This window comes from Fistularia commersonii, chromosome 8 (assembly GCF_037954325.1).
Source record: "Fistularia commersonii isolate RoL2024-O1a breed Wild chromosome 8, RoL_Fcom_v1.0, whole genome shotgun sequence".
Classification (NCBI taxonomy): Eukaryota; Metazoa; Chordata; class Actinopteri; order Syngnathiformes; family Fistulariidae; genus Fistularia; species Fistularia commersonii.
The window spans coordinates 20,806,916-20,867,863 of NC_141291.1; the positions used below are offsets into that span (position 1 = coordinate 20,806,916).

General features: G+C 40.7%; 3 protein-coding genes across 6 annotated transcripts in view; all 3 read left to right on the forward strand.

Moving 5' to 3' along the window:
• Positions 1-3,765, forward strand: part of waca (WW domain containing adaptor with coiled-coil a) — a 43,943-nt gene extending 40,178 nt beyond the window's left edge. Inside the window, exons 10-13 of the mRNA XM_086151605.1 lie at positions 440-564; positions 2,017-2,215; positions 2,323-2,450; positions 2,549-3,765. Coding sequence (XP_086007731.1) covers positions 440-564; positions 2,017-2,215; positions 2,323-2,450; positions 2,549-2,618 — 522 coding nt within the window. The 3' untranslated portion in view covers positions 2,619-3,765. The remainder of the gene's footprint in view (positions 1-439; positions 565-2,016; positions 2,216-2,322; positions 2,451-2,548) is intronic.
• A 4,210-nt stretch (positions 3,766-7,975) lies between these two features.
• Positions 7,976-11,001, forward strand: LOC147232225 (BMP and activin membrane-bound inhibitor homolog). Of its 4 annotated transcripts, none has more exons than XM_086151592.1 (3): positions 7,977-8,503; positions 9,455-9,606; positions 10,009-11,001. In XM_086151592.1, the coding sequence occupies exons 2-3, from the start codon at positions 9,459-9,461 to the stop codon at positions 10,425-10,427; spliced, it is 567 nt and encodes a 188-aa protein (XP_086007718.1). In that variant the 5' UTR covers positions 7,977-8,503; positions 9,455-9,458; the 3' UTR covers positions 10,428-11,001. The 4 variants fall into 4 exon arrangements, with proteins under 4 accessions (XP_086007720.1, XP_086007718.1, XP_086007717.1 ...); XM_086151591.1 differs by having other exon boundaries at positions 7,978-8,503; positions 9,336-9,606; XM_086151590.1 differs by lacking the exon at positions 7,977-8,503 and adding an exon at positions 8,513-9,214 and having other exon boundaries at positions 9,336-9,606.
• Positions 11,002-33,429: 22,428 nt separating this feature from the next.
• LOC147232226 (junctional cadherin 5-associated protein-like) lies at positions 33,430-60,562 on the forward strand. The gene is made up of 4 exons (XM_086151606.1): positions 33,430-33,556; positions 43,237-43,717; positions 48,317-49,210; positions 50,605-60,562. The coding sequence occupies exons 2-4, from the start codon at positions 43,368-43,370 to the stop codon at positions 53,948-53,950; spliced, it is 4,590 nt and encodes a 1,529-aa protein (XP_086007732.1). The 5' UTR covers positions 33,430-33,556; positions 43,237-43,367; the 3' UTR covers positions 53,951-60,562.
• Positions 60,563-60,948: the final 386 nt, after the last annotated feature.

Genomic DNA, 60,948 nt, shown 5'->3' on the forward strand with positions numbered 1-60,948 from the left:
GAACCATAAATAAGGGTTACCTGTTTGAAAAGTATTTTCACCGAATGAATTACCTCACTACTTGAACTTTACATTGCCATTATTTTGAATACGCCCCTTTTAATTAATAATTCGATCACACAGAATCGTCTTCATGCAAATCATGACTCTTCAGTCTGGGGTTTCTAGTACTGGACTACACCTTGTAAATTATTTGCATCAGAGTTTTTCAAATACAATGGATTTGCTGTGGTTTATCAGTGCCAAGCAGAAAACATGGAAAAAGTGAAAATCAGAACAAGGGTAATGCTATGATCCATGTAATTTCTAGTAAAAACACTGACCAATCTGGTTTGTGATGTTGGACTGACATTATTTCAAACATAGCTAAAGTAATTGTCTTAGCATTTGTTTTAAATTGAACTGTTGGGTTATTGTTGTACCTCTCTGTAATATTTAGGTGAATAATCAAGCTGTGAAGCAGGCATCTCATCTCCAGCCCATAACCTCACAGCCTCTTTGCAGTGAAAAGCAGCCCAATCTTGATGCCACTACTGCCTCCCCTCGAGCCCTCCACCGGCAAGGGTATGTCCACGTTACCCCACCAATGTCAGCCAAAATATTAAGTGAATTTGCTATCCTTAAGTAGTTTATTCTGCTGCTGTTTACAGTAAACAAGACTTGTATTCAAATATAAGGTAATTATGTGTTGCAAAACTTCAAAATGATAAGAGCATTGCCTTCAATTGTTACATAAACTGTAGCATCAAAGCTCATTACCACAGAGGTCCAGTATGGCAAAAAAGTCTATAAATGTTAAAAATATGCAATTCTTATCTGTAAAAATCTCTGTGGATGTGGCTCAGCATATTGTCAATATCTGTATATTCTCAAATCAGTTGAAAATTCTGAGAATAACTGAAGTGTAGAACCTCTATGCACTTTTTAAGAGTTCACAGACTCTCTTACTACAAAATAACTTCTATGTACTGTCAGATAGATAAACTTTATTGATCCCCATCGGGGAAATTCCTTTGTCACAGCAGTGTAACAGTTGTGATGTCAGAGAAAAAAATAAATGAAAAATATGAATATCAATATCAATATAAAGGCAGAAGACAGAATATAGCAAGACAACGATGACAACAAACAACGACAACAACAATGAGGGTTGTTGTTATTGTTACCATCGAATGTGATTTTTTGTCACTATCTGCAGGTCATTGGTGGACACAAAGTGATATTCGACTTCACTGAATTTATTTATGTTTATTTCCCATAATTTCCCCACAATTTCTGCTGATGTTGGTAAAATGTAATTGCATCAGAACACAAATTCACAGATTGTCTGTTTGAGCTAAGTGCTGTTCATTTCACTGTCATATTTAAGATGATGTTAGCATCTAACTGTTACTATAAATATTTACAAAGGACTGCACGGGTGTATTTGATGTAAAACTAAATAGATTTCATTGATGAGTTTTTGGTGTTAAAATGCACTATCGATATACCAGTTTGACCCAATGATTTGTATTACATTGTGTCTACACAAGCACATTATCTTGATTTTCATAGTGTTTTGACTTATTTGCAGGCAAGTAGAATAACTTTCCCAGGCCATTAAACTTTAATTTGAATCCAAAAACGCTTTTTCCCTCTCTTGCTTATATTTTTTACATAATTGTCTTGGCCTACCAGTTTTATTTGTCTCTAAAGTAAGGTCTCTTGTCAATTTAAGTGTTATATAAACTATATATATATATATATATATATCAATGAAACTATTGCTAATCTATTCTCTCATTTATGTTGACCCAATAGATGGTGATGATATTGTTTTGTAACTCAAATTAAAAAGATGGGAATGTGTGAAAACAACCATTGAAAAACAAATTAAATGAATTAACTATTAGAGGCCCAACAGGTTTTTCTGTTTTGGTTACTGTTGTTCTTCATGATTGATCACCTTGATTACTTAAGTCATTTACTGGATCAACATTCAACTTATCCTGCTCTCTCTTCCTGTGTTGTTTGCAGCAGTCGGAGGACTCCCTCCCCAGGTCCCAACCACATCTCCTCTGGCAGTAGCAGCAATGCCCAGCAAACAGCACCTGCTCCTCCTAATTCCTCAGCAGCCCGATTGTCCTGCTCCTTCACCCCAACTCTTGCTGCTTACTTCAACGAGACTCTGATTAAACATGTGCAGGGTTGGCCGGCTGAACATGCAGAGAAACAGGTCTGTGCTGCCTCTGGTTAAGGATGGTGACAGATCATTGAAAAAATCTTACTTAATTAGCACTGTGAAAGAACAAAATCATCTGTTAATTAGAATTTCCATTACAGGCATCCAGACTACGTGAAGAAGCTCATGCAATGGGGAGTATCTGCATGTCTGAGAACTGTACAGAGCTCAAAAACTTGCGTTCTTTGGTGAGAGTCTGTGAAATACAGGCAACATTGCGTGAGCAGAGGTGAGAATGCGTTCACTTTCAGGTAGTAAACATGTGTTCACACAACATACAAACTAACATTATGAAAATGTATTTATCTTATTTCTTCTTCACTACAGGATACTGTTTCTAAGACAGCAGATCAAAGAACTTGAAAAGTTGAAAAATCAGAATTCCTTCATGGTCTGAGGATTTGTGGTCAAAATTCCCACTGGTATTCAGTAGAAGAATTTTGGGAGGGGGAAACCAAGTGCACATATATAGAGGCTTGAGGGAGAGTTGTTCACTTTCTCCTGAGTCTAGTCTCAACAGACACAGGAGCTGCAGTTGCTTTGGTTCATTTGGACAGGGATGATTGTCAAAAGTGGTTTTTGGAGGAGGGGAACAAGGGGAATTCACAAGGCTTTTGTTTTGTAAAAAACACTGTAGGGGGGAAATGTAGATTGCTTGTAGATATTATCTGTTGTAAATATGTTTTGTAGATTTGAAGACCTAGAAAGCCATGTCTATCAAAGCTTCTTGACATCCAAACTAATTAGTTCCTAGGCTGCTACATTTCTTAGCTAGCCTTTCCTTAAAATTGATTCAGCTGCAGATTTAAAGTTTCATTTGCTTCATCATAGATCATTGAAAAATTGAGCATGTATGTACATCATCCACATGTTGAAAGAGAAAAAAGCTAATTTTATTTAAATAGAAGCCAAGCTAGCTTTAGAGTATCCCTATTGTTTTCTCTCCAATGTTGTTGAATTCCTTCTGGTTTGAGTTGTAAGGTGCAAGCATACCTTTCAGATAGGTCTATTAATGACTCCTAATGGTTCAGTGGTCTATTTTCAGTTTCTAGAGACCTCTGCATTTCCCAGTGTGAAAAATGTGCCTGGGAATGATATGTAGGGAGTGATTTAAAGAAACCAAATTGACTGTTCCCTCCACCCCTCTCTGCCATAGCCCTGCCAAACAAACACTTCAAGTCTTTCTTGTAATTTGTCTATTTTTTTTTTTTTTATGTTCCAAAAGGTTATTCCTCTTTTCCCCCACTTAAAAGTTATCATTGAGCTGTATTTTTCAAGCTGAGGAGTTTCATTCCATTTTATACAGTTTCTAACTTTGCTGTTCAGATACAGATTGGAATGGGTTTTATTTATAGGAATTGTAGTGAAACGCAGTAAATGATATCCACACTGTTGAATTTGCACTTCTAATCAAAATGGTTTTGCCAAGAAGCAACTGGCTGGTTAAGCAGGGATGTGTGAAGAACTGCTCTCCATTCAAGGCAGGATTTTGAAGTCACAAGTCAAAATGTGAAATGCAAGTATTCTAATAAACATGTTAATAATTCAAGTGAGCCTTGTTTTTATTGGAGCGTCACTTATTGTTCATGTGCTAGTGCCTCGTCTCATTTGCTTAAACATTTTGTGAAGTCCTTGATACCTCCACAGGTATATCATTAGGACCAACCATCTTTCCACTCAATGCCCTCCTCACCTCACCTTTGCTAATTGCTTCTACTTTGTGATCCACAACTGGCACCTCTTCTAGCCTTTGCTGGCTGTCCTGTCGCTCAATTATCAGCTCGTCAAAGTATCCTTTCCATTTTCCATTTTCCATTTTCTCATGACTCCTCTAGCACCTGTCAATACATTTTGCTCTCTATTACCCAAACCTGCTCCATGCTCTTCCCATCTCTAGCTATTTTTGCCAACTTGTATCCCTCCTTACTGTCCAGCCCAGTATAAAGGTCATTATATGCCTTTTGTCTGTCTTTTGCCACCTCTACCTTGCACGGCATCAATTATGGCTAGGGCCAATGGCAGGTAAATGCCTTAGAGGGGTTGAAATAGCCCCTCCCGATTTGGAGCAGAAAACAGCTTCTGTGTTGTGAATGTAAATTTGAAGAGGATAAGTTCTGGAATGAATTTGATAAAGTGATGGAGACTATCCCCAGAAATGAGAGTGATAAATGTGCAGACTTCAATGGACATGTTGGTGAAGGCAATAGAGGGGATGAAGTGATGGGCAGATTTGGTATACAGGATAGGAATGCAGAGGGACAGATGGTGGTAGATTTTGCTAAAAGAATGGAAATGGCTGTAGTGAACACCTTTTTCCAGAAAAAACAGGAACATAGGGTAACTTATCAGAGCAGAGGTAGGGGCACGCAGGCATACTACATCTTGTATAGACGAGGTAATGGTACTGAGAGGAATTAAGACAACAAACAGGGAGTACAGGGAGATACAACATAAGGTAAAGATAGAGGTAGCAAAGGCAAAACAAAGGGCGTATAATGACCTTAGTGCTCAGTTGGACAGTAAGGAGAGAGAGAATGATCTATACAGGTTGGCAAAACAGAGAGATAATGATGGAAAGGATGTACAGCAGGTCCGGGTGATACCACTGAGGAGCTCCACTGAACACCACAGGAGGTCTTTCCTACCTGAGGCTACCTGAGGATATCAGACTTTTTAATTCTTCTCCCTTCAGTCGCAGAGAATCTCAAAATCTTAAACCTTAAAAAAAAAATCTCACCCATTTACTGTAAACTGTAAAAATGTGTCTGTATATATATTCATAACAGTGCAATATTTCATTTCATAACAGCTGCATGTGCAATATTTCTTTCATACTCTTGTGCACTCCTAATCTTTCACTCGGTACTTAAGACCTTAAGACATTTTATAGTCTTCACTTGTTACTTAAGACACTTTATAGTTTATTTGTATTTCTTATTCCACCCCCCCCCCTTTTTTTTTACTGTTTATACAATTTTCTACTATTATTTATTATTGTTATTTTTTCCTTGTAACTCTGGCAAAACAATTTCCTTTGGGATAAATAAAGTTGTTCTTATTCTTATTCTTAAGGATAGTGAGGGAACTGTATTGACAGATGCTAGAAGAGTGATGGGACGATGGAAGGAGTACTTTGAAGAGCTGATGAATGTGGAAATTAAAAGAGAGGCAAGGGTATAAGAGGTGACTATTGTAGACCACAAAATAGCAGACATTTGTTAAAGGTCATGTACAAAGGAGTGATAGTGAATATATTTGTAGATGGATGCTGGAATTGGTGCTGCCAGGTAAGAGGTCTCGAGGAAGACCAAAGAGAAGATTTATGGATGTAGTGAGAGAGGATATGAAGTTAGTTGATGTGAGAAAGGAGGATACAGAGAATATGGTTAAATGGAGAAAGTTGGTTCCCTGTGGTGACCCCTGAAGGGAAAAGCTGAAAGTAGAAGGAGAAGAATAAGAAAAAGAGGAAGACGTGTAGCAGCCTTTTTTCTTAAAAAGAGAACACGTAACCATTAATTTCAAAATTACAAGTGCGCTATAAGTGGTTATGACAATGAATAAATGATTAATCTGAAATATTACCGATACACCAGAATCTTTCTTTATTTTCAGGCAATGAAAGTAAATATAAAGACAGCAGAACAATATATATCTGACAGACAATCACTGAATTACTTGATAATTAATTGCAATCATTTGGTTCATCCAGCTAAATCAACATAAAAAATAATCTTTATATGAATTGCAAACATCATTTTGTGAGTTCTCATAAAAGTGAATTGAAAGAAATGGTCAGCATCCTAATTTACAAACAACCCTGATCATTTAACACACATTATCACAAATACAAAGTTACACCAAGGCTAATACATTCAGTTTTCTACCTCAAAATGTTTCAGATGACCTCACTTTGAGGCTTTGAAGACAGGGCTTGCAATGGAATATGTATAATCAAGCTCCCAAGGCCTCATCTCTTTGTCCACACAATTTTTTTGCGTGTCAGTAGTGGGTAAAGCCAGATTATGCAGAGTGGAAAAAGTACACTTCTCCCTTGCTGCCTCAATCCTTAAGTGGTTTACATCATAGAAAAGAGAGGAAGCCCGGAACATACTGCAGGATGTCTGTCTGTTCTGTCTCATATTCTTAGATGAACATGAACTTTGCTCTCTCATTGTTGACAAGCAACAAACAGCAGGATGTTTTTTTAATGCAAACCCCATGTCAGAATCAACCCACAAGTGCCTTGTGTGTGGAAGCAGACACATGAAGGGTATAAACACACTTAAAAAAAGCCACTTACATGAACCAAACGATGAAAACGTATTCAAGCTAATCTGCTCAGGAGGAAAATACACTAAACTATATTTTCAAATATGGGAAAATAAGAATTACATTTATATCTCCTTTATGACAGCACATTAAAATGCATTGATAAGTTAGACCAATGTCTATAATGGAATGATAAGTGAACTATATTGGGATGGTAAGTTCATACAAGATGCTTGTGAAGAATTTATTATTATTGTCATTATTATTATAATTATATTTGTCATGATATTTTCAAATAGTATCACATGCCATTTAGAGATACATTTTCTACTGAAAGAAGATAATTATGTAAGTTGTATGTTGCGTTATAAAGGAAAATCCAAAACTTTTTTCAAAAATGATGAATGCTGAATCATTATAGAAATCTAGGGCTTTAAACATTTAATATTACAGAAATGGGAAGTAATTTTATGAAGCAACATTTGTGTATGGAATTTTGTTCAATACAATTAGACTGCTACGGTCCTTACTCAATCAAATGTTTCTGTAGTGTACTACTGTATATATACATTTCAGAACACATTCATCATGACGCTGAATAAGTTTTGTGGCAGTGGCATGCGGCCTTAAACGATATGTGAAGTAAGATGGCATTTACCAAATGGAGAAGGTGACTGATAGTTATGATTATGCGTACTTGGCACTGGACCTACAGTAAGTATGTTGTGTTTGTTTTCTTGTTTATGTGTGTGGAGTTGTGCCTGAATTGTACCCTTATAAAATGTTATTTATAGCCAACTTAAGATAACTTAAGATAAATAAACAAATCAAATACTTGTCATTCAAAGTAGCAGGGTGGCAGCAGGAGTTCTGTAAGGGTTGGACCCATGAGAGAAATGGTTGTGGAAAATTGAATGGAAATAAATGACTACAAATTCAAGGATAGCTCCAAACGCAGGAATCAAGCTGGAATATTACACACAGGGAGAAACCCAAATTCAAAATAATTGACACCAAAACAAAAGCCCACAGTTTTTTTTCACTTGGGCGGACTAGGCTGTATATCTCTTAAGGAATTTAGGAATATGATTTCAGTGTCACAAACACTCACACATGTATCAGAATGGTGAAAACAAGTTAACATTTACAGACACTGTAGATTCAGTGTGACGACAGGTCAATTTTTCTGAATTCCAAAAAGTATTGCATTTTTGTCTAATTTATTTTGTCAAATATGTCATACACGGACAGCCTATTTCTTTCAACCTATAACTAACTGTAAAGCTCAATAGTATTTTGTATAGTATATAGTTTGTTATAATTTTTTGTAAAAATAAATCCTTAATTTGGAAACGTAAAACCAACTTCTCATCAATTGCATCGTGCGACACAGTCTTTCTTGAGCGTTTAATTTGAAGGGAAGAAAAACGGATACTAATTGTTACTAATTCCGCTTCTTGCAACTGACCAATCAGCTCACAGAGGTGGAGCTCTGTTCGTCAACAGTTTTTACTTGGTTTAAATCTTTCTTTCATAAAGAGGGAAGTAATACTGTGTCGATGTATTGAGCCAGCTTCCCTTTTTAAACTATGAAGGTGCTGCTCTTCAGCCATTCACAGCTTCGGAAAAGATGATGGGCCCTCCGATGAAAGTCATACTTTTTCTCCCATATAACTGGACTATATTTACACTTTTCCCGACGTCTTGAGGACAACAAGCTTTGACCTGTACTTTGTCTATCAGATAAGGCCGCTATTGGAAACCGCATCAGCTTTGTCTCTTTAAGCGAGGGGAACGATGGGAACTTCTGCTTTCCGTCTGAAGGATTTTTTCTGGTGACGCTGACCGGACTACTTTAGCCTCCTGTAGTCCCGTTCTTTTCTCGGCGGTTGCTGCCTCTGCTACAGGATATAAAGTGATATTTTAGTATGGGGCCAATGGGTCACAATTCCAATTTTATTTCCATTTGGCTACAAGTGGAGTTTTTTGCCATGGCTGTCATTTTTACCAAAGGTATAAATTTCGCTCCTTGGACACGATTTGCTGTCTGCTGCCTCTAATTACACTCTTCCCGATTTGGAAGCGATAAGCACAGCACAACATAAACATCAGTCCTTTATGTAGCATTCAACATTGTTCTGGAAGTATTTGATATTTTATATTTCTTTACCCAGGGTTACAACTTATGCAACCATGTATCCGCCCCTTACTGTGTGTGTGCGTGTGTTGTCTTCATATAAAAATAGGATTGAACCTGCTACTGGTACAAAATGGAACATGACCAAAATGGTCAGCCAGCCCCCTCCCGTTTAAGCCACGCTGATCTTATGATGCATTTAAACTCAGTACCTTAACTATAGAGAAAATAGTTAATGTAATGTAGTTTATCGAACACTTTAATTAAAGGCCATGGGTGACTTAAAGACTGGGCTAGCGTAGTGTTAGGGAGTCATAATGATAAGATTGTTGGCAGTTTGAAGTAGGACCTCCTCTCCCTCCCTGGTATTAAGGCAGCCCTGGCCACAAATGAAGCTTTGTGTGCAAATGAGTCTAAGAAGACTTTCACCGCTCACAGACCATCTCGCAATTTCCATTTGGTGTTCAAACCAGTAATTTCAAGTTACTAAAAGCTACAAAATTTCCGGCTCAAATAACGAGGGAAATATGAAAGTATTATCCATGATGAATTTGTGTTTCCAGTAGACTCCTCAAGGCATCATATATGTACGGTACACACACACAACACACACACACACACACACACACACACATTTATACATTGTTTGTTCAAAATTAGTATTCTAAATATATTTTTGTACATAATCTTTTTTTTTTCCATTTCCAGCTCAAATTAGGTGTTATTGTGATGCACCATACTGTGTTGCCACTGGATAGATGTGCAAATCAGACCTAAATGCCTGCTTCACCAAAGTCCTGGAACCTTTCATTATAAACTCTCCCCAGACCCATGGGTGCCAATGCCAGCCACATCTGTACCAACAGCCAGATGAGCGCTTATATTCTCAGGGGAGGCTTGGCCAACACACTTGAGTGCTGTCATAATGACATGTGCAACTACAAGGGTCTTCATGACCTTGGCCGCAATAAGGGCTTTGGTAGGTAGAAACTGTCAGGGAGACTGTGTAATTCATTAGTGAAATGCTCTTGAACTGAAATAAATGAAACCCTCTGTTGAGATTGTTATTATTTGTGCCTGGAGCATATTTCATTTACTTCTAAATCTTCTTATTGACTGTCAAGGCAGTTTACTCTGAGCTCTCAGAAATGGACCCTATCCATATGTATGTGGCGAGCCAAATAGAGGCTATTATATTCCCTAACTGCATCTTTGAAGCTGGTAAAAAATAATTTTGTTAACTATATTGGCATTGATTTTGGACAAAGTAGTTTGTTTTGGGATTGTTTTCCTATTGTCACTCCTTGTGACCTTTTAGTTGTACTTATTTTGATGACATAACTTAATTGGAGCTTTAACAAGTTTTTTTTTCTGTGTGCAGATAAAAGCCATAGGCAGCCAGAGATCATCAATGAGTATATGGATACACAGGTTCAGGAGCCTGTCCCGGCTAAAGAGATGTGGTTCTGGGCTGCTATGATTGCTGTGCCCATTGCAGGCGGCTTCATACTTAGTCTACTCATAATGATGACTTTGCAAATGTTGCGCAGTGAGAACAAACGGCTGGAGGACCAGCGGCAGCAGATGTTGTCAAGACTTCATTACAGTTTACATGGCCACCACACCAAGAAGAGACATGTGGCAAAGCCGGACCTGGAGTGCATGGTGCCCATTACAGGCCATGAGAACTGTTATCTGACGTATGATAAGGTGAGGCAAGTTGACCTGGACAATGACACAATCCTTTCTCTGGTCCACTGGGGGATGTACAGTGGCCATGATAAGCAGGAGTTTGTATGACTGTCTGTTTTTTGCAGAAAAAGGACAGACTTCCTCTCATATGTTGCTCTATCTTACTTTATTTATTTATTTATCTACTTTTTAAGATATTCCCACATTTTTAGTAATGTGTACTGTTTTTTTTTGTCAATTGTTATTCCTACCAACGGTGAAAGGATAGGCAATTGTGTTTGTTTTTTAAAACAGATAAGCACCCTACTTGAAAGTAGAAGGAAATTTGATGACCTAAATCTAAACTTGAGACTTAGTTAAACGTCACCGCTTTGGAATTTTCAGGACTTGAACACTTGGTGTTGAAAATCTTATTAGGACACTTGTGAAAAAGTGTCTTGTAAAACATTGATTTTTACACTGGTCACAGGGTATATTCAGGGTATATACAGGGTATATAAATAACTCCTTATACAGGGTATAAGGAGTTATTTGTTTGAAGACTAAAAATCAGTATAGCTGATAATGCATGCATACTTCTCAGTCATGCAAAGACATGTAAACATCTACAGAGAGAGAGACTAAGAAATGGATTATGTAAGCAAAAGAAAAAAAAACTTCCATTAAAATAAGTTAATTTGTTGATTCACCTGTATTTGTTTATTTATTTTGACTTAAACTCTAAGACAATTTGTGAGTATGAAGTTTTTTTTATACCATTTAGTGCTAGCTCTGAGTGGCTGTATATTTTGGCAGAGGTGTATGTAACATGGGGTGGGGTTTTACAGGGGCTCCAAAGCCTCCCTGGAGACCAGATTTTCCTTAACAGATCCCTTTTCAAAAATAAATTAAAAAATACGTTTTTTATTATAATCATTATTTGAGCTTGTTGATGCTGTTTAGATAAATTATATCATTAAATAATTAGGTTATTTTATGGTTTAAAGTTTGTCTTGGGCTAGGTAAGGTTTTGAGTTGACCAAAAGATGGATATAAATATCAAATCCATAAGCTATTTAGGCACTATGAAACATTGAATGGCACCATCACTGATTTTTTTTTAAATAATAATAATAAATGATAATAATATTTCAAGACCATCCTATTCTGTGTAAGACCTTACTATTCTTAGGGAGTGTTTAGGAACTGAGGTCCATTCTTTTTTGTGATGAAAGGCATGCAATTTCATCTCCAATAATTTCAAATTACAATTTGAAATGTTTAATAATTGAAATGAATATGCTTTTTTTTGCAGATCCCTACGGCTTTTTTTAAGTACATTGTTCAGCTGAATTTGCTATTTCAACATTATATGTGATGATGTAGCAATGAGATAAGATAAGACAAGATAAGACAAGACAAGACAAGAGAAGACAAGATAAGATCATACTTGATTGATCCCCGTAGAGGAGATTCTAATAAAATATTAATGCTTACCATGTATCACAATGATTTGTTGCTCTTTCTTTTGACCTCAATTGGATTCAATTATTCTGTTTGATAAAAAGAGAGTATTTGCGATGGCCGGGTTATTAGAGAATCTTAGCCCTTATGCTACAGTGTTTTATGTAAATGTACTTCAGGTTGGGTAGGGTTGTTCCGATGGTCCGGACAGCTGAACCATCCTTTTTAAGGCTAAGAAGTCCTACCTTGTGCGAAAACCAGGACCATCCAGGCACTGACCTTCTGGCACTGTCACTGGTGGCAGCCTGCCACAATTGCTCCCGTATATTCTTTCTCTTTGTCTAGTTTTCTCTCCTTTTCTTTTCTCCGAGCACAAGTACTTGGGTGTACTAATGGACAATAAACTGAAGTAGACTAAAAACACAGATGCTGTATTCAAGAAAGGCCAGTCACCTGTATCATCTCAGGAGACACAAATCTGTCAATGTTTGTAGAGTCATGTTGCTGATGTTCTATCTCTCGGTAGAGCAGCTGGCTGAATGCAGCTGATGCTAACAGACTCAATAAGCTCTTCGGGAAGGCTGGTTCTGTTGTGGAAATTGAATTAGTGTCAGAGAGGAGAAAGCTGAGGAAACTGTTCAGTATCAGGGCTTCTCTGACCTTTTCGACAAATCATCTAGCATATGCTGTTCCTCTGATAGACTCATTCCTGAACCTATTCATCCTGGTCACTTCCAAAGAGAACCTGAGCATCTTCATCTCTGCAACCTCTAGCTCTGCCTCCTGTCTATTACACCTTTCCTTTCATTCTGGCAAGTCTACTGCTGACACTTCCACACCTCCACAGGTATATCATCAGGACCAAATGCCTTTCAACTCTTCATCCTCTTCAATGCCATCCTCACTTCACTGTTACTAATCTCTGCTACTTTGTGTTCTACAATAGTCACCTCTTCTACCCTTGCCTCTCTTTCATTTTCCACATTCATCAGCTCTTCAAAGTACTCTTTCCATCTTCCCATTATTCTTCTAGCATCTGTCAATACATTTCCCTCTCTATCCTTAATCACCTGGAATTTCACTTTCATCCATCCTTGCCATCATTATTTCTCTGTTTCGCCACCCTGTATAAATCATGCTCTCCCTCCTTATTGTCCAACCGAGCATACAAGTCATCGCACGCCCTTTGTTTTGCCTTTGCTACTTCTATCTTTATCTTACGTTGTATCTACCTCTACTCCTGTCTGTTGTCTTAATTCCTCCCAGTACCATTACCTCAATGGTAATCATACAACATCATAACAATCATAAAATCATACAACAATCCTCCCTTTTCAGTCTTATGTTGTATCTCCCTGTACTTCTCTATGTTCTCTTCAGTCCTCTCAGTGTCCCACTTCTTCTTTGCTAACCACTCTCTCTGTATATACTTCTGCACTTACTCATTCCGCCACCAAGTCTGCTTATTTACTTTCCTGCCAGATGACACACCAAGTGATCTCCTACCTGTCTCCCTGATAGCACAGGCTGTTGTGCAATGATCTGGAAGCTCTCCCTGAGCACCCAGAGCCTTTCTCAACTCCTCCCTGAAAACCATACAACACTCCTCCCTTTTCAGCTTCCACCACTTTGTCCTCTATTCTGCATTTGTCCTCTTGATCTTCCTTGTCACCAGAGCCATTCTAGACAACAGCATGCTACGCTGTCTGGCTGCACTCTCACCTACAACTACTTTGCAGTCACTTGTCTCTTTCGGGTTACTTTGTCTATACAAGATGTAGTCTACCTGGGTGCTCCTTCCCCTGCTCTTATAAGTTACCCTATGTTCCTTTTTGCAAAATCTACCACCATCTGTCCTTCTGCATTCCTATCCTGTATACCAAATCTGCCCATCACTTCTTCATCCCCTCTAATGCCTGCACCAGCATGTCCATTGAAGTCTGCACCAATTACCACTCCCTGATTCTCTTTCCTCTGCATCATGTTGAGCAACTCTACCTTTTCCTGTCATAGTCCCGATATTCAAAGTCCCTACTCTCAGTCCCAGACTTTTGCCCTCCCTCTTCTCTCTCTGCTTCCGAGCACGCCCTCCTCCTCTCCTTCTTTGACCTACAGTAGCCCAGTTTCCATTGGTTCCTGGGCCTTGACCAATTCGATTTGATCTGGTTATTATGATTGATTTTCATGTTTGGTTTTGGCAAAAGTTTTACGCTGGATGCCCTTTGTGATGCAACCCTCTGCATTGATCCAGGCTTGCGACTGGCTCAAGGAGACACTTGTCCATGCCTGCCCCCAAGCTTGCTCAGGGGAGACACCGGCCAGTGTCACCCCAAGGCTGCATTATTGGACTTTTCTCTCTAAACAATTAAATTGTATGATTGATTGAAGTCAGTCATTGCTAATGTATAAAGTTGATCAGTTGTTCATCTTTAAGATAAGACTTTATTGATGTCACAATGGAAAAATTCACTTGTTGCATAACACAAACCATTACAGTTGTGAGGAAATTAACAAGATAAAAATAAACTTAATATGTGATGGTATGATTGTGTTTGTTTTATTTGAACTATTAGTTTTATAAGACTATTAATGATTCCCCCTTCCATCAAAATGTCAATTTATACATTTTAATAAAGATTTACAGAATATTCTTATTTCTTATTACCAAAAGAATCTGATTTAAGTGGTGCATAAAAAAGATTGAATGAGAAAATGTATTTTGAGCAGTATTAAATTATTGATGTCATTGTTGGTTTGGCCCTTCAACACATTCCAGATTTTTCAAGTGGCCCCCAGTTGAAATTAATTGTCCACCTCAACATCTTCATCTCTGCTACCTTCAGCTCTGCTTTCTGTCTTTTTCTCAGTGCCAATTTCCTTAAACCATACAGTATCACTGGTCTCACACCTACTTGTCCACCTTTCCTTTCATTCACACACACACACACACACGCGCACACACACACACACACGCGCACACACACACACACAAATATATACAGTGTATATATATATATATATATTTAAACTAATCTATTAAAATCTTTTCTACTCTGAAGTTGTCCCGTTGAGAGACGTTGAGCAGCTGTGGCTATACTGATGAATGGAATGCACATGAATTGGTGCCTTCGTGTTGGTGTTATGGATGAAAAGATAGCCTCCCTCCACCTTCAGTTTGAGGGACAGGTTCTGACTGTTGTGTGTGACTATGCACCCAACAGCAGTTCAGACTTTCCATGCCTTTTGGGGTCCCTAGTGGGATGCTAGAGAGCACTCCCTTGTCTTACTGGGGGACTTCAACGCTTACATGGGCAGTGAAAGCGTGACCCAGAAAGGCGTGATAGTCCCGATCTGAACCCAAGCAGTTTTCATTACTGGACGTCTTTGCTTGTCAACTTTGAAGTTATGTCATCAGGCTTGAGGCTGGATGATCTGGACACTCGGGTGAAAAAAGGGGTGGAGGTGTCTACTAATCATCACCTGCAGTTAAGCTGGCTCTGGGGGAGGATGTCGGTCATACCTGAAAGATACATATGTTTTGTGAGGGTCTGTTGTGAACGTTTGACAGAGTCACCTGTCAGAAAGTGTGTCAACTCCCTCCTCAGCTGATGTCGGTACAAACATAAACATTGATGCCTTAGCACATTGTTACAATATCAGGTATGGCCAGCATTGCGTATCACTTCAACCATTGAGCTGCTTTGTGTGCATTTCAGTGTTTATGTGTGCATGGATTTAGATAATTTAAAAGGATTAAAAGGAATCCCTCCTCTTCAAGGGGAAGAAAAGGAATCTGGCAATAAGTTTTGTTTAACTGCTTGGTACTGCATCTGAAACTTGATGGGCTGAAAAGCAAAAACCAAAAGGTTATTTGGGCATTACTGTCATTCATCTTACCCAGCTATTTCAAGGCCCAATGGTCTTTCTGTATTACAAAGTCCCTTCACAAAATGCCTTACTGAAGAGTGTCAAATACTTGCTTCACTGCCAGTTCTACAGCTGAGTACCATGACAGTTTACTGGCGATGTAAACACCAGACGCTGCAACTCTCCCTCCCTTTCGTGTAGGACTGTGACACAGGGCTATCGCATGGAGTCCCTTTCAAATTCATAAAGGCTTTGTCATGCAGCTCCTACACCTGACCTTCACAGACCTTGACTTTCTGGTCAGAAAGAGGTCAGATGTCAAAAAGAGACACTGCTCTAGTAGCAAAACTTAGCACAGAACATGCCTGGGATACATCCCAATTTGTAAACATGAGATGAAGGAGCTACTAAACCATGCACTTGCCAGTATCAGTCACAACCATCCTATGGTTCTACTGGGCTGTCAGTCTATGGGGGTTTGGAGTTGTCCTAATAACCCTTATTCCTTGTGTGTTAGAAAGCAATGTGGTACCCTGATCAGTGTACTTTACTCTGTGTACAAATTTAAGCAAGGGAAAATCTGCAGTGTTGCATGTGGCTTAAGCATAAATGACCAGAATAACCCGTTTGTGCGCATTCTTGGGGCCCAACAATACCCATCCTTATTATGGTGAATGGCACAGCAATTATTTGGCGAGAATGAAATGTTAAGAGATTTACTTTATGTTTGAGAGTTGGCAGGTTTGTTCATATTTTGCAAAGTTGGTATACAGCATAAATGCCCGGCCAATAAAATCCATTTGCTATCCCCTGAAGGGTTTTTACACTACACTCTAAAAGGAAGCACCACAGTTTGTTGTATCCTGAGCTCAAAACCCTTGGCCCTTGGGTAGGGTTGGGTCATTATGGGTCACATGAGAAATTGTTGTGGAGGCTGGGCCTATAGGCTTAACTCAATTCTTCACAAAATAAGTTTTATTTCTTTATAAAAAGAAGTCAATGGAACACACACACATTGATTGATATATTGCATCATTAGGAACGTGAATAAAAAAAAAAATCAAAATAAAAGCCCTCTAGTGCTAGTCCAGATATGAGATAATAGAAAAAGAAATAGAAACAATATTTATTTTCCAAATTTCCAATTAACCTTACATGGGCTGGTCAGCTAATGGGCTGATGTGGTGCATGGGCCATATCATACCCAGGTCTGCCTTAGGGGATCTCAGCAGACCCCAATCTAAGCAGTTGAATACCGAAAACTCTCCTTAGTCTAGAACTGAAGAAGCCTTATGGATGAGAGGCGAAAGTTCATCAAGGGAAGTAATCAAGTCCGTTTGTCAAATAAGATTTTGACAAGGATTTAACATGACCTGGGTGAGTGAGAAAACTCCATTGACAACCTTGCATGCAATGGGGCTGTTGCAATTCAATCTGCTTACTTGAAATCTGCCCCTCATCATTGGACTCACAGCTACAGCTCATCACTTGCAACCAACTCTCTGTTAAGTACCAGTAAGTACCAGTTCCACACTCCCCCCTTCTCCAAATTGTTCTTTAGTATTTGAGAGTGTCCTCAAGTGTCCTCCTGCCTGTCTTCCTGCTACTGACCTTGCCTGTCCCCGATTCTCCTATCATCAGTTTCCCTACCTTCTTTGTACAGTGTGATCACAAACTGCTCTCCCTCCATCGGAGCCTCAGTAAAAGTCTTTGAACTGTTTCTGTTTGTGCGAATTAGTCATTCAAGTCCAGTTGCTAGGACAAGAAGATTTGGACAAGAATTCACCATGACCTCACATGGTGAAGTTTGACTCTGGTGGGTCTCATCATCTAGGACAACGAGACCCACTACAGGAAGGAGGTCGACTTCTAACCACATGGTGCAGAGACAACAACCTGCTACTGAGCGTCAGCAAGACCATGGAGATTGTTGTTGACTACCAGAGAGGCCACACCAAGTATCCCCCACTGACCATCAATGGTGCTGCTATGGAGAGAGTGAGCAGCACCAAATTCCTAGGGTGAAGATCAGTGAGGACCTTTCCTGGACCACCAACACTGAATTCCTGGTGAAGAGGGCACAGCAGCGCCTCCACTTCCTTCGCAAACTCAAGCAAGCGAAAGCCACCACACCTTCTGCCGGGGCACCATAGAGATGATCCTGACCAGCTATATCACTGTGTGAGGTGGGAGCTGCATAGAGTACAACAGAAAAGCTTTGCAGTGCATTGTGAACACAGCTGGAAGGATCATCGGTGCTCCACTCCCTGAAAGACATATAAACCACCTGCCTCAGCCTTAAAGTTTCCTTGATCGTCAGTGATGCCAGCCACCCAGCATGTTCAGCCTCCTGTCTTCAGGGAGAAGGTACCATAATCTCCGGGCCTGCCCCACCAGAATCACCAACAGCTTCATACACTAGACTATCAGGATGCGGAATTCTCTTCCCATTCCCTCCACTCCGCCCCACCCCAAGATGCTGAACTCTCTTGCTCTTCACCCCCCCCACACACACACACACATACCCGAACTGCTCAACCCCCACTCCCAGGATGCACTTTGGATGGTACTATGGTACTACACTAAACTGACCTTACACAAAAAACCCTGCTGCTTCACACTCATGACATCAAATTTCACTCTGAATCCGTATCCACTTTATACTACATACCTCATAGTTTGTTTACTGTACTAACAAGACTTCTGTGTTTTTACAGGACTGTAGTGGTCAACCTCAACCTGTAGTCTACGTTTCTGGTAGCAGGTCAGCACACCCTGTTGCAATTTCAAGGACGCTCCCCTTGATATCCTGAGCTTGTTCTCTTCGCCAGGCTCTCATGACCCTGGTCCCAGAATCAATCTTGTGGGGTATGCTGTATGCTTCCCCTGCGACACACTTCTCTTTGATCCTCTTCCGTCCCATTTCTTGGCACGGATCACTAATTTGATTGCACTCACTGAAACATGCAAATTGTGGTGGCAGGGAAGGCCATTACCATCTCCATACATTCTTGCTGTGTCGTCCACGACTTTGTTGCTTTGTGGAAATCTGGTGGTAAATCTATTCTCCTTCATGATGATTTTACCATGTTGCTAGACAAGTGGATGTCTGCAAATGGCACGGACAACCTACTGATTTTGTCTCAAAGCGCAATTTGATGCAATGGCCAAGGCAGCAGCCAGACAGACCCCTCTCTGCTCCGCAACCTCTCTCTTGCTCCCAAACTGTCCCACACCTCCCTCTCCACCTCTATGTCTTACTGCAATGCAAACTTTCGCTTCTTCGCAGAAAGGCCCCCTTTGGAAAATGAATGGTGCCTGACTGCAACATGGCCTGTGGATCGACCCCAATAAAAAACCTTGCATCCAGAAGTATGTCTTCCCCCATTTTTCTAGCTTGACTCATGGGTTGGACCTCATGTCACAAGGGGGGTTGTTGGAGGTCTTAATAGAATATTGGTATGGGAAGGGATTTTCTGTCTATGCACAAAAATACTGCAACTAATCCATTATATGTGCCACACATAAAATGGGATTAGTAACTACAAGACAACTAGCTGCACACACAGTGCCATAATTTCCCTTTGACCATCTGATGATGGATTTTGTAGAATCAGCGCCTTCAGACGGAAAGACATATTACCTGCTCATGGTAAATATGTGGTTTAAATGGGTAGATGTAATCCTTGCTCAACTTGCACTCATGCAGGAACTGAAGCTTTACTATCTGAGATCATCCCTAGATGGGGAATTTCAACCACACTAAGCAATAATAATGGTGCCCACTTTGTGAATGCAGGCATTGACAAGGGTGTTAACTTCCTGTGGATTGACATTAGACGACACTGTGCTTACCACCCACAGAGTGGGGATGAAGTTGAGCAAGGAAACTCAAGGGTACTCAAAAAGCAAAGTGTTGCATAGAAACAGGTCTTCAGAGGACAAAAGTACTTTCCCATAGTACAAACATATATAAGAATGAGACAAAGAGCCAGAACCAAATTAAGTCCATTCAAAAAAAAATTCGAAACACCCCTAAGACTGGGAATGGTATACAAGCAAGAGTCCTGCGACAGCTTCATAATGCAATGATGCAATCCTTTAATACTTCAATGTGCTATCTCAGATTTCCTGACAGTTTAAGGATGCACGTCCTGGATTGGTGACAGGATCCCTTCACTTTCTCAAACATTTAGATCATGATTGGCTGGATTATGATGACCCCATGCACATGTGACCAACAATGGATGTCAATTTGCCAACTTCACCACTACATTGCTACGTGAGCTCCGGTATGGCACACTCAGGAGGCGCCCTGTACCTAACACCCCTTCCAAAGGATAATGATGGAGTTGACTCTATACTGTGGTTGCACAATGTCCAAAATTCAAAACATGCAATAGCCGATACATGTTATCCATTCCGAAGAAATTCACGATGGCCTGACAAAAATGCCTTCTCTGCTTGCTGATTAATACTGATAGGTTCCTTTCTTTGATATGGGTGCTTCACATTTTTGTGGCACCACATAGCTTTTTGGCCTTGGGAAGAGTAGAAGTCAGACGAATGCGTGGCGATCCATGCCTTAGTATACTCTTCGCGTGTAAAACAATATATTGTATAGACTGTAACATGACCATTTTCAGGAAGATAAATGACAGCAATGTGTGGTGTGAATCCAGAAATGGTCCACAATGTCACTGACGTTGCCCATCACAAATTCGACACAAAGCAATTGCTCTGAAAATATGGATGCAAATGGCACAGTGGCTCTGTGGGTCAAGGCCGTATTCTAACCTGCCCGATGACTTGATTGCACACCTGTCATCATAGGTGTGTACTCTATGCAGTGCCTAACACTGACAGAATCAGGCGAGAGATAACCTTCCAGGCCCATGACTCCATATGGGGCATGGATGTCGCAAACAACATCAAGTTGTGGACAACTGGCCAAAAGATTCAATTGAAACAGAATATTGACTCATATCACATCACAGTGATTGAGACACGGGATGTCAATGAAGAAATTACGGGACTTTGCTTTTGACCTTGACCAATTAATGTCATTCCAGGGTGAGATATTTGTGATAAGTCAAGTAGTCTACAATCCAGGACTTGAGGGGGGAGTCTGCATTGCAGTCATCTTCTCATCCAGTAGAGCTTGATGGATGGAATTGAAAGCACTGGAAAGGTCAAAAAACATGACTGTGCTTGCCGTCTTGTCAAGGTGGGTATAGGTGCGGTCAAGCAGGTAGATGATGCTGTTATATTGTTAACTCAATAATTATATTCACCTTCGTTCGGGGCACCACCAGCAAAGCTGGAAAATAATAACTAGTGAGTGGAACACAGTCTCAAGAAAAGGGCATTTATCTAAAAATGTAAATATTTATCAGTAATGATATTTTTGATTAATAATGTGTAAGTTCGAGCAGGTTTGAGTTACAGAAATAAGTTTTTTGTTAAAAATCTGTACTTGAGGCACAACAATGGCATCCTCAACTCCAAGTTGGGGCTGATAGGCGAAGTGTAGAGGGTTCAATGGGGTTTGCTCAAGGGCAAAAGCTATTCCAAGACCTGACGTGGGAAGTGAGTGCCACAGGTCCGTCATCTTTGCACCAGGACAAGGCATCTTCGGTACAGGAGTGAGGCATGGTGTCTTCCACATCACAGGAACCCTTTACAGACTCAGGCTCATGTTGAAGACACGCTGAAGAACTCCACAGAGCTGGATTGCACAGGTTTAGAGCACCTTAGGGCTGCCACGACCAGGGCCTGCCGCCTTGCCACAGTGGAGTATCCCCAGCTGTCTCCTAAAACCATTAGCCATGATTATCATTGTGGAGTTAGTGGTGGAGGTGACCTGCAGAGGGAGAGGGGTAGACCTATCGGGAAATGGGAAAGTGCTGTTTATTTGAGGACTGCTGTGCAAATCTTGGTAGGCAGCAAAGGTGTTGTTGGGGGTATCAACAGGGGGTGCAGGGACCGTGGAATCAAATCCATTGAAGAACAAATTGAGTTTTTTGGCCCATTGCCTGTTCCTCTGTTGTCCTCTATAAAGCACTCCTGGTACTCCATCTGACTCCTGGCTAACACTGCTAACTTCTCCATCTTATTATCTAGTGGCCTCACAGAACCCATGGTGATGGAGGGGAGACAGCTTCCTTTTCTCCGCCAGCCGCCGCTGTATCCTCCTTGTTTCTCTCCTCCACTGTTTTTTCTTTCTTCTGCAACCTTAGTGCATTCTTCTCCACGTCTCTGCTGGGATGTGGGCAAAACTGTCCACAATGTTGGCCCTCATATAAACAAAACAGCCATGTGTTTGAAGTGCCCAGCATAGTGAAAAAAGTGTGATGAATGTGGAACAAAAACTCTCCACCTGCAAGTTTGGCGAGGGAACAGCTTAAATGAGTAACTGAACCAAAGATTTAGAAACCAAAAGTTAAGAAGATAGATAAAAAAATGATAAAACAAACAGGAGAGACCACAACAGGCTGCATGCACAGTGACGCATGTGCACCAACATCAATCTGTATGCCAGGTTTGATAGCAAAGTCGGAAAGGCTGATTGATACAGGTTGGCAAAACAGAGAGATGTGAAGCAGGCAGGGCGGATTAAGGATAGAGGGAAATGTACTGACAGGTGCCAGATGTGAAATAGACTGGAATAAGCAATCATTTGTCTCTATTGAGGTTGTGTAAGGACCAAAAATGTAACACAAGACTTTAGGTTAGCAGTCATCAACAGCAATATATCTTTATATAAGATGTACAGAGTAAGTCAGAGGGAGCTGCATTGTGCCATTGTCAATCAAGAAAATGCATAAGAAAGGTTGTAAAGAAGAGAGAAATTTGTGGAATTTCAGATCACCAGCCTAGTAGGTCCAGTGTTGGAAAATGAAAAGCTTAAACTGCAGCCCAAATATAGAAAGTCACCCATTTATATTGCACACACTTGAAGATTATGCTAAGTAAAAGTATACTTTGGAGAAAGAACAACTAATCATGTCCTCTACTAAGAGAAACTAGCTTAAGAGGAAACCAGACAACCTTGAGACAGAGAGGTTGACAGACCTTGGGACTGTCCTCTGCGGCAGACAGACTGTGTCTCCGGAGCAGGAGTCATTTGAGGACAACATCCAGACCGCCTCGAGACCTACTGACCTTAAAGGCCACAACCAGTCAGCCTACCCATCTTAAAAGGAAAAGCTGATCGAGCAGGAATAAGGGAGAAGAAGGTCTGCTTGTGGAGAAGACGGGGCAGTGGTTAGAGAATAAATTTTGATGATTATAACTTACTGATAATGAAAAGCAAAATTAAGAATCTCATAAAATTAGAATATTTCAAAATCAATAAAAAATAATATTTTAAACAGAAAACTCCGGTTTTGAAAAGTATGTTCATTTCAATGCACTCAGCACTTAGTTGGGTCTTCTTTTTTATGAGTTACTGCCTCAATGCAAAATTTCAACAAATAAAGACTGGTCCAACACTCTCAGCATAATGTTTCTATATAATATACTGTATGTATATTGTATGTACTTCACTTTCTGGCATAAGTGATAGAAAAAATATATAACTTTTTTGTGATATTCAAATTTTTCAAGATGTGCCTATACAGAGGATACTTAATACGGGTATTAGGATGCTGAGGTTGGAACTGCCAAGCAAGAGACTTGGAGGGAGATTGAAGAGGATATATATTATATGCATGTAGTGAGAGGATATGAAGTCAGTTTTGCAAATTTGGACCAGTATCTGTTGCGTGTTACGTGTTATGTTGGACTATGCAGCTGTTACATGACACTTCTCAACACGGTAGATACGTTGCCCTCAAATGACTCCTGCTCCAGAGGCACAGTCTGTTTGCTGCATACAGGACAGATAGATTCCTCTCCCTGCCCGGTTTGGGCAACGGGACATCCGTGTCCCTCATGAACAACATGCTGTCACTGCTAGGATCAGACAAAGTTGGGTTCCCTTTTCCTGGACATTTTCCTGTGCCGGCTCCTGCCTGGAGTGTGCGTGGCTTTGGCGGGCTGCTAGTAACAAACAAGATCTCGCAGAGCAGGCTAATCGCGTTCTGCTGCCTACTAGACAGTTCGCCGTATGGAGCGTGGTGTTGGACCCCCCCAGATGGTGCAAGCAGATGTTGATCTGGCTGTGGTGGCTGGAGTGACTCACTGGAGATGATGTGCGTCCAGCCTCTGCTTTTTCCACTAGCAATTTGGCAGCAAGGCGAGGTGCTGTGTCCCTCTGTGGGACAGCCTGTTTCTGGTGGACTCCAGCTTGTAGGGGAGCCTGCTCCTTCCGGTTTGAGTGGATATACAAGCCAAAGGCGGCGGCCCCCAACTGAGCACAGCTAACCTTTTGTTCATTGTGACATTCAGCACAAAATTGATGTCTGTTTTCTATGGGCGCCATTTCAAGTGGGACTTTGTAATCGCCTCCATTACTGTTCCTACTATTGGCATAGATTTTCTGTGTTTTAATGGTCTGTTTGTCATCACAAATCCACATTTAATTGATGCAATTTTTTTTGCCATCTTTCCATGTGATAGGCAGGCTGCTAACACTCTTCAAATTTGTAGCATTAGGTGAGGTGTTTTTTATATGTGGTGGCGGATTGTCCTTTGCTCACAACACCTGCCTTTTAGTCTGCGGTTGCTAAACATGGTGTAGTGCAGTGGTGCCCAACCCCTAGGCCGCGGACTGGCACCGGTCTGTGGATCAATTGGTACCGGGCTGCACAAGAAATAATTAATTGTTTCCGTTGGATTTATTATCCGAGTGTGAACAATCTCTATTTTGAAAAATCTTTTATTTTGAAAAATGAACGGAATCTCTCTGTTACATCTCGGTCACTTGAGCGCCAAAAATGTAACCCACAAGCTCGCAAAATGAGCAAAAAACAGATGTCACTTGGAAAGTTTTGTTTTGAGGGGAAAAGGTGGATTTAAGTTTACTATTATAGTCGCAACATAAACAATCTATGTGTACCCCTCACTACTCCCCCCGGGTGCGCGATAAAATTGTCAATTGTTGACCGGACAGCGGTGATAGAAAGGTTGGGGACCACTGGTGTATAGCATTTCATTTTCAAAGGTAGCATTGCCAGTTTTAGTGCCTCAACATGGTAATAATTGCCACAGCTAAGGAGGAGTTTTCCACCATGGAGTGTCGGGGGATAATGAGGTGGTCAAACAGCCTGAAGGCCTTGTTGATTCACATGGTGCTCAAGGCTGAGGGGTCTGCCTTGCGGTGACTTTCACTGTTCCAACAATGTCTCTGTGAATGACCGTTATCTCATCCTTCACATACAGGACTTCTCCACATGGCTGGAGGGTACCACTTTTTTCTCGAAGGCGGACCTGGTGTGCGGCTAGCGTCTGGTTTCTGTGTGCATAGAGGACATGTCCAAGACTGCGGTGATGACCTCATTTGGGCTTTTTGAATTAATGTGCATGCGTTTTGGCTTGAAGGGGGCAGAGCACTCCTTTCAGAGTCTGATGGACTCCGTGTTGCCTTTATCTGTATCTTTATCCGTGTTTGTTTATCTCACCAACATATTGGTGGCCAGCCCATCAGGCTGAAGAGCACCCTGAGCACCTGACACAGGTTTCCCATCATCTAGACCAGGGGTGTCAAATATACGGCCCGCGGGCCGGAACCGGCCCGCAAAGGGGTTTGATCAGGTCTGCAGGATAATTTGAAAGTGAAAAAATGCATAAAAGACAAGGATTTATTTTTTTTAATTAAATGCAATTCGAAATTTTTCCGCTAGGGGGCGCATTATTTTGGTCAGAGAAGAAGACAATGCGCATCATCAGACGGACCAATCAGCAGATGTTATCAATGCACCACCTGCTGCTTGTCATGATGTTTTTTCTACCCTGTTTTCCACCTCCCCCACCTCCTGTTCTACACCCTCATTAGCCAAAATGTCGTTATCAAAACAGAGAAAAGTAGTTCAAGAGTGTAGAATTTTCAAAGAAAAATGGACTACGTCCTATTATTTACGGAGACGCATGGCGTGTTTGCAACAAGTTTCGATATTTAAGGAATATAATATACGGCGCCACTACGAGACTCATCACAGCGAAAAGTATGACAGCTTGCAAACTGAGCAGAGATAAGATCGATGAATTGCTGGCGGGTCTGAGGAAACAGCGGTTCACTTTCACCCATAGCCGAGAAATCAGCGATGCAGCGGTAAAAGCCAGCTAGCTAATTGCTAGCGAAAGTGTGCAATTTAATGTTAGCCACCAGCTTCACTACTCAAGAGTATGGTGGAATTCTACTGTTCATGCAACTCCATACATTTTCAGTATGTATTGTATGAGTATGCATGTTTCATGGATGAAGTTTACACATTTACAGGACAAGTGAATACTCTCATCCTTACACATTTAATAGTACCCTTTTTAGTTTGTAAGGTGTAGGCAGGGATTCCATTTAGATTTTATATGCACATGTGTAAATGGTTTAAAAATCCCTGTCTTTATAAGTCTCATTTAATGTTAAAGTGCATTACTATCTTTTTCAATACCAATTACTTGTTAAAGTTTTGTGCCTTTGTACAATCAAAGGGATCGCATGATCACATGATTGCAATGCATACATGTGAATGATAAAAGTAAATTGCGCTTTTTGGTCTAAGGAAATATGAGGTGTTTCATGAAATGTTTTGTAAGATTGTTCATTAAATTCCAAGATTTTCCTAATGTCCTTGTACTTCTTTACATCAAAACAGAGGAAAGACATGATATTTTGGTTATTTATTGCTGAGTATGCTTTCATTTTAATGGTCTGGCCCACTTGACATCTACCTAGGCCGTATGTGGCCCGCCATGAGAAATGAGTTTGACACCCCTGATCTAGACAAACAAAAAGTGTCAGTATTGATTGACAGGGATTGACTTCTTGGGTCATCACAGTTCGCTGCAAGGCACAGTCCCATTGCTTTCTAAGGTGCAAGTAGTGGTGAAATTTGCCAACCCAGCCTCTTTCAAGGCATTGCAGGACTGTTTTTGTCATGATGAATTTTTATAATAATTTTTCCTCCCTTGTGCTGCCCAGCTCCTTTGGCTACTTAACGGGGATCTGTGTCTTAAGAAGGCAGACAACCATGGACTCTACCTCTCCCTCCTTGGGAGGGTTTTACACACCTGTCCACAATGCAGGACTGGATCCCCAGGTGGTCAGAGGCTGTCTTGTTTGCCTCCATGACATCCTTAGATATTGCCCAGCATTTCTTTCCTCCCGGGTTGCCTGGTTCGGCACACTGTTGGATATCACCTTGGATAGAGGTCCAAAGGACCTGTCAACACTCTGGTCGGGACTTGCGAGATCAGTGGGTTGAAGGTGCTCTGCACTAATGTATACCACTTACAGTTTAATGGCTTGTGTGAATAGCACAACAAGTCACTCAAGGCAGCACTGCATGCTATACTATCCTTGCAAAAATGGAACCTGTTTGAAATGCCCATGCTCATGAATATTCAGCCTCATTTGCATTCAGAAGTGCCTTCATTGACCATATATGGTAACAGCAATCCCTTAAAGAAGGTGTGAATAGACTTTTTTTCTCTGAAATCATGAGAAAGATGGCAAAGAAGCGCAACTTCCCCAACACAGAGATTGAGGTTCTCGTAAAGGAAATTGAGACAAACCACAAAATAGTGTATGGGTGATTTGATATAGGTGTGACAAAAAAAAAAGAATGAATTCAATAAGTGAGAAGGTGACAGCCACAGTTAATTCTGGTGGATCAGAAGATTGAGCAGTGTCAGAAATAAAAAAAGAAATGGTGTGACATAAAAGTCATTCTCAAAAAGCATATCACGGCTCACAGATCACGTATAGATCACGCCCAGAAAATAAATTTGAACTGTTATAACACTGACCAATCAGTCATCCATCCTCAACTGCTCCTGCTTGGAGGTGCACACCCTTTGAGCTGTTCAGCAGTCGTGTGAACCTCCAGGTCACTGGGCAACAGTGTTTCAGAAACACATTTCGATTGCAGTTTATTTGCACATTGATTGAGTTGAATCATTTCCTGTTCATGTAGCTGAATTCATTGTGTGATGGTACTTTTAATATGATCGGTGAATTCATTGGCTTCAATTATGTTTTGGAATCCAGCAATGGCTTGAAATCCTTGTTTAATATTGTCTTGTAGGTGATGGCTGCATGGGAACTTGATGTAAGTTGGGGCCGGAGCTGCCAGTATAATTCTGCTTACTGTTGGCCATGAACTGTCGCATTTTTCTCCAATTGCTCACTGAAATATTTCTGTGGCCAAAAATCTCAGGGTATAAAGACCTGGAAGTGCACTGGGATGGCTTAGGTGCTTTTTTCTTGCTCCAACATGGGGTGTAAATCTCAACATAAATTAAGCAATACAATTTTGGGGGAGCAGTACCTGCTTAGAAGCCACTTAGAAGCCACTCTATACTTGTGCTGAACAGATCAACACCCACTTTGAAAACAGACTCCCCTTCAGAGTGCATGGTTCTCCAAATACCCCAGTAGTGCAATAAAAGCCATTGCACATGCATTTCAAGTTCTTGTCGGGTTGTCCTGTCAAAGCTGCCTTTTATAATGTGCTACCATTTATTACAATTCTCTAATAAATAAGTCATTCAGAAATCTTGTTCATCAGAGGGAAAAATGGCCTCGTGTGAGGTTTAAGATTGCTGACCACTCTGACACTGAGTGCCTTCTATTTGTAGGTTTCATTGCTCTCCCTCTAGGCATAAGCATGGTAAGAGTTGTATGAATTATGTATGTTCTTACACACATGTAGGATTCATCTCAAGCTGGTGAATCCTATACTTTGTGTGTAAATGTTCCTTTATGCACACTTCTGTGCATACACAGGATTGATAAAGGAGGCCCCAGGTCCCAGTCTCCAGCTGATTAGGACTCATGTGACTGCCCACACTTGTCCCATGTTTTGCTGATTCATTTCACCTGTTTAGCTCCCTTTAAAAGAACCCCTTCGAAAAGGTATGAGTTGTCTGGTCTTGTCCTTTTATTCCTGTGTTGTAGCTGTTCCTATGAGTTTCTGGGTTCTTGTTCATCAATTGTGCGTTGAAAAGGTCCTAATTTTTTGTGTAGGACTTAAAAATTGAGTGTGTGTAAGTACAAATAATCTGTATTTTCAAAAGACCATGGATTGAGCCACCCTGAGCAGCTTTATTGATGTGACTTTCCTAGATAAGGCACACAAAAGTTAGCTTGCCCTTAGCAAAAGCTTGAATCCAATTGAGAAACTTAAGGAGTGAAAGATCAGGGAGATGGCAAAGGAGATCATCGAACCTTAAAGGGTTGGAGCTCATCAAAAAAGTTGAATAGGCAGAAAGCCAGTGGAACAATTCAAAGAGCTGGTCAGCAATTATAGGAAGCCAAGATCCATCCTTGTCACTTCCAAAGAGAACCTCAACATCTTCATCTCTGCATCCTCCAGCTCTGTCTCCTGTCTTTTTGTCATTGTCACTGGTCTCAACCCTGTCTTGTACACCTTTCATTCTGGCTGATCTATAGCTTAGTACCCCTGACACTTTTCTCTTAACTCCCATCCCACCCGTGTGGCATAGCCATTAACACATATAGTATCACACCTTCAATTAGCAGTTTCAGACTCATAAGTCTTTCTCACATTCTTTTCACCCACAGAACACTCCAAACAAACTCCTCCTTCAAGATAATTCCTACTCTATTTCTCTTTCTGTTAGTATCATGATAGTACAACTTAAAACCTGCTCCTAAGCTTCTAGCCTTACTACCTTCCACCTGGTTTTCTGGACACACAGTATATCCACCTTCATTCTTAGTATCATGTCAACCAGCTCTCTACCCTTTCCTGCCTTAGTCCTTCGTCCCGTCTTCAAAGTCTTTACTCTCAGTCCCAGACTCTTACCGCTCCTCTTTTCTCTCTGGTTCTGAACAAGCCTTCCTCCTCCCCTTCTTTGACCCACAGTAGCCCAATTACCACTGGTATCCTGTAGGTTATTGGCACCAGTGATGGTCATTAACTTGGGCCTCAACGGCTTTGAGGCCCGAGTTAATGAGATTCTTAGGTTTGGTTCTCATGTTTGGTTTTGGCACAGGTTTTAGGCTGGATGCCCTTCCTGACGCAACCGTCTGCATTTATCTGGACTTGGGATCGGTTCAGAGACACAATGGTTTGTGCCCCCCTCAGGCTGCATTCTGCAAGGGATTAATAAAGTATTAAAAAAATTGTTCTGGTTCCGTGTGTGAGAGGTCTCTGTGCAGGGGTAATTTCTTGACCTTGTGAGGGTGTTGTGCAATGGTGTAGTAGTGCTAGATGAGTCAGCATTTTTGGCTTTGAAAATTAGTCTCTTTGCTGTCTTTACTGCAGATACAGCTTTGCTGTTGTTTGTAGGGTAGTCTTGTGAGGGTTTCTTGTATTAAAATCCCCACAGTTGGCTGAATCTCTGTAACTCTTTTAACCTGTATTGTGGTGGATTGTCTGAAATTACAATGTCTGGGTCACCTTGCGATCGAAATGGGCTTTCAGTTTAATAATAATAATTTATACTTAATAATCCCTAGTGGGGAAATTCCTTCTCTACCTTCAACCCATCAGGAGTGAACCATGAGCAGTTGGCTTCCGTCTATCTGTGCCAGGGGAGAAGTTAGGCGTTCAGTGTTTTGCTCAACAACACTTCGACACACTAGGAGGACTCAGAAATCGAACCAGGGATGTTGGGTTCCATAAAGGATGAGATCCCACTGAGATTACTTATTGTTGTGGATTTGGTCCCAGGTGAATAATTTATGTCGCTAAAATTTAAAGTATTGTCAACAGTGACAAGATCACCTGTATTGTTGACTGGAAACAGATCTCTGCCTTCATTCACCCATGTGATCTTGGTATATAATTTGGTAGAGTTTTGCTCTGTTGTTTGAGTACTGACCTGCGTTGAGGATGGTCTTTAGGCGAGGCAGTGGTGGTGACCCCCGGGAACTGCGGTGGGCCCCCCTTGTCCTTTCAGTCCAAGGCCGGGTCTCAGCCAAATTTGCATCAGGGGTTAGTTTGCATATGGGTAGTGGAGAGAAACTGAGACAGCGACTCTGTCAGCTTTTTTTCCTAGCAGGACTCTAATTTATTTGTTATAGCGAGCCCCTTTTATACAAAGAGTGAACTATACTTGCATTGAGAAGTACAGAGACGCACATACATAAAGGGTGGTACATATCAGGACAGGAATGCGGAACAGTACCTATCTTCAAGGCTGTGCAAGGAGATAGAGCAGAATAGAGATATTTTATTGATCTCTAAGGAAATTACGGTGAAATTAAGGTGAGATACCTATAGGAATGGAATATGGAACCTATCTTCAAGGCCATGTATGGAGGTATCTATTTCCAAGTCCATTGCAAGGCCTTGGGATGATTAAATGGGAGTGAGAGTATCGATGGGTGTATGTCTTAGAGAGAAGTGGAAAAGTACAGGGAATCTTCAAACAATAGGATGACAACAGAAAAATGTCTAACAACCTGCATGTCACATACATGCACATACTGGCCATCCTTGGTGCAGTTGTGTTGATTCATGATACATATGAGTATGCTTTGTCATCTTTTGATGCAATATGGATTGCATGGAGCCGGTCCACAGAGATGAACCGATGTTGTACCATGTTAACCACCCCCATTCAACTTCAACTGTGACATGATATACACTCAGAAATACAGAAATACTTAATTGATACCTGAGTCTAGGAGGAGGGCTCTGAGGCATGTTGGACTCAATGATTAAGCAACTGCTTCTAGGTTATTACTGGGGCAGCAGTACATAAGTATGCTCAAAATTTTCATGCGGTTGCAGCCCTGGGAGTGCATATACAATCAAAAGATACTGCAGATTCTATCAATACCACAAGCAAGAGTTGAAAGACACCAGACAGCAAAAAGCTACACTTCTAGAAGCACTAAATTGATACCACTGAGAAAAGGTTTAATCAGATAAGTAAAAAGGCAATATTCACCGTCATTATTGTTTTAATAATTATGTTTTCTTGGTTTCTCAGCTAAAGTGAAAACAAATGTAGAAGAGAAACGAGTCATAAATTTATTTTTATCAGTATTACAAGCAAAAATTAGAACTGAGTATATTATAGTTGCAATTGTAATGCAAATAGTCAGGTACAAATGAAAACTATTTGCTAACTCTCCTTCTTCTTCTCCTTTTGGCTTTTCCCTTCAGGGGTCGCCACAGCGCATCAACTCTCTCAATCTAACCCTATTCTCTGTATCCTCCTCTATCACATCAACTACCTTCATATCTTCTCTCTACATCCATCTCTGCATCATGGTGACAAACTCTCTCTTTTACTGTCACAGTCCCATTATTCAAGTCCCAGACGCTGGCTTTCCTCTTCTCCCTCTGCTTCCAAACACACCTTCCTTCTCTCCTCCTTTGACCTACATAAGCCCAGTTTCCATTGGTTGTCTGTGGATCATAGGTACCAATGGCGGTCGTTGGTAACCTGGGCCTCGACCGATCCGGTATGATCTGGTTATTATGGTTGATTTGCATGGTTGGTTTTGGCAAAAGCTTGACACCGGATGCACTTCCTGACGGAGCCCTCTGCATTTATCCGGGCTTGGGACAGGCTCAGGGACACACTGCCCCATTCCCACCCCCGGCTGGCTCATGGAGACACTTGCCAGTGCCGCCCTGAAGTTGCATTTTTATTCACTAACTCTATTCGCTGTATATATTTGCTAACACTTTTGCATTGAGAAATACAATTGAACTCCTGCTATGAGAAAAAATTGCAGGATAGGAGGTGCTAGGATTTATGTAATTATTATTGTTTTTTTATGTCTATTGATAGGCGACAGCATCCTCTGTGACCCTTAGTGCAGGATAAGCGGCAGAAGATGGATGGATGGATGTCTATTGTCATTCATAAAAAAAAGTATGATGGGTGACTTTATTCATGGCAACTAATAATTTCATAATGCTAAGATTAATTTTCAGATCAGGGTGTTGGGCCTTATCTGGAAGTCCCCTTCCCAGACTTGAAAAACTGTGGTAAACATCAGAACACTATAATCTTTAAAGAATGTAAATTTAAAGGGAAAAAAAACATTACTAAAGACCCCTCTTATGACTAATACATGGGAAATAATCTGATTAAAACTGTGAGTTGTTCATGTCTTTTATTCCACATTATTAAAACAAAAATACATAGTGATGATAATAATAACAAAATGTACATACTTCATTTCAAAAGGTTTAGGTGCTATTTATAATTAACCTACAGGTTTAAAGTTGAAAATCACGTTTGTCTGAATAATGTACAGAAAGTTGCTTCAAAATTATATCACAAAGCCTTTCTCTATTCCTCCTTTATATGATCAGACTGCATTTACAAAATGACACAAAGTTGGCTGAAAAACATCCTGCATGTACTTTACGTATATTTACGAAATGAAGTTTACACACTCTAGGAACAGCAATAAAACATACATGCCTTCACTAATCAACTTTAAATCGGCAAAGTGCATAAAATAAACTGTGATTTGGAATATTGACATTGCATGCAGATAACACTATCACAGGTGCAGTCAAAGCTGCAAAAAGGCCAGCCATTAATCTTGTATTGTAGATGGAGCTTAGGAACATGTGTAAGTATTTGAAATTGGACTAAAGATTCAACTCCTACACTCCTTTGGGCCAGGGACACGCTAGAAAGACTGGTGAATTGACCTTACTGCTGAGTATCCGTATCCAGTTGCTTGCCTGCCAACCCACTAGAGCGGAGGAATGTTTCCCCAACGCTGATCATAGATTTAGAGGGGCTGTTTCAACCGCAGATGTACCATTATCTCTCCATGCTAGCTGCAGCGATGTGTGCTGAGGACCAGGGACCGTATCTTACAGGTAACAGTGTCTCAGTTTCGGTTCAGAATCACGTAACGTTTCTTTCAGGGGTTTATTGCTGAATGGAAAACCGTCTTACGCGTACGCTTGTGTACATCAATTCAAGCGGTTCCCCAATGTCCCACTTAGCCAGCGACCTCTGTCCTCTACCGTCCGCCTGTGTCTGCAAACAGTGCTTTTTGATACGGAGGTTATGATATAATACCGTGTCACTTTCTGGATTATACAGTCGTGACAGTGAGAGTGGATGGAGTTGTCTGTTCCTTTTCCCCCTTAAGCGAATGTTGTGTCTTCAACCTTCATTTCCAGAGTCGCTTTTCATAGCTCAAGATTTTAACCTTCAGATGATTGATGGAGCTAGCCCGTTAGCATTAGCGCCTTTCCGTGTCGTTTCTCCCACTCACATTTTCAAAAATATAATTTAGCTGAAATTATGACAGCGAGTGTTCTGTCATAGTCTAAGAGCTGACTGGCCTTTCTTTGGTGATAATTTAATATAATTAGAACTGATATTGAGATTGATGCGTCATCCTCATGTGTTGAATAGTGGTCGATAGTGTTCAGTGAGTTACAAAACTATACTATCTATCTGAAATATCGTAGAGCACCTATGTGTCGAATTAAGCCAAGTACTTATGAATATTTATGTCATGTCTTCCCATGTCAACCTCGACTCCTACGCGTGTGCTCCTCATAGTGACTTGTCTAAATATAGAAATACATGATGGAGTTAGGAGTGGTTGTTTTTGCACCGCACCAAAAACACAACCTGCCGAGAAAATACCTATTAGTTATTTACATAATGCCAACATTAGATTGGTCCATTAACTCTCAGTTCTGGACTCATTCATCTAACGGCGAATGCAAACTACCTTCAGACAAATGGACTGGCAAGTGAAGGATGTGTGGATGTCAGCACGTTTCCACCGTACCTGATTGCTGCAGTGTTTTATAGAAATGCTATTTTGTTGTGATTATTATAAGCATTCGTTTGGATTTTATCTGTTATAGTGATGTATATTTATTCAATGTAATGGTCAACTCTGACTATTAAGTGAAAGTGTTTGCAGAACAAAGACTTTCAGCGTCATGAATTCAAATATGAATGATTAAAAAGCTTGTCTGTCTACTTAAGCTCTTTGTGTTCTAGTGCTTAAAGTGTAATTCATTTCATTTAAGAATGTATGTTTGTAAAGACGAACATCAGAGTTATCTTATCTGATTCAAAATTCAGTGTTTATTGTCATTGGTACTCACTGAAATGTATGCAAATGGAAATGTAAACAGTTCTGGTACGTGAAAGTGCTGATTGACATCTTAAATGTTGAGTGCAGCTTGACTGAGCAAACTCATAATGTGCAGATTGGATCAAAACAGATTAAGTCAAAAGTGAAGTTAAATGAACATTGGAGTACCAGCACTGGTTGTGCTGAATGTAAAGTGGAGAAGTGAACAGTCAGGTGCATCTAATTGTCCTTGAGGTGGAACATGTTCATTGACTTTTTTCAGTTGTTCAGGCATTTAATGGCAGTTGGGTAGTAAAACTTCTTCAGTTGAGACGTCCTACATTTCACACTCGTGGACCTCCAGGCAGAGAATAGCAGTGTTAACAGTCTGTGTTGGGGAGGGCCTTTGTGATAGAGGCAGCTCTCCTGTGGAGGCAGATGCGGTGCAAAGCAGGCAGTTAGGTTCTGGTGATATTCTCTGCTGTCTTTACCACTCTCTGCTGGAGTTTGTGGTCCAAAGCAGTGTTACAACCGCACCATATGGTGATGAAGCAAGTTAAGATGCTCTGGAAGTTGCTGATGGAAGTCTAATATTTCTTTGAGCTCAATAGAAATCAGCATTTAAGAGGGGGGGAAACTTAATTGAATCTATAGTCCTAGATATTCTTGAAGCAAAGTATGTTTTAATAACACAAACTCATCATGGAAAATGTAAATTGTTGAAATTGCTATATATTTCAAGGACAATTATGAAAGGAACAGACAGAGAAAGAGAGTTAGCCTCTGGGCACCAAACTATGTGGAAGGTGTCCTAGAGGGTTGAGTATGAAGGCAAGAGGTAGAGATGTATTTCTGCCAGCAAAAGAGAGATGGTCTGGGCAGCAATTAATTTTTCCTCAGCCACAAAATGAGTTATTCCAGCTCTTATCTAAGTCACAGTCAGCAGTATTTCTGAGACTTGATTTGATACTATAGTTTGCATTATTAAAGCTTTGTAATTATTCTTTGTAAAGCTTAGCTTTCCTGTTTATTACCTTTCTCATATTGAGCAAATAGTGTGAGATTCCACATCTTATTTGGAACGAGTGAAAGCGTGTTAACCATTTTATCAGAATGTTAATGGTCAATGCGTCCTGCCAACAAAAAACTGCATTATTAGGAGGCTAGTTTGTGAGAACCAGAAAAAGAATGACATGAGAACAACCAAGTACATGTGAAGACTAATCACCACTTGCATGAATCAACATTCTTTGCTTTTCATACACTCAATGAGCCAAGGTTATCTGGGTACATGACATCAGTTTTTTCAAAAATTTAAGCCTACTATTCAATGTCAGTTGAGTCCAGCAATAATTACTCACACATTTGGCATGGCCATCTGTGCTCTATTGTGTTGTCTATACCTGTAATGTCCATCCAGACATCCTCTGATGCGTATCCTGCACTCAGGGTCACAGGGGATTCTCGAGCCTGTCCAAGCTGTCAATGAGCAAGAGGTTGGGTACACCCTAGAAATACAACATTCAGGGCAATTTTTCCAATTTTTTTCCAATTAGCCTCCTGCATATTTTTGGAATGTGGGAGGAAACTGGAGAACCCAGAGAATATTCAAACACAAAGAAGGTCCCCTTGTCAGAATTGATCCCGAGTCTTTCGTGTTCTGAGGACGAAGCGCTATCCACTGTGCCACCGTAACTTAATGATAAGCAGAAAATATTATATTGTTATTTTTTTTTGTTTCAACTACAATGTCAACTTACAGTAGTTGTCACACACATCCAGAATTTTTCCAAGGGGATCTCCCAAAGGACCAATAAAGTTCTGTTCTATCCTATCCTAGTATCCTAATATCAGTTTACAGATATAGTCTGTCATTAATTGCTTTAAGGCTTTAAAGTAAAATTGTTAATTGGTCAATAATGTAAGTATGAATTATAGGATGGTCTGAAAAGTAAATTGGAATATTTAAAGTAAATTGTCATGGTCAACTTTCAAATTATGTAATGCAGTGGGCTCAAGATGCTTTTCTTGGACTTGACTGGAAGACAAATATCTATCCCCGTCTATCCACCATCCATTCATCCATCCAAAATTTGTCATGAAGTTAACGCTGTATCTATTCTCCCTGTACTTTCAGGCCTATGTATAATGGGTTGTATAATCAGCAATGACTTGAAATCTTTAATTTAATTTTTTTTGGTTCCCAAACAGAATTGAAGGGAAAACTGCCTGTACGCACTCTGCTGGTATTTTGGAGGGAAAATTATAAATTTCTGTCAGTTGATCATGTACTTAAGGGCTGTTCTTTGAAACACTGTCACCTATTCAACTTTTACTGCTGGTTATATCACACTGTCTCTGCAGCACTATACAATATGTCTGCAAAGGTCTGTCCTGTTTTTATGACCCAGCCCAGGACCCATGCTGGGCCAATGATTCTTCTACTTTCTGGTCTACAATAGTCACCTCTTCTACTCTTGCCTCTCTTTCATTTTCCGCATTCATCAGCTCTTCAAAGTACTCTTTCAATCTTCCCATCACTCTTCTACCATCTGTCAATACATTTTCCTCTCTCCTTAATCACCTGGACCTGCTGTACAACCTTTCCATCTCTAGCTTTCTGTTTCACCAACCCGCAAAGATTGTTCTCTCCCTCTTTATTGTCCAACCGAGCATAAAAGTTATCAGACACCCTTTGTTTTGCCTTTGCTACCTCTATCTCTACCTTACGCTGTATCTCCCTGTACTCCTGCCAGTTCTCTTCAGTTCTCTAAGTATCTCACTTCTTCTTTGCTACCACCAAGTCTCCTTATCTACTTTATCTACAGTCATCTGGAAGCTCTTGCTGACCACCTAGAGCCTCTCTCAACTCCTCTCTGAAAATCATACAACAATCCTCCCTTTTCAGCCTTATGTTGTATCTCCCTGTACTTCTCTATGTTCTCTTTAGTCCTCTCAGTGTCCCACTTCTTCTTTGCCTACCACTTTCTCTGTATATACCCCTGCACTTACTCATTCGGCCACTAAGTCACCTTATTTACTTTCCTTCCAGATGACACACCAAGTGATCTCCTTCCTGTCTCCCTCATAACACTAGCTGTTGTTGTCCAATCATGTGGAAGCTCTCCCTGACCTCCCTGAGCCTTTCTCAACTCCTCCCTGAAAACCATACAACACTCCTCCCTGTTTAGCTTCCACCACTTTTTCCTCTGCTCTGCCTTTGTTCTCCTGATCTTCCTTGTCACCAGAGTCATCTTACAAACCCTCAGCCAATGCTGTCTGGCTACACTCTCACCTATAAGTACTTTGCAGTCACTGATCTATTTCAGGTTACCTCGTCTATACAACCACTACCACTGCTCTTTTTAGTAACCCTATGTTCCTGTCTTTTCTGGAAAAAAGTGGTCGTTACAGCTATTTCCATCCTTTTTGCAAAATCTACTACCATCTTTCCTTCTGCGTTCCTATTCTGTATACCAAACCTGCCCATCACTCCTTTATCCCCTCTATTATCTGCACCAATGAAGTCTGCCCCAATTACCACTCTCTCGTCTCAGGGGATATTCTGCATCACTTCATCTAGCTTATTCCAGAACTTCTCCTCAAACTCACATCCCACCTATGGGGAATATCCACTAACAACATTGAGCATCACTCCTTCAAATTCCAGTTTCAGACTCATAAGTCTATCTGACATTTTTTTCACCTCCAGAACGCTCCTAACAAACTTCTGCTTTAAGATACTGTTTTTGTCGGTACCATGATAGTACAACTTAAAGCCTGCTCCTAAGTTTCTAGCCTTACTACCTTTCTACCTGGTGTCCTGGACACACAGTATATCCACCTTCCTTCTCTGCATCATGTCGACCAACTCTCTACCTTTTCCTGTCATAGTCCTGATATTCAAAGTCCCCACTCATCAATTTCCTTCGGGATAAATAAAGTTGTTCTCATCTCATCTCATCTCATCTCATCTCATCTCATCTCATCTCATCTCATCTCTCAGTCCCAGACTCTTGCTTGTCCTCTTCTCTCTCTGCTTCCGAGCATATCTTCGTCCTCTCCTTCTTTGACCTACAGTAGCCCAGTTTCCATTAGCACCCTGTAGGTCATCGGTACCAATGGCGGTCTTTGTTGCCCATGGGGCTTGACCGATCCGATATGATCTGATTATTAGGTTTGATTTGCATGTTTGATTTTGCATTTATCTGGGCTTGGGAACGGCTCAGAGACACTGGTACGTGCCCCCCTGAGGCAGGCTCAGGGAGACACCCGCCCGTGCTGCCCTGAAGCTGCATTTTGTGTGTGTGTGTGTGTGTGTGTGTGTGTGTGTGTGTGTGTGTGTGTGTGTGTGTGTGTGTGTGTGTGTGTGTGTGTGTGTGTTGGGGGGGGTGAGAAAAAATGCCTAGATACATGAATGATATATTCCCTAGATATATGAATGAAGGAGTTTTGGGAGTGTTTTTGTTGAAGGTTGTTTGTCTACACTGCATGCAGAATGATAAGGCAAGCTGTATTTTTGAGGATTGATTTTGTTATTGTACATCTACAGTGCTCTTGGTCAATCCAAAATGTTAACAACCCCTCAAACCTGAAGATTTAAGTAGTAAAAGTGAAGTATTGGCTTTCTTAGGATTATATCTATATGTATACCATTATTAGGCAACTATAAGTGTGCAGAATTATTATGCAACTAAGTGGATTTTACCATCTCACTTGTTTATTTTCACCTGTTGAAGTTGGAATAATAGACAGACGATCACGCACCAATATTATAGATATTTCAAGAGTGCTGCATCCCTCTGAAAGACTTCTTACAATTTTTGACTTTTCAGAGTCAGTTAAATCTTTTTGGGCCGTTTTTACTAAGAGGAGTCCGCCTAATAATTATGCCCACCTTGATATAGGGTGATGATCTCCTTAGACCTCACTGTCCCTTCTTACACAAATACACCTTCAATCCAATAAGCATTCAAGTTTATACAGCTCGGAGTGGGGAATTATGGATAAAATAATGATATGATCAGAGATATTATCACTTTCCTAATTATTGTCCACACAGTGTATATGTGACCCTGCGATTAACTGGTAACATCTGTATACTGACTAGTATTTTGTCTTCCTCAAGCTTGGGTCCTCTACCAGAGGCCTGGGAGCTCCTATAGAGGACAAGAGATATTCTTCCTGTAGTCAGCTGGACCATTTTCATTTGGCCCAACATCTTCCCCAACCACGATAGTTCTTCAGCTTCTTATGCTCTTTCTTTCTATTTTTGCTTTCACTTGGGATGGTTACACCATCCGCTATGGCTGCCCTCCACCACCATTTTGTCCAGTTGTTTCACAGTCACCAGTTTGTCTGTCTGGAACTTGAAATCCCATGGGATCAAGGCTTGATCTTTCTAGAGCACAAGAAACACAGCTGGATTGCTGGACCTCCAGCTCAATCTCGATGCAGATGTTCCTGTGAATGATGCTGGCCATCTGGTTATGATGCTTCATGAATGCCTTCCCTGTCAGCATCTTATGTGTCGCTGTTATGTGCTGGATTATCGAAGGGGCAACTTTGTACTGCCTGCACCTGGGGCAGGCAGTGGTCTGGTGTGGCAGACGCTGGCCTTGATTAATCATGTGTTAAAGGCTTGCTCTAGTATTCCCATGATCAATGCCTCTGTGCTGTTTTTCAGTTCAGCCTCTGGTACTTTTTCCCGCTATATATCACTTCTTCATATATAAAATGCATTGATACCCTCAGTGCATTTTAAGGGGCTTCTCTGTATTGATTCTCTGTGGGGTTTGTACAATCTGCCCATATCTGTGTGGGCTTCCTCTGGGTTCTTTCATTCTTCCATTGTCCAAAACCATGCAGCAAGTTAATTGGAAGTTTTGAACCCCTTGAGTTCCTCAGCCAATGTGGAATATATTATTTGAATGCATGTCTTTGTTCTTTTGTGTCCTACTCTTGAGCTTTCCCACTTGCACAGCACTTGGATGGAAGGTGTTCTATATAATTATAGAGCTTATTATATTATAGAATCGCAAGCCGGGCTTCTGCCCCTGGTGGAGGGCTGGAGGGATCCTTATCCCCAAGGAGAAGGATTCATCAGAAATCAGCCAGTTTTGCCAGATCAGCCTTCTAAATGTGGAGGGGAAAATCTTCTTCAGCGTGGTCGCTCAAAGACTGGCAGGATTCCTGAAGGAAAAGAACCTGATTGACACATCAATCCAGAAAGCAGGCATCTCCGGCTTCTCCGGGTGTGCGGAGCATGCTAGTGTCATCTGGCATCAGATCCAGGCTGCCAAGAAAGAAGGAACAGATTTTAGAGAGTGAGAAGATGGCTGAAGAATGGAGACAAAGTGTGATGGTGACTATTTTTAAGAATAAAGGGGATGTGCAGAATTGCGGCAACTATAGAGGGATAAAGTTGATGAGCCATACAATGAGGTTATGGGAAAGAGTAGTGGAAACTAGACTGAGAGCAGAAGTCAGCATTTGTGAAAAGCAGTATGGCTTCATGCCTAGGAAGAGTACTACAGATGCAGTATTTGCGTTGAGAATGCTAATAGAAAAGTACAGAGAAGGTCAGAGGGAGTTGCATTGCGTTTTTAGAGACTTAGAAAAAGCATATGACAGGGTGCCAAGAGAGGAGCTCGGGTATTGTATCAGGAAGTCTGGAGTGGCATGGAAGTATGTTAGACTGGTGCAGGACATGTATGCTAGCTGTGAGACACTGGTACGGTGCGCTGTAGGGGTAACAGAGAAGTTCAAGGTGGAGGTGGGACTCCATCAGGGATCAGCTCTGAGACCCTTCTTGTTTGCAATGGAGATGGATAGGCTGACAGATGAGGTTAGACAGGAATCCCCATGGACCATGATGTTTGCGGATGACATTGTGATCTGTAGTGAGAGCAGAAAACAGGTAGAGGAAAATCTAGAGAGGTGGAGGTATGCTCTGGAAAGGAGAGGAATGAAAGTTAGTCGCAGCAAGACAGAATATACGTGTGTGAATGAGAGGAACTCGGGTGGAATGGTGAGGCTACAGGGAGTGGAGATCAAGAAGCTGGAGGATTTCAGGTACTTGGGGTCAACAGTCCAGAGCAACAGAGAGTGTGGAAAAGAGGTGAAGAGCCGGGTCCAAGCAGGTTGGAATGGCTGGAGAAAAGTGTCAGGGGTACTATGTGATAGAAGACTTTCAGCCAGAATAAAAGGAAAGGTGTACAAGAAAGTGGTGAGACCAGCAATGCTGTATGGACTAGAAACTGTTATAATGACCAAAAGACAGGAGACAGAACTAGAGGTTGCAGAGATGAAGATGTTGAGGTTCTCTTTGGGAGTGACCCGGATGGAAAGGATCAGGAATAAGTCTATCAGAGGAACAGCACATGTCAGATGTTTTGGAGAGAAGGTCAGAGAAGCCTGACTGAGATGCTTCGGTCATGTACAGAGGAGGGACAGAGAATATATTGGTAGACAGATGCTGGAATTGGAGCTGCCAGGCAAGAGGTCTCGAGGAAGACCAAAGAGAAAGTTTATGGACGAAGTGAGAGAGGATATGAAGGTAGTTGGTGTGAGAGAGGAGGATACAGAGAATAGGGTTAGATGGAGAAAGTTGATTCGCTGTGGCGACCCCTGGCGGGAAAAGCTGGAAGAAGAAGAAGAAGAAGATCCTCCTCAGTGCCTTCCTCACTTCACTTTTACTAATTTGTGCTACTTTGTGGTCTACAATAGTCACCTCTTCTACCCTTGCCTCTCTTTAATTTTCCCCAATCATCAGCTCTTCAAAGTACTCCTTCCATCTTCCCATCACTGTTCTAGGATCTGTCAATACATTTCCCTCTCTATCCTTAATCACCCAGACCTGTTGTACATCCTTTCCATCTTTATCTCTCTTGTTCTCTGCATCATGTCTACCAACTCGCTACCTTTTCCTGTCATAGTCCCGATATTCAAAGTCCTTACTCTCAGTCTCAGGCTCTATCCTTTCCTCTTCTCTCTCTGCTTCCGAACACGCCCTCCTCCTCTTCTACTTGTTCTTGTTCTTCGACCCACAGTAGCCCCATTTCCACTAGTGCCCTGTAGGTCATCAGTACCAATGGCGGTTGTTGTTAACCTGGTATGATATGGTTATGGTTGACTCACATGTTTGGTTTTGGCAAAAGTTTTACGCCGGATGCCCGTCCTGACGCAACCCACTGCATTTATCCGGGCTTGGGACTGGCACAGGGAGACACTGCTCCGTGCCCCCCCAAGGCAGGCTTGGGGAGACATGGGCCAGTGCAGCCCTTAGGCAGCATTAGGTGCAGTAGTAAGGGTAGCTAAATATTTTTTTGTTTTGTTTTTCTTTTTGTTTGTTCTGAATATACAAAAGTTTCATAAGTGGATATGTTCAGCTGCTGAAATGTTATTTCTATCTATTCCTATCTTTCTAGTGTCACACTCTTCTCTCTTTTTCAGAGACCTCAGGTACAAGCTGATTTGGTGATCCTTCTACTGCACAGAGTGAAAAAGACACAGATAGCCCCCTCTAAGAAAAATAAATAAAATAAGGAAAAAAAGAATACTCACCAGCACAAACAAATGCAATCATGTATAGTGTGGAAGACCTCCTCGTCTCTCATGGATACAAACTACCCAATCGTACCCTCGCCTCAACCCCAAAGCCTGCATCCTCCTCCTCCAGGGCGCCCATGTCCTCACCACCATCCTACAACAAACACCATGATGTCTTTGAAAACAGGCCAGCATCCAGAGAGGTGAAAGGCTATGAAAGAGAGTCCAGGGGTGGTGGCAAGATGAGGCATCCTCACATGTACAGTGGTAGCTGCTCCATCAACAGCTCTGAACCTCAGGGCAAGAGGCAGTCCAGTCAGGAGGGTGAGATCAGGAGCCCATTGAACACCCATTACTTTGGAGGGTCCTTGAACTCAGAAGGCCGGTAAGGTAAAATCTGGACCTTGAGTTAACTCATGTGCTACTGTGTCTTTAACTTATGCGGTTTAATTTTGCATTGCATTTTAAAATGGTATGGATTTAATTCCCATCTCCCTCCTTTTTTTCTTCCCTTATGTGTCCCTTTTTTCTGATACCAGGTTTCCCAAATTCATTCAACCGTTTATCAAGACGACACCCCTCACTGACACTTTATACTTCAGTGTTAGCTAGCTTAAATCTTTATTTTAGTCACAAATTTTCCAAGATATGAGCCTTCACTCAGTCGATTTATTTATTTATTTGTTTTTTGACCAAAGATCTGAGTTATGATAGGGAAGAGCATTTGACACATAAAGTGGCTTTTAAAAACAATCTAATGCAGCACCCACCATTAGGTGTCCACGTTATCAATCTGTCCATAAAGAGATGGAGAAGTGTTTGGTAAGGTACTGTGACAGAGATCATCATCTGTGAGAAGGCGCGGGACATTTAAAGGACTTTTGATAGCAGCAACATTTACGGAGGAGGAATTGAAAAAGTAATTAAAAGCCAGTCACGAATGGTTTGGTTATTTTTAAAAAGTGAGACATTCACTCCATTGCTAAATCAAGTATTGTGATAAAATGTAGCATAGTGTGCAAGTTAAATTTACAATACACTGTACTTGTGTGTCATCAGTAAGTTAAGTCAAGTGATAGAGAACGAAATGTAAAACTCCCCCATTCTCTTTCTCCGCCATCAGCATCTTAGATAAATATTCAAGGTGAATACATACAATATAATTGTATCATTGAAAATAAGCTTCTCTTTGTTGCTGATTTGCTCAAGATCTAGTCTTTGCATGGCTTCTCATGTCCACATAAAAAGATGACTTGTCACATTTATTTCTGTTTGGCTGACTATATTTTCAGAATTTACAACAAAATACTGATCTGATGTTTTGTTCTGCCAAAAACATACCCTTTGTTGCATTACTTTAGATAACTCCCCATGCTCTAGTTCGACCAAGACCTAATAACACCAATGATGGTAGCACATGAAATGGCATGAACACACACCACACACACACACACACACACACACACACACATACACGTACACAAACACTAATGGAAAATGAAAATGCACACTTTGCGCAGTCATATATCTCAGCATACACCACACGCTACTTCCTCTACGGGAGAAAATGGAGTTGGCAGCTGCTTTCTGTTAGTTGTGAGACCTCTTGCGGCTCAATATTGATCCGTATATAAGGCGCACTGGGTTATAAGGCGCACTGTCGGTTTTTGAAAGGATTGAAGGCTTTTAAGTGCGCCTTGTAGAGCGAAAATACGGTACTTTGAAGAGCTGATGAATGTGGAAAATGAAAGGGAGGCAAGGGTAGAAGAGGTGACTATTGTAGACCACGAAGAGTGGAAAGGCAGTTGGTCCTGATGATATACCCGTGGAGGTGTGGAAGTGTCTTGGAGAGGCAGCGGTAGAGTTTCTGACAAGATTGTTCAACAGGATCTTAGAGAGGGAGAAGATGCCAGAAGAATGGAAGCAAAGTTTTTAAGAATAAGGGGGATGTGCAGAATTGCAGCAACTATAGAGGGATAAAGTAGATGAGCCATACAGTGAAGTTGTGGAAAATATTAGAAACTAGACTGAGAGCAGAAGTCAACCTTTGTGAACAGCAGTATCGCTTCATGCCTAGAAAGAGTACTACAGATGCAGTATTGGCTTTGAGAATGCTCATACAGAGAAGGCCGGAGGGAGCTGCATTGTGTTTTTGTAGACCTAGAAAAAGCATATGACAGGATGCCAAGATAGGAACTCTGGAATTGTATGAGGAAATCTAGAGTAGCAGAGAAGTATGTTAGACTGGTGCTGGACATGTATGCTAGCTGTACAACACTGGTGAGGCATGCTGTAGGTGTAACAGAGAAGGTCAAGGTGGAGGTGGGACTTCATTGGGGATCGAACTGAGCCCCTTCTTGTTTGCAGTGGGGATGGATAGGCTGACAGATGAGGTTAGACAGGAGTCTCCATGGACCCTGATGTTTGCAGCTGACATTGTGATCTGTAGTGAGAGCAGAAAACAGGTTGAGGGATATCGAGTGAGGTTGAGGTATGCGCTGGAAAGGAGTGGAATTGAAGATTAATTGCAGCAAGACAGAATATGTATATGTACTGTGCCTATCATATATATTCACCCCCTTGGATGCTCTACCCTTTTAGTGCTTTCATAAATCAATCATGGTCAATAAAATGTGGCTTTTTTTAGTACAAATTTTTTTTGAAAAAAAAACTCTTTAATGTCAAAGTGAAAACAGATTTCTACAAAGTTATGTCAATGAAATAAAAATATACAAAGAAATATAATTGTTTGCATTACTAATCACCCCCATTTTAAGTTAATGGTCTAATTCATTAGAGGTCCATCAAATTCTTGCCAATAGTCTTACATTTAGTGAAATGAAGATCACCTGAGTGGTGTGGGTGTGCTTCAACTGAATGAGCTATAAAACACTTTTGTCTGAATGGTCCAGACTGGTGGATCAGTATTCTTGGTGACAGTTACACTCTAAGCAACTCAGGGAAAGGGTAATTGAGAAGTACAATTCAGGGCATCGATACAAAAATGTTTCCAAACCTTGAACATCCCCTGGAGTTCAGTGAAATACATTATCAAGAAATGGAAGGAATATGGCACTTGTGTGAATTTGCCTAGATCAGGCCACTTTCGTAAACTAAGTGACCGTGCAAGTAGGAGACAAGTGAGTGAAGCAACCAATACCCCTATGACTCAACAAGGAGTTGCAAGCTTCAGCTGCTGAAATGGGAGAGACTGTGCATATAGCAACTGCTGCCCGGGTTCTTCACCGGTCAAAGCTTTATGGGAGAGTGGCAATGAGAAAGCCACTGTTGAAGAAAAGTCTTATTAGATCTCGACTAGAAAAGCCTGTGGAAGACTCCATGGTCAAGTGGAAGAAGATTCTTTGGTCTGATGAGACCAAAATTGAGCTTTTTGGCCATTAGACAAGACGTCATGTTTTGCGGAAACCAAACACCGCACATCCCCAAAAACGCACCATCCCCACTGTTAAGTATGGTGGTGGTAGCATCATGCAGTGCGAATGTTTCTCAGCGGCCGGACCTGGAAGGCTTGTAAAGATAGAGGGCAGAATGAATGCTGCAAAATACACTGAAATCCTGGGGGACAATCTTATTCAGTCAGCAAGAGAACTATGGCTTGGGAGAAGATTTATTTTCCAGCAAGACAATGATCCAAAGCATACTGCAAAAGCTACACAGGAATGGTTAAAAAAAGACCAGGTAAATGTTCTGGAGGGCCGAGTCAAAGCCCAGACCTCAATCCTATAGAGAATTTGTGGCTGGACTTAAAAAGGGCTGTTCATGCCAGATACCCAGGCAACCTGAGAGAGCTTGAGCGGTTTTGCAAGGGAAAATGGAACAAAATTGCTGTGGGCAGATGTACAAGACTTATCGAGACTTATCCACACAGACTTACTGCTGTGATTGCATCCAAAGGTGCATCTACAAAATACTGACTGGAAGGGGGTGATTAATTATGCAAACAATTATATTTCTTTATATATACTGCTCAAAAAAATAAAGGGAACACTTGAACAACACAATGTAACTCCAAGTCAATCACACTTCTGTGAAATCATAGTGTCCACTCAGGAAGCAACACAGATTCATTTTGACTTGTTTTAAGGACATTACATCAAAGTTGGATCAGCCTGGAGTGTGTTTTTACACTTTAATTTTGAGTGTGATTCCTAATCCAGACCTCCATGGGTTAATACATTTGATATCCATTGGTCATTTTTGTGTGATTTTGTTGTCAGCACATTCAACTGTGTAAAGAGCAAAGTATTTCATAAGAATATTTCATTCATTTAGATCTAGGATGTGTTTTTTAAGTGTTCCCTTTATTTTTTTGAGCAGTGTATTTTTATTTCATTGACATAACTTTGTAGAAATCTGTTTTCTCTTTGACATTAAAGAGTTTTTTCCAATACATTTTTGTGTTAAAAAAGCCAAATTTTATTGACCATGATTGATTTATGAGAGCACTCAAAGGGTAAAACATCCAAGGGGGTGAATACTTATGTGGAGTGTGGAAATGGTGAAGAGATGGGTTCAAGCAGGTTGAAATTGGCTGGGGAAAAGTATCAGGGGTACTATGCTGTACTATATGTCTCCATCTTGTGGGAAGGTTTTCTACTGTTTACATAGTAGTCTACTTCAGTGACTTCTTGTTTTTTCCAATTGTCATAGATTATCTATTCATTTATTTGTGTTTGTTTAGACATCTAATGCAAAGAATATGTCAAGTATCATGTAAATATAATACGCCGCTTTTGTTTGCAATTTCTCATGATTTTCTGCTCGGATCTTCAGTTTACCCACAGATCCCCATGTGTTATTTATTACTCTCTCCTTATATCAACATTATGCTTATCAGATGTCTACATTTGTCTTAAATTTATTAATAAGATAAGATTACTGGATGCCTTGTATCCTTAGAAAATTGAAAAGGTACTAAAACTCGAGGAGTACTGATTGTATCACTTGATTATGTTTGTTCCAGGTTATGTGTCGGTACCATTGTTCAACAGCCACCATCCAAGGACATGTACCTCTGGAGAAGAACAGGCCAGGATTTTGCAGTGCTGCTAGACTATGCTGATTTCAAAGCAGCTCGTAGAGGAGGGCAGTATACTAAGTCTGAGGAGCCTCAACGAGCAACAAGCCAAGGGGTGCCTACAAAGGAACATCAAAGGATAGGTCAGGGGAAGCAGTGCTGGGCAACTGAGGCCCAGACCAAGGCTTGCCCTAGAGAGCAGTCAACAGTTGTTAGTCAATGGAGAATGACCAATGAGAGGAAGTGTCAGAGTCTAACTGCAGATAAGCACAGCTTTGGCCACTCGTTACCACAGATTGAGGGTGAACACTGGGTTAAAAAACAGGACCGGTGCTATGCCAGGTCACCGGAGTGCCTGGTTGTCCATCCCAGGACAAAAGCAAAATCTCAGTCCCTGCCAAGAATGCTCCAGCCTGGGAACTTGCAGTGTATGGATAGAGCCTCATCTCGTCAAGAGGTGTACAGGCAGGTCAATGGTACTCCAGTATCACACCATGATCTTTACAGGTCACCTCGATGGCCAGAGAAGGTCAGATCATCCAGCGCCAGTCAACTATCAATGGCACCAAAGCCCTGCTTCACCCGACCCCCAAGGCCGCCCTCCTATGAAATGCACCAGCAAATTTGGGGAAGCTGCGAAGTTTTGTCAGAGAAAGAATCATTTTCTCCCCAGGCCAGGGAGAGACTACCACTTCCCTTGTCAGCGGCAAGTTACACCCAGCCTGAGTATCATGTACAGGAGACTGGACCTCCAGGATACATACCTCCTCCATCATACAAGAAACCCCCCATGATGGTTGTGGGGTGCCAAGGGTATGGTGAAATGCCTCTTGATTATAGGTAAATGGTTTTAATAATATTGGCACAATACTATTATCAGTATTGACACTATTGTAACATATATATTTTATTCAACTCCTTATACTTGTTTGAAACAGGTGGGGGTTATTTTTCTTATTGTATGTAAGAAAAATTCGAGTGATAACAAATTATTTGGTTTATGCGGTCAATTCTATCAATTATGCTTGGTTCCATTTTTAATCAAAATATTCTAAATTGAGAGGGAGCTTGAGTGTAAAGAAGTGGAAATCGTCAGGTAGCATTTACTTTCATGTTAGGCTAAATCTGTTTTGTGATAAAACAAAATTTATACAAGTGCCAAGCAAGGTTGAACTGACTGAATTTTCACGACCATAAGGCGCACCGCACAAAAAGGCGCAGTCTCAGTTATGTGTGCCATTACTGTATTTAACACTCAAATAATGTGCACCTGATTGTAGGGCGCGGGTTTTATATACAATCCACGCTCACACTTCCCCCTTTAACGTTCTCGTGGTGTCCTCTACTACGTCCGCCTTAAAACAACAACACTCACTCAAGTATACAAGCTTGCGTATTTAAAGATAGAGGGGGAGCTAAACTGAGTTTGATGATGATTACCAGTAAAAAAATGTGAATACCAGTCAAATCAAACGAGGTCCTCATCCTTTGTTTCTGATTGGAACAGCTGTGCTAAATCTCCATCAAACATGCCAGGTTCACTTTCTTCACTGTCAGTCACTTTCCGTGCCGTCCGGCCCCCTCGGAAATGATGCCGGCTTTTGCGAAAGCTCGAACAACAGTGCCAGCAGACATATTGGCCCAAGCATCTACAATCAATTCGTAAATTGTGGCGTAACTCGCCCGGCGCTACCCTCCACTCTTAGTGACACTGTGGTCTCCAAGAAGACTTTTCGTACCCCATTATGCGTATCACTACCGCGCTGGTCCCCTTCTTCTCCACAGTGTGACTCACCGGGATGTCGAAAGTGAGTGGCACCTTGTCCATGTTGTTGATGTGGCTGGGCTGAATGTGTTTGTTGCCGATATTTCAGGGTTGTTAAAACAACAATGTTCTGCATAACGCATATACCCGTTCTTTTATATCCAATTAACGCCCACACTTCCCCTATAACGTTCTCATGGTGTTCCCTACTACACACAAAGGCCGCTCTGCACTATAAAGCACGCCGCACATTTTGAAGAAAATCTAAGACTTTTATGTGTGCCTTATAGTCGTGAAAATACGGTAATTGAAATGCTTCAACTCTTGTACAAAAATTGTACAAGACCATAGAAATAATGTGTTATGAGAAGCTAGTGATATAATGTTATCTCAATTTTCAAATCTGGGTATTATTATCTTAATCGTATATGTCTTAATGTTTTCTGTTTTCTTTTACACTGAGGTATAGAGGGGATGTGTACCAACAAATAAAAGTGGCTCTTGATGGATCTCATTGGATCACCAGACCCCGAGAAGGTTCTCAGGCGGAGTGCAAAGGAGAGAGGAGTACGTCAAGCCAGAAGCATCTTTATTCTACATATAATCACCCAGAGTATCCTGGGCGAGGAATCAAATATGTCCCCCTCAATAACCCCTGCATCCGGCATATTTCTTCATCCCTGGGATGCAGTTCTCTTACAGATGCTGACAAAATCTGTCACATCTGCAATGAGCTTCCCATTGTCACCGTGTCAGAACCACCATCTGACAACAGTGCCTTTTTGCCCCCTCCATTAGGGCCTTTTGTTGCTGCCAAACTGGCAAGTGATTCCAATCAGATGGCTTCAAGCAACTTAGACAGTAACGCGTGGCACAGTAATTTGCACAAAGCAATGGACCAAAACTGCAGAGATTATTCCAAAAAGGTACGTCGTCCTCCTTCACCCCCCCTTTCCTATGTTGCCCCATTAACTCGATCAGAAGCTCGCAAAGGAAACAACTCAGATAATCGTTATGTAGAATCCATTACACAAGTGAAAAAAATTGTCCCAGAGACAGGATCAGAGAAAAGGAATGCAAAGAAACGAGTGAGCGAGACCATCTTCTGCCTTGTGTCTGTACCAGTTCAAACACCAAGAAACCTTAACACGGATTCAGTGTCAGATCAGAATAATAATGAGACAATACCATGTCAGACTGTTACCAGCACTGACACTTTTGCTGTAGGTCTCAAAGAAACCCACCAGCCATACAGCAAATTGGTTAATCAGGTCCCCAAACAATCCCACTACTCTCACTTTCACACAGGCAACTCATCCTTCATGAAAAATTTAAAGAGGGCTCCTTTAAGGAAAGAAATCATTGATGCCTGGGCTCTTCAAGTCACTGAAAACAAAAAAATTTGCTATACTGGGTCATGGCCCGGAAACCAATACCGTAACCAGGAAACCCAGACAGGCTCTCCTTTAACAGTGTTAAACAACCTGGAACCTGAGAGCTTACATGGTGGACCAAAGGCTGTTCATTCTGCTTCAGTCACAACCATAGACAGTGGTATGGGGACAGATAACAGCTCCTCTTTCAGTTACCCCTTGGCTGGTCAGAAAAATCTTCATCCCTCAAGCAACAGTGCTTTCTCTCGCCTTAGTATCAGCCCTACACAACTGCAGATATTGCATCCCTTAGAACAAGACCTCAATTCTCCATCGATTGACCAGGAGCAAGGACGAACACACCAATCCTCCCCAAGGAAAAGGCAATTGATTCCTCAAGAGAGTTCAGAGCAAGTGGCGTTTGGTCAGTTTGTTTTAAGACAAGTCGATCACCAACCATGTGACGCTATTGGTTATATAGAATGCGTTAATAAGGGAATGGATGACAGAATTAGCAAGGGCCCTAAATTGGTTCAGTGCATTGATGAATCAGATCGAATTAATAAGAAATTAGGCTTGCATACAACAGGAACTCATTTAACTGCTGGCCCAGAGCCAGGAAGAGCAGAAATCAGTCTTTCACATATACACAGAGAAGAACCAGATATAATTGTAAGGTCAAAATCCTTCACTTCAACTGATCCAGATTCCATGATCATGAGAATAGCTTTCTCCAGGCCACAGCCCAACAAAAAAACATCAACAAGAGAGGAATGTTTAATCCCTTGTCCAGGTTGCAGACACAATCGCCTTTTGGCTTCACTGCCCCCCCAAAGTGAGTCTATCAAAGGTTATAAACAGGACATACCAGTTCCTCAAGAGTCATTGCTGAAGGATGTGGGATTAACTGTCTACACAGAGATACCTGATGGTCCCAGGGAACAAGTGCAGTGGTCCCATCCAGTTCAATTTCCTCTTAGACAAAGGGAATTTGTGCAACTATCACAAGAGAACAGTACAACGGATGTATGTAGTTGTGGTGAATCAAATTTAGAACTTCAAAATGAAATGAAAATGCTAGCTCGAAATGCTATCCCTGGTGAGCTGGGTTTAAGCATTTGCGGAAGTAATAACATTAACAGCCAGTCATATAAAAGTGAATGTCCTTTAGTAGTCAAAAGTCTGACCAAGGACAATACCTTTGCATATAAGGATAGTGATGGTATTTTGAGATATGCCATTTCCTACCCTATGACTAGTAAGAATATATCAACAATAGCAGGTACGCACCTTAAGAACTTTGTCAGTCAAGCACAGGGCAATGCTTTGGATGTGGAGGAACTAAGTAACTTGCAAGAAGTCAAATGTATAGATGAAATACCAGAAAATGAGACAGATGATGTAATTTGGCATAATGCCGTCTTAATAGAGGCTGGGAAGCAGCCTGGAGACATTCGAGATGATGGATACCTCACTGTAGCAGCAAAACAACAAAGTCAATTCAAACAGACACAAAAAGTGAGAGGTGAGTATGTGCAAGTCAAAGTGGCATCCGCAGGAGCAGAGTCAGAAGAGGTGCTAGAGACTGGTATAGGATTTGACCACAAAGTGTATGAGCGGCAAAAGCACAGTGAAAGCCACACTGATAGTCACATCAATGACCATACTGACAGCAAATTAGCTGTTCTGCTTGATCTACCTGAGTTCCCACCAAGTAAGCTTCCCCTGTCCTTGCCAAGTGTTTCCAAGGAGAAGCCACAATTGAGCATATGCAGTGGAGAAAAGATGGGTTGGGGTGGGGTATCCAATCTTGTTGAATCTCTAGAAAAAAAAAAAAACTCTTTAGCTTCCTCATCTGGTACCTCTCTTAACAGTCCATCCACAATTAAAATTGTCCAGCTCACACAGCTGGTCTCGGGTTCACAAATAAGATGTCTCTGCAATAAAGGTTGTGTGTCTCGTGAAGAGGCTGACGAGGAAGATGAAGACAGAGAAAACAGCAAGCTGAAGGAAGGGGCAAAGATAGAGTTGGAGGAGAAACAAGAGGATAAAATGAACTTAAAAAAAAAGGTTGAACAGCAAGAGGAACCTGTGTATAATCCAAATAATCCAGATCATGTATCTCATGGATATATACCAACAGTGGAAAATTGGATCTGCAAGGGAGATAAAAGGCAAGAAAAAGCAGATGAGCTGAGTATTCTGGTTGTGCTGAAAGCAAGGAATGAGGGAAGTAGAGAGGATGATATTGAACTGGACACAGAAGAGCCAGATGGACAGGCTGAATGTTTAGACACTACAGAAAAAAACACTGAGAACATAAAAGATGTGGGGAGAAAAGGTGCCAATAGAGAGAAGTTGCCCTATCCAAAACGAGCCAATCCTCAGAGGCCCCCTCTTACCGATCTTTGCAGTGTTCCCAAGAAAGAACTCTGCCTCTAAGATTTGGTTCACCAAATATGAAGAGTGAGGAAATTATGTCCGTCTCAGGTGAGTGTGAAATCAACAACTGTAGCATTTAATATTAAGTTGCTTCTTTGTTGTTCTATCAGTATCAGATCAAAATGCAACAATTAATTTGATTTTAACTGTATTTTTCTCACTAGTTTGAAATTATGAGATTGATCCTAGTGTCCTGAACTTTTGGCCTGCAAATTTAGAGGTAAATAGCAAATGAATCAGGACTAAATTGTCCTATTATGATATTACATGTTGCAGTGGTCTAACACAGTGTTTCTAAAACAACGGTACTATTATCGTTGTCCCTCTGGTTATATGTGAAGGATAAACTACTGGTAAGTGTTAAATTATTTTACATCAATCCTCATTGGGCAAATAAAGTGTTGAAAATTTCTGTAACAAGGACATATACTGAAGAACAATTTTGAAGCATACTTATCGTGACATGCTGAATTAAAAGCAATTACAATTAGCAGTTGTATATATATTTCTTTATATGCGTGCGTGTGTATGTATGTATGCGTATCGCAGATAGATATACTGTAGCAGATACACATCAAAATAACATCTGAGAACCCTTAAGCTCCCAGACCTGACCTTGAGGGAGACAAAATATTGCCCATATATGTATATTCAATTATTTAGACATGTCATGCATTTTGTTGTGTGTTAGAATAACATGGAATTTGATCAGAAGGAGTTGAACATTAGTTATACTTTTTTTCACCATGGGTGGAATAACAATTATGGCCCCACATGTAATCCAACTGTAATAGAACCTAAGGCTGGAGGCCTAAATCATTTCAGTACTCATCCTATCTTGTCAAAATCTTCTTGTTCTGACAACTGAACTTGAATTTCTTCACTCAAAGAGGTTTCACCCCTTATCCGAGAGGCTTCTTTAGTTCTAATGACCTATGGGGAGTTTCAGAATATAATTGCCAGGTTTTTAGGCAGATCTAGGTTATGGTGGCTTGTTGTGTAAATGGTAGAGTTGATCCGCAGAAACTAGGTGTAAGGGGGATTGTTATGCTAATTGTGGCGTCGTTTCTTGGAACACAAGAGCAATTTAGTGGGATTGTCTGGATTGGAATGTGAAAAAATAAAGCTAAACAAATGGCTGAAACCTGTTGGATCACATGAACTGAGGCTCATGTGGACGTTACCAGGGAGGGTTCTGGTGGTTGGTCTTTTTATTTGGTGGGTGCTGATCGTCCTGGTCCGTGCGTGCAAACCTGATTTGGTATTGATCCTAGTTTGGCATTGTATGTTTGTAAAAGGCAATGTCTGAGGCCCCTTCCTCTGTTCAGAGATGGTTTTTCTGTTTTGTCAAAGATGGTTTCTTTGACTCCTCTCTTGAACCACCTGTCTTCTCTGGCCAGAATATGGAGATTGCTGTCTTCATACGAATTAGTAGGTGGACCGATTAGCCCTGTCCTGAAGTGGTGGCTCTCACACCTAGTTTCTGCAGATCAACTGATCCATCTACATAACAAGCCAGCATAACCTAGACCCACCCACTGAAGAATTGAAGAAGCTTCCTGGATGAGGGGTGAAATGTCTTCAATTGAAGAAATTCAAAACCATTTGCCAAGGCCAGTAGATTTTGACAAGAATTCACCATGACATGGATGACTGAGAACCTGCACAGAAATCTGCAATTGTTTCTATGCCATCATTTTTTCTGTCTTGTTTTCTCACCAGACTCCTATGAGTCAAGTAGAGAGGTCAAGAAGAGAGAGTAGTACCTAGGACTGTATTTTCACCACTGTGGAGATCTTAGCAAGCTTGGTTTTTCATTTTTTGTTTTTTAAACAACAATCTATATCTATTAGAAAGTGGATGCTGGGTGTTAAGAATTTTTACATCCAAAACAATTGACCTTGATTGCAAGATTTCCAAGCCTGTTCAGCCATCATCATCTCTTAATAGTTTTTGTTGTTAACACAAGCAGAACATTGTATTTCATTACTGTTTTTTTTTTGTTTTGTTTTTTTGTCTATTTTCTGGCGACACTGAGGTTTCTTGCTGAAGTTCTATGTTTAATTATGAATGTAAAATTGCTTCTGCTCTTCAACTAAAGAAATGTAACAGTATAAAACCCAAACAAGACAACTGCATTGCATTATGATCATCAACCTACACCAAATGTAAATAAGTGAGACATTTGTCTTCAGAGGGAGAAAAATTTATATTTTTATATAAGTACTTTAAACTACTGTAATACTTATTCTGTAATTGATAATAGTCTGAATCGCCCTTATTGAAATCTCTTGCTTGTAACAATTGTTTTTGTGTGCACTAGGAATGTTCACAGTGTCTGGTTGTACGGAGAAACACTGTGGTATGAATATTTTTTTTCAGGAGCATATTGCCACACGGGGTGTTGAGGGTTTAATCATATATGATTTATTGATAAAATTATGGCTCCAATTCAGCAAGATGATCTTATTCAAATGTTTATATACATTTCTACAGTGTGATGAAAGATTTTTAATGCCGAGATTGGCTTTATGATATTGTGATAAATGACATGAGAAGTTGATATTGTTATGTACAAAGTGTGATTTGTTGTTTTTTTGCACCCTCATCCTTCGCTGTTACAGCATTAGTAATTGTCGTATTTCTGGTTAGAGTTTTGTTCTTCCTTAATCCCTATTTTATGTCTTTTGAAAATCTATATTTTATGCTAACAGGACTGTATATTAACTATGAATTTTGTTCAAATCTTGTGTGGTTTCAGAAGTCATTTTTTCAGGGAATGATAAATGTAGCAAATTTAAGTGTGTGCCATGTACACACTGTTTTGTAGAGAAATTGAGCTATGTGTAACATATCCAGTACCGCAGTTACACTGCAGATCGATCATTTTTAAATTTTGGCAATAATATTAGATTTTAAGCTACAGATACTTCATATTGATGCTGTACTGAACCAACTATTCTTTACAGTATATGGGCATGTTCTTGTGTTTTCATTACTTTCACTTCACTCATGCACAATACATACAGCAGTACAAACATAAATCAATGAATTAATTGATTGATTTGCAAATGAATTTGTCAATTACTTATTGTCCCCAATTGAGTGGCTGATTGGTAAATTGATCAATATGTTGATCAATTAGTTTAAAGCCCGCACTGACCAAATGCTATGCATTAGACATCAACATTTAATGTCTTTAATACTAACAATATAAGGTTGATTTATAACTTCTACTTTTTGTTCAACTTGCTATTTGCCAGACAATCATTACTGTCTGCATAAGCTTTTTCCATTTAATGTTGAAGCTGTTCTACCTGCGAAAGCTGCTCAGAAAGAAGTTTGCGGAAGCCCGATGCTTGATTTGTCCATGGGCTCTATATAAGAACAAATTCAGGTCTGTTCCATGCATAGGTATATGACAATTCGGTACAGTAAATCATGCCTTGATATCTGTCACTGTACCAACGATAGTGCAATTGTCCATGTTGTACAATTATCAAGAACAATTATTGCAAAAGGTTTTGCACATCTGTCTTATGCAAAGTATGGATGGATGACAGTCCTGTGTAGGGTGTCATTCCCTTCAATCTTTACAGAAATTTGTGAACATAACTTTTATGAATCATGGGAATCTTTATGGGTTAACCACTCATGGAGACCACTGAAGAGACACCTGCAATATAATTTTTCTGCCATAATCTTTCTGATGTGTCCTCAGACATCATCAGAATGATAGTAATTTACAGTTGTGTACAGTCTTTGTCTATTATAAAAGTGATATAGATTACTTCCTAATGGAAAGCCTTGAAAAATGCATTGCAGTGATAACTCAGCAGGGTGAGCTGTCTGTGGAAGATATTGGTTATTTCTAGAGGGGCACCGAGGAGGCACCCCTAATGTACACTGAGAACTCAGGGGTTCTCAGTCAAAGAGAGGGAGAGCCCACGCGTTCATTAAACCCCAGTTCTGAAGACATCTATAGGTGGTTGGTACAACTTGGCTGGTAGCTTTGAACTTGGTCAGAAACTCCAAATTTGCATTCAGGATTGATTATTTAAATTCAGATATTTGGAAAGGAAAGCCTGTTATGTTTTGGAGAGAAGGTCAGACAAGCCAGACTGAATTGGTTCGGACCTGTACAGAGGAGGGATAGAGAATATATTGGTAGACGGATGCTGGAATTGGAGCTGCCAGGCAAGAGGTCTCGGGGAAGACCAAAGAGAAGATTTATGGACTTAGTGAGAGAGTATTTGAAGGTAGCTGGTGTGAGAGAGGAGGATACGGAGAATAGGGTTAGATGGAGAGAGTTGATTCACTGTGGCGACCCCTGAAGGGAAGAAGAAGAAGAAGAAGAAGAAGAAGAAGAAGAAGAAGAAGAAGAAGAAGAAGAAGAAGAAGAAGAAGAAGAAGAAGAAGAAGAAGAAGAAGAAGAAGAAGAAGAAGAAGAAGAAGAAGAAGAAGAAGAAGAAGAAGAAGAAGAAGAAGAAGAAGAAGAAGAAGAAGAAGAAGAAGAAGAAGAAGAAGCTACATTCATATTTGATTTTCAGTGAGCTTTCTTAATTTTGCCATCTTTTCTGTCATTAATTAAAGTCTGGACCATATCAAGTGTATAGTACAGTGTATGTTTCAAATAGTTGTCCTCAATGATAGACTTTCAGGGAGGGCTCTATCTGCAAATCCCATTTTCATGACTATGATATGAATTAAAGGACTAGGCATATCAACTCAACTCCCTGCTTCACCATGGACTGGCTTTGAATAACTTGTTCCCACTAAACCAACCCTGTATTGTCTTCTACCATGTCCTAGGTCTCTAGAATGCCAAAAATAGTTGACCATTTACTGTGCATGGTGGGCTATGACGTTAGATCTGCATTTGCGCTCGGACCAAGACTTACCAAAATGGTCCTTTGTATTAATCTAGTTCCTGAACCAGGAAACCAGTTATTTGGTCATTCTTTTAAGTCTTTTGTACTGTAAATTCTTCGTAATATATAGATTATTGGTGCACATCTTGCTTTAATATTTTCTATTTTCATACAAATGTATGTACTGCTTTTCTTGTAACCTTTTCTCCTGTGGTGTTTGCATGAAATGTATAAGAACTTAGAGAGAAGAGATGTATTAACAGTTACTTCCATTTGGTACTATACATTGTTATATTTCATATGAGCTATATTTTGTTTTTAGAAATGTATGCTACATATTTAAATCTGAGTTTTTTTTTAGATTGTTGTGAAAAAACAGATTTTGATGGAATATGTTTGTCAACATTCAAAATGATAACCGCACCAGATTCTAAATGGACGTAAGTCTTAACTGCAAGCCTTTCAAAAAATAAGTCTGTGCATGAAATAGTTAGCCTCTTTTTTTTGTTATTCTACAGATTTTAGTTTCTTTTATGTGGTCAACAAAATCAAAATGTTCAATTAAATAAAATCTTACTCGCAAATGTATGGAGGACTATGAAGTTTTGGAAACATTTGCATAATCAAATGCTATGAACTATAAAATGTAGGGATCAAGAGACTAAATGGGATATTATGTGGTGGGATTGATTATGTTCAGAGTTTGTTTGTTTTTTTTTTTAAACAAAAATATTAAACCAGCCAGTTCCCAACTTCTGAATTGTTATAGCATATGGATTTTTTTGGCATTGTAACTTTTAGGTTTCCAATGGAAGATTATATGTTGGATCAGGCAGGGAAGATCAGAGAGAAATACTCTTGGCAAAATACCAAAATAAAGTAGTCAGAAAAATAAGTTAAGGTTCTATTCAAGCATTCTCATATAATTCTGCAAATTCCATACATGAAAATTAATATTTTTACATATGCTATTGTAGTGTTGGTAAAATATGTGAGCCAAGCTTCCCTGTATACCTTGTGTTTGTAATTGCATTTAACTTAGTTCTAATCTACAACACATGTAAGTGCATATGTTTTGTGCATGCATCACCCTCCTCTTGGAGGGAGCATAATACACACTTTTCCAGTTGAGGACCACAGTTTAAGGTATAGATTCTAATTCCAGTCACTTAAGACTCAGTTGTGATCAGCTACAGTGGGAGTAAGAAATTGTGTGTCTGCCCTCTGGACACCTCATCTGTCTAAACCTTAAACATTAAAAGAAGACTTCTACACAAAAACCTAAAAAAATACCTCTTCTGTAAAGGTGTGCTCTAAAGCAGTGGTCCCCAACCTCTGTGTCGCGGACTGATACTGGTCCGTGGATCAATCGGGTCAGCCAAGAAATAATCAATTATTTCCGTTGGAATTATTATCTGAGCCTGAACAATCTTTTATTTGAAAAATCTTTTATTTTAAAAAATGACCAGATCTCTTGGTTACATCTCAGTCCCTTGAGCGCCAAAAATGTACCCCACAAGCTAGCAAAATGAGTAAAAAACTGACGTCAGACGTAAAGTTTATTTTCAAAGGGGAAAAGGTCTAGTGAAGAGACAGAAGAAGAGCCTACAACTTCCAAGAAAAAGAGACGTTAACAGACAATACCAGGAGTTATACTTGTTCTACTTGGCAATGAAGCCTTCATTATACTCATGTTGTGTTGTTGGCGCAATGTTACGATGAAGCTGCTAATAAAGTTGGATATGAGTACACAGTGGATTAACGTTTATTATTATAGTCGCAATATAAACAATCTACGTGTACACTCCCCTCTCCCTGGTCTTCTTCTTTTGGCTTTTCCCTTCAGGGGTCGCCATACAACTTTCTCATTCTAACCCTATTCTCCGTATCCTCCTCTCTCACACCAACTACCTTCATATCCTCTTTCACGACGTCCATAAATCTTCTCTTTGGTCTTCCTCAAGACCTCTTGCCTGGCAGCTCCAATTCCAGCATCTGTCTACCAATATATTCTCTATCCCTCCTCTGTGCATGTCCGAACCAATTTAGTCTGGCTTCTCTGACCTCTCCAAAACATCTAACATGTGCTGTTCCTCTGATAGACTCATTCCCGATCCTATCGTTCCG

Coding starts and splice junctions, on each gene's coding strand:
- LOC147232225 (XM_086151592.1), top strand. CDS start 9,459: ATGGGTGCCAATGCCAGCCACATCTGTACCAACAGCCAGATGAGCGCT. Junction 9,607..10,008: donor TGGCCGCAATAAGGGCTTTG/GTAGGTAGAAAC, acceptor TTCTGTGTGCAG/ATAAAAGCCATAGGCAGCCA.
- LOC147232226 (XM_086151606.1), top strand. CDS start 43,368: ATGTATAGTGTGGAAGACCTCCTCGTCTCTCATGGATACAAACTACCC. Junction 43,718..48,316: donor TCCTTGAACTCAGAAGGCCG/GTAAGGTAAAAT, acceptor TGTTTGTTCCAG/GTTATGTGTCGGTACCATTG. Junction 49,211..50,604: donor GAAATGCCTCTTGATTATAG/GTAAATGGTTTT, acceptor ACTGAGGTATAG/AGGGGATGTGTACCAACAAA.